The sequence below is a fragment of the Mercenaria mercenaria genome, unplaced genomic scaffold (assembly GCF_021730395.1).
Source record: "Mercenaria mercenaria strain notata unplaced genomic scaffold, MADL_Memer_1 contig_3411, whole genome shotgun sequence".
Lineage (NCBI taxonomy): Eukaryota > Metazoa > Mollusca > Bivalvia > Venerida > Veneridae > Mercenaria > Mercenaria mercenaria.
In genome coordinates this window covers 1-68,030 of record NW_026461546.1, presented here as the reverse complement: position 1 = coordinate 68,030, position 68,030 = coordinate 1, and the positions used below count along the sequence as shown (strand labels likewise).

At 34.6% G+C, this 68,030-nt stretch overlaps 2 protein-coding genes across 2 annotated transcripts; one reads left to right on the top strand and one right to left on the bottom strand.

Annotated features, from left to right (window-relative positions):
* Window positions 1–25,521: 25,521 nt before the first annotated feature.
* LOC128553038 (interferon-inducible GTPase 1-like) lies at window positions 25,522–26,799 on the bottom strand. Its single transcript, XM_053534144.1, has one exon. The coding sequence runs from the start codon at window positions 26,797–26,799 to the stop codon at window positions 25,522–25,524; it is 1,278 nt and encodes a 425-aa protein (XP_053390119.1).
* Window positions 26,800–40,009: 13,210 nt separating this feature from the next.
* LOC128553037 (centrosomal protein POC5-like) lies at window positions 40,010–66,173 on the top strand (the record flags this gene model as incomplete). Its single annotated transcript, XM_053534143.1, has 13 exons — window positions 40,010–40,125; window positions 48,924–49,019; window positions 52,418–52,574; window positions 55,455–55,601; window positions 57,872–57,942; window positions 58,357–58,464; window positions 59,540–59,610; window positions 60,998–61,196; window positions 62,266–62,445; window positions 62,803–62,971; window positions 65,279–65,442; window positions 65,816–65,971; window positions 66,159–66,173. Coding segments are annotated over exons 2-13 (1,515 nt in total), but the record flags the coding sequence as incomplete, so codon positions are not given.
* Between the last annotated feature and the right edge of the window lie 1,857 nt (window positions 66,174–68,030).

Genomic DNA, 68,030 nt, shown 5'->3' with positions numbered 1-68,030 from the left:
TGCAACAGAAACAGCCTTATCTTTCCCTGCTAGGTAGACAGGAACCAGTTCTTTAACATAGAAGGTGTAAAACACGTTAGTAATCTTAGTTGAAAAAGCAGGGAATCGCAAAAGCGAACCATGAACACATAGGTAGCTCTTCAGAGGTCACATGAAAATGATTACCGAAAAGTGTATAAAAGTGAGAATTAGGAAGATTTGTCAGCGTGTTTGCATGACATATAGCCCTGTACAGTGTTGATATTTTCTAGTCTTTTGCGATCCTGCAGTTTGTTAAATATTCTATTTTATAATACAGTACCACTGAAGTTGGTGTTTAGGGAATGTGAGAAGTGCTGCACCTTTCATTAAGTGTCAATTTTTACCTAACTGTGTCGGTCATTCAAGCTCGTGCATTATTATTTAGGCGTACCTACATTGCTTATCAGATCTATTTTCACAAGACAATTCTTTTTTATGTATGTTTCTGGTTGTTCCGATACAGACTTTTATTTCTCATTACGAGTAGTTTTTCTTCAGACTGTATATAGACGGTATAGTTGCAAAAGAATGTAGTGTTTATACCACAATATAGCATGAATCATAAACCTACCATCGGCAAACCACAAGTTTCATTGAGGCTACTGGTCTGATAGTGTAGATGCGAACGACAAGAAGAATAAACCTATCATCATGGGTTTAAGCATACAATGTATAAGTATGCATACCATAGCACACTGTTAAACACACACACACACACACACACATACATACACACACACTCATACACAGAAACGTGCACTTGTCTGAAATATTACAAATGATAGAGGTAGCATGGAACACTTAGATGCGAAAATTTTGGGCACGGACGGTTTTACATGTAGCGAGCCGCAATATTGCACTTCCCTTATGAGCAGAATCAGGGTGGCCATTTTATAAATTGCGTGCATGTTTTGTGCTTTTATTATAGACAAGATCAGGATTCTCATACAAGAATAAAGCTAGTTATCAAAACGAAAGTTTTACACCAGCCATGAAAAATAGCATGCCAAAATCATCAATTTTGCACTATTTGAAAAGCCTGGAATGATCCCGTTGCAAGAACTTGCGATCTCTGTGTGCTTTTGATTTTCATTTGGCTGACTACTGGCTTCCGTATTTCCTTTGACAGTGACTTATTGTCTCAGCAGTTGGAATTCTACTAACAAACTTGTCGAAATACTTTTTTAAGTTGTTTACATTCCTGATTTTTTATCATAGTCACCGAGTTACAGTGTGTGCAAAACCTAGCCAAAGAACCAATCAGATCATGGAAAGTGATGCTTAAAGACACAAATGCATTTTAAATTTTCTAAAACTGCGGCAATCTAGAGACTCTCAGCAGGTACATCACGGATTTCATACATTAAAGTATCTTTATCACCTCCATACACTTGAAGCAACACACAATCTAAATGATATTTTTTGTTTTCTCATTTTATATCTGAAAAATTCTGCTTGTCCACAGACACACAGAATGAAAATTGCATTTGTCCGCCGGCAAAAAATCACGAGTTGGACAAGTTGGATATAGGAATCCCACATCCCTCCAGGGATGGGTGGGTCAAAGAACTTCGAGCATCAATAATTTATACATAAAGCACAGACGAACAGCTACGTTTTCGTTTGGTTAGGTGTTTATCCATTCTAAGTTCGTATTTATCCAGCACTGTTACAGTTGATAAGTAAGGTCTTATTGCAATTTCTGGTACTTTAAAATAGTTCGAAACATAAAACATGTTCATTCTGAAGACTTCTTTGAGTACATTTTAATGAATTCCAGCCACATAATGTGACATGTCGATTGAAATATTTAGTACACAAAACATATTATCAATACAGGATATTATGGCTATCAAAAGTTTTACGCTAACGTTGCATACTAACATAAAAACATGAAAAAGACAGGGAAATTAACTATATACATCGTCTTTCTGTCAGCCATGTTGACACTGAGTTAGGGTCGCTGAACAGAGTTAGGAGTATCCGCGCATATTTTTCTTCCTCTCTGACATTCGAACAAACCGTCTGATTGTGTTGTTTTTTTGTTGTTTTTTTTTGGTTGGATTTAACGTCGCACCGACACATGATAGGTCATATGGCGACTTTCCAGCTTTAATGGTGGAAGAAGACCCCAGGTGCCCCTCTGTGCGTTATTTCATCACGAGCGGGCACCTGGGTAGAAACAGCGACCTTCCGTAAGCCAGGTGGATGGCTTCCTCACATGAAGAATTCAACGCCCCGAGTGAGGCTCGAACCCACATCGATGAGGGGCAAGTGATATGAAGTCAGCAACCTTAACCACTCGGCCACGGAGGCCCCCAAATCGTCTGATTGGTTCAAATAAAAATTGATTTGCGAAAATAAAAATAGCAATATCGGAAATCCAAAATATACAAAAGACGAATATGAATGGGTCATTTCAGATCTTCGTTTAGAAGAACAAGTACTTTAGTCAGATTGATATAAAAAAACTTTTTTTGGCGGGAAACTGCACGCCCATTTCATGTCATTCCTTCCGTTATGATCTATAGTGCATTTTATTTGACCTGGCAGGGCGTGGTTTCGCGACGGCCCGCTACATTTTTGTGGAGGGTATGTAGTACATGTAACCAATGTAGCGTTGAATTTTAGTCGTTGGTTTACCAAAGATAAGGGAATGAGACGATAATATTGCTCTAACTATTTTGCTCGTTTTTTGAGATTACCATTATTTGCATATGTCAGAGATTAAGTCCGCCCCACAAGGTCAAATAAAACAGACTATAACAAACGCGTTTGTATATTATGAACTTCTCATATCGATATTAAAGTGTCGTGCCAAAGGAAACGTAATTGATTTAATCCAAGAAATTAAGTTGAAAAACTACCCAAACAAAAAATCCCAATAAACACTGTCAATAAACACCACTAAAACCATGATCCGCAAGCGAGTTGTTAATCCAATAAACACCATCAAAACCGTGTTCCAATTTCACATGCAAATGAGCTAATGGTTCGCTAATTAACATAAATGTGTCATTTAACAACACGCTAATGGAGCACACAATAGATCGCTCAATGGAACGCATAATAGATCATAGAATGGATCGCTTAATGGATCGCATAATGGATCACTTAATGGAACGCATATATAATAGATCGCTTAATAAATCACTCAATGGAATGCGTTTCATCAAACGGATACATTCCTAACTACAGGCTGTATTTAATTGAAACCTGATGCATTCAGTTTTGGCAAATCGTTAATGTGATTGGGTATAGCCTGGATTTACAGAGATATGCAGTAACTGATGAAAAGGTTTTTCTGTTAAAATTATTCAAATATTAATTTGTTAAATTATATATATATTATTATTATATATATAATACAAACTGAGCAATCATTCAACGTTTTCATGATCATTTGGATGCAGTTTTATACAAATTATTTGATAAATCATGCAGCTTACAGAAATCCCATCTTTACTTTTTGGGAAATATATGGACAGACAAAGAGAAACATATATTTATTAACTAGTTTAAGAAAGTACCTAAGAAAGTAATATACAGGTCATTTGAATCGGCATTTCAAAAACTATTGTGTTATGCATTTGATAAATCTTTGAATTGTAACATACATAGAAATCTATAAAGAATCACAATGTTAACATGCATTTATCTATACTGAATTGTAAGTACAATGGTATGTATTAAAAAAAATACCTTTACACATGTAGTTGTAAATCATAGAAATTAAATTAAATAAAAACCACCATTTTCTCTTCGGTAAATCCATATCATTTCCAACCTCTACACTTATAATCTACAAAATGCACTAATTTCTGTCCCTCTATATTATACCTTAGATGAGATTACATAACATAACCGTAACAACCAGAAGATCTGCTGTTACGGTACATTCGATGGATTAGAACCGTATGTTTCCTGATAAAAGAGGAAAACGCCTTCTGAATGGCTCTGTAAAGTTAATAACTCGCTTCAAAATCGTGATCCATTTGATGGAACACGTTCTGTTAGCGATCCATTGCAACCATTTCTTGATTGTTTCAATGGATCACTAATGGAACGCACTAACAAACACCAAAAGAGCGGTTTTGATAGTGTTTATAAGGTGTTTTTATAGGGTTTATTAGAAATTTTTTTGCTTGGGTACACACCGTTCAATCCGATCTAGTGAATGCGGTTGGTCTGTCGACAACAGTTCAGTATATACATGTACCTATTTTGGTAGAAGTGAGTATTGGCCTGATTTTTTACATTTTCCCGCACTATCGTAGCAGAAAGAATTATACAGTTTTATTCCCGGTTTAAAAAGGACTATACCGACGAAATCATGACCTAAACAGGATATTATCCAGCGAGAAATTGCAGAAAAAAGTGTGCAAAATTTCGACAAAATGAGTAATTTGATGAATCTGCCGCAGATATTCTTTTTGATTCGTAAACCTGAAATATTTGAAACATACCATCATAAATTTCAATTATTTCTCTGCAATTATTCGACACCACAGCTTCCAGTTCGCTTTTTTTGCAAAGATATTTCCTTTTGAAGCTGGTACGCCTTGGTAATTTGGGTAAAGAGAACGGCAGTTGATATTGAAATATTGGTACAGATGAATGCAGTTAGATCAGTGGATTGGATAATGTGAACGGCAGTCAAATTAAAACAACTTCATATTTGTCTCTCCAACAATTAGGCTACTACCGATCTTGACAAAATAATTAAATGTTGTTTGTACATTCTGTCTAATCTAAAAAAAGACAAGCCTGAAACTATTATTGGAATTGACAGTTGCATTGGAGACGCAATGCCAACGGAAGATCTTTACCGTGTTTCAAAATCAAGTAGATCTGTAGGTTTTGTAAAGACTAGGGACCCTTATCTTCAGAAACATATTTTAGAGATACAACTTTGACGCCTTAGCCTTATCTCCAGCGTGTGACGACAATAATATTTTATTTAGTTGTCTATCATTAAATGTTTTTTTTTTCGTCAGCTACAAATACGAAGAAAAAGAACGTCAATCAATATTTACATAACTTTGTTACATAGATCTTATAACATTTGCTTAATCAGCAATCAAGACAAGTAGCTGGTGTCGTCCTTCGTTTCGTGTAATCCTCTAGCGTATAAGTACGAATGTTTCGTACTCAGTTTGCTTCGATCCCGGATACAGTGCGAACTGAATTTTAGGCGGTGCCACAGTGCTTCCCGCTTTGGGGTGCTTGTGTAAGACGATACGTACATAAAGACAGTGTATTCTTATGTTTTGCGTATACGAGGTTCCTCTTATCAATGGCATAAAAACACTAAAGGAAGGCCATCATTGACATACGGCTTAATTTGTATGAGTTTTGCTAAGCAACTTAACAACAACACGATCTACTGTCATTTAGTCTGCAGTATAATTCCATGCGTTATTGCATTAAAAGTTGGCTAGTTTAAGTTGTAGTTGTCTTATTTAGGTACGGATTCATCTATTAGAATACACCGTTTGATGCGCTAATTTGTAGTTCTATAATTCATGCACGTCTAGTGTACTGTTGCGCCGTCTATAATTTCAAATTCACTCTAAAAAGGTAATGGCAAATTTTATTTACCGTCGCTTTGTGAAACAATGAACATAAGCTCTGTAGACCTTTTTAACGACCCTATTTCAAGAACAGTTAAAACCAATTATACTTTACCCTCCAGCAATTTGCTGGTACCGATTTACAACTGGGTACACTGAGGCAATATTGATAAAGAGCTAACCCAAGGACACACCGCAATAGGAGTAGCATGGAATCGAGCTGGTGCTTTCACTTTCGTAGGAAAGCGTCCTAGCCCTCTCGGCCAATGCGTCCAATTTATCCGGGATCGAACCATACTGAGTATGAAACACTCGTACATTATATTAAATAAGATTACTAGAAGCACCGGGACATCAACTACTGGTTTTCAAAAGTTGATTGACCGCCGATTAATAATGGAAATGATTTAATTAACAAAGGTAAGTAAACATTAACTGAGAATGAATCAATGTCGTCACACCTGTACACTGGAGATACGGCTAAGACGTCAAAGTCGTACTTCTAGAATAAGGAGTCGTAGCCCTAGCCATTTCAAAACATATAGATCTACTTGATTTTGAAACAAAGTAAAGATCTTCCGTTGGCATTGCGTCTTCGATGCCACTGCCAATTCCAATAATAGTTTCAAGCTTGCTTTTTTTAAGATTAGACAAAATGCACAACAAAATATGCAATGTACACATCACAAACTTTCTGCCAAATCAAGCTGCAATAGTAAAAGAAAAAAACAACATTACATGTATTTTTTTTCAAGACCGGTAGTAGCCTTTGTTGGAGAGACAAATATGAAGTTTTTTTCATTTGACTGCCGTTCACATTATCCAATCCAATCCACTGATCTAACTGCATTCATCTGTACCAATATTTCAATATCAACTGCCGTTCTCTTTACCCAAATTACCAAGGCGTACCAGCTTCTAAAGGAAATATCTTTGCAAATAAAGCGAACTGGAAGCTGTGTCGAATAATTACAGAGAAATAATTGAACTTTATGATGGTATGTTTCAAATATTTCATGTTTACGAATGAAAAAGAATATTTGCGGCCGATTCATCAAATTACTCATTTTATTGAAAATGTGCACACTTTTTCTGCAATTTCTCGTTGAATAATATCCTGATTAAGAATTATAATTTTGGATATTCTTCAGTTACTTTTGAACTGTGTAAAACATTGTGTAATTTAGTCTGATTGGATTTAAATTTGACCTGGACAGGATTTGGACTATTTTCACATATTATTGGAATTTACGCCCCTTTGACAGTTTTGAAGATATTTGTATTAATTTTTTTTTGTTATTAATTTCGTGAATAAATTTTTGTTGTCGTTAATAGTTGCTGGTTTGTCTTTCTGTTACTTTTCTTTCCCGTAACAAGAAGTTGTTACTAGCCTTCTGACGAAACAAGTAAATCTGATCAAATTATTTCGCAAACACTTCAAATCTTGCCGTAAAATATGATTTTCGCATTTTTAAAACAGGTCCTATCTAAACAGCTGAATGCACTTTTTTTATTTCATGCTAACTAAAGGAATACTGCATTCTATCTGTTAAATATTTTTATATCTCATCACTCACACTATGAAAATATGAAATATATTTTTTACACTGTACCTCGGATCTACCCATACATTGTGTATGAATTTTAAATTATTTGCTTAAAACAGGATGAAATTTATTGTAGCATTTTGTTTTTATAGTATATTTCCCGATTCCAATTATACTGCTTAATTAGAATTTCATAACGTTATATAGAAAAACAACAACAACAAAATATGAAATTGATGTGCGTCTTTGTAACGTCACAACACAATGAAGTGAGAAAATTTTCACATTGTCACTTGCGCCACGTCCTTTTAAATTATTTCAAAATTGTCTCACTTCTCAGTGAGATATATCCCATATTCACTCAAGCAAATATCCTCTATTTATTTCGCAAAATTAGCGATCAGGATTAATTATATATAGTATTTTAAGGAATTTGCACGTCGTATGCCTGCACCAGAATATCTCCATTGAAAGTTGAAATGAAAAAAATATAGCCCAAAAAACTAACATGACTATTCACTGTTGTTGACTTCTGACCTTTCTGGTAGCTGCATCCCACAGCGTGGAGGACATCAGATAATAGCATGTGTTTTAGAAATCTGTCTCATATGTCTTTTTACACATTTTATTAGATAATATTTATTATTTATGTTAAATAGCCTACCTTTCAAATTTTCTCTCTAACCAAGTTTTACGTCCCCAGGATTCCGCCATATTAAATTAACATCTAGCTATTTGGATGATATATATATATATATATAGAAATACTCGTACAAATACTCCTTTCAAGTATTCACATTTAATACTCGCTAAAAGTTGAATGATCGCTAACAAATGTTCCCAGGAATGTAGTAGGTAAATGAAACAACAGATAATAAGAATAAAAACTGAATCGAGAGATTTTATTATAATTGCACAGCCCGTATTAGGGTAAGATATCGGTAGAATATTTTTGTTGTTGTGGAGATAATCATACTTTTTGATAACCTGGATGTGTACTATGGATAGACCAAACAAATAAATTACTGCAAAGGGGATAGCAATTATGTGGATTGAGGATAGAAACGATGTCTTTTGAGCAATGTGTCTGTGTTAAAATATTATCCATTGCATACGTTTTGTCTTACTCTATGCAAAGTTGGAAGGATATGGTTTCGGCGTTGTCCATATCGTTGTCCATATCAAGAGATGAAACTATCCTAGATGCTTCTTTATCTTTATTATTAAGAAAATTATCGCTCTGACCACTATCCGATATCGTTTGACTTTTGACCTGTTGTCTGCCTGTTCTTCATTCCAGAGGTTGATCGTATTGAGTTGATATTGCATACACCGATACTTATGGTTCTTATAGTCTAAGTGACATTCCTCAGTCTGTAATTTTAAATTTGCAATTCAATGTAAACAGAATGGTTTACATATTTTCATTTTTCACAAAAGAAAGTATAATTTCATTTGAAATCACTAAAAAAGGAATGCTAAACAACACTGGGTCCGTATAGAATTAGTAAACCAGTGTTTATTTACAAATTTAAACTTTCACAATCATCAATTTGGGACACAAATATATTTGAAAGGCACATTTGAATATAGTTCTGGCTACACGGCCATTATATCAGAGATCCAAGACAGTACTGTAAAATCAAAAATTTTCGCGAGGGTTTCATTTTCGCTATGTTCGCGATGCCCTACATCTCGCGAAAATTAATCCTCGCGTAAATATTCACCAGTGATATAATTCAAATTCATGTAGGATACTATGTTTACAATTTCGCGAATATCAAACCTCGCGAACATTCTCAAAATTTCAAATTCGCGAAAATTTGACCCAGCGAAAATATGTGCTTTTACCGTATATAAACATTCGTGAAACTGAGTTTTAGCGGAATCTAATAATTGTAAAAATACCAACTACCGTAAGTCAATTTTTTGCTAAGGTATGCTTGCCTGGTAAAAATGTACGAAGTCTGAAATCAAAAATATTGGCATGTCCTTTGAAGAATTGTATCTTGTATTTGACATAGTTTTTTAGGTTAACATTTATTTTGAAGTAGGGCTGTCATCGATAGAAACGATATCGATGTATCAACGATATTTTTTTGTCGATCGATGATCAATTCCCATTTTCAAAAATCGATATTTTAAGGAGAGAAAAAACTACCCAAATAAACACGCAGACCCTAAAAAACTAAAGTTCACAAAGTTGTAAACTTGGATAAATGCAAAAAAAGGAGTGAAGGCAAAATAAAAATGAAAGATGTTATTAATTTTTAGGTATTTCTTTTATTTCATAAATACAAATACAACACAATCAAACAGAAATATGGAAAGTAGGCAATAAAACTTAAAATAGCATTTACAGGAAGGTATATAGTATCATATGAACAAATATGTCGTTAATCTAACTTAATAATCAATATATCGATGTATCGTCGATATTTGTCTTCTGATATATCGGTATCGTCGATACGCCTAAGACCCAATCAATGACAGCCCTATTTTGAAGTGGCTATTCAGTAATGATGGTCAGTATCAGATTGAATTTAACCTTAAAGTTTTAGAAAAATTAAACTGAGAACACGGGGAAGGGGGTGGGGTTGGGGAGGTGCAGAGCAGCTCATCTTGCCTGTCCGAACCAAAAGTGTCGTGATCGCATATTTATCCATGATCAATCTTTGAATTTTTTTTTTTTGATATTTCATCGCCTATTTATGAGGCTTGATGATAGAAACCACATTATTTTAAAGCAGTTAAACCCATACATCTTTCCGTTCGTACCGAGCCAAATCTTCTAGAAGAAATGTTAGCTTGCAGAGCGAAATGCGGTTATTCAAGTTGAAATCAACACAAAACGTCTGGCCATTAAATGTTATGCAGCGTTTTGCTCTATATGCAATTTCTTTGTAAATCACGTTCGTAAGGTTTTGCATGTATTCAGCATTGTTATTCAGAAATTACAGTTATCTAGAAGGTAGTTGATCAATAATCAAGTAACTGGTAACATAGATAACATTAATAGTTCTTGCCCTAGTCATATCATGGCAAGTGGTTTAAAGTTGTCCACGCTACCTCATGAAATAGTTTCTACCATCCCCAAAATACCAACAAAGTAAGGAAAAACTATATTTAAAGGTAAAAAAAAACAACCAATTGGAATACGAACAAACCTACAGATGACATTAAAACACGGCTGCGGACAAATTCAGAATAAACTAGATTTGTATCCATAGGACACGAATGCCCCCATATATGTTGTGCCATTCTCTAAGTAGCAAAGTTTTAGTACAGACAATCTTCACATGAAAAATGTTCGACTACATGTTCATCTGAGCAATTTTACATCCATTCACCAATGTTAAAGAAAGCTTTATCTAAGGTACATACAACTTTTGCTTTAACTCCTGCAGACAAAGCGCTATGTAATATTATTATACGATGCATTTACTACTCAGAACTAATACAAAAATAACTGAAACATACAAAAACTTACCAGTTAACACTACAAGATGTGAATAATGTAAAAAGTCATGTAAATCAATGTATAAATTGAAAACAATCAAATAAAGCTCCATACACTTTACTGGATCCTTAAACTTCACATACTCCATATAAAGCTCGATATATTGCAAATATAACCTTATGTACTACAACAAAACCCCAACATCTCTCTACTTTTTACATCCTTTCTTACGGCAATCAAAGACAACGTACAGAAGTATTGCTCCAAGGTTTATAAGACTCGAGTGTTAATCAGTTTTGGTTCATCAAGAACTCTGGAGATGATATCAAAAAGCTAATAAACAAACACTTCATATGTTCGAGTATAAGTACTTATGACTTTTCTACTCTTTACAGACTAATTTACCACATAATCTTATAAAAGAGAAAGTGGTAGCTTTAATGAAAAAACATATGCAAGAGAAAACGCTAATTATCTGGCATGCAATGAAACTAGAACTTTCTATTTCTTTTCTTACAGTAAATTTAAGAGACACGTACATGTACAACCAATGGAGTTGTGATCAGGGGCCGTATTCATAAAGCATCTTAAGTATAAGTTTTGACTTAAGTTTAAGATTTTTTACTTAAGTTTGTGGTGATTTCAACTTAAGTCTAAGTAAAAACTTAAGTTCTAGTCATAAAACAGCTAAAACTTAAGGTACGTAAGAAATGACTTAAGTCAGAAAATAAAATAGCGTGGTGAGTACGATTAAAGTGTTGTTTTCAGATAAAAGCACTTTAAACAGAATTGTGCATGTTGTATCTGTCTGAAATTAATGTTGTTTTTATAATGTTTTCGTCCACAATAAAAAACAAGAATTACTTATTAAGTTGTTTTATGAATAACAAATATACTTAAGCAAAATAAATTTCTAACCGAATAATCAATTTCTTATACTTATACTTAAGATGCTTTATGAATACGGCCCCTGATGTTCGAAGCTAGGTTTCTACTAGATATAGTGCATTTTATTTGACCTGGCTGGGCGTGGATTCACGACGGTCCACTTTGTGCAGAGTATGTGAGTACATGTAACCAATGTAGCGTTGAATTTTAGTCGTTGGTTACCGAAGATTATGGAATGAAACAATTATATTGCTCTACCTATTTTGCTCGTTTTTTGAGATTACCATTATTTGCATATGTCAGAGATTAACTCTGCCCCGCCAGGTCAAATAAAACAGACTATAACATATTAACAAAAATTCGGCAATAAAACTTACAGACAAGTTATTTGTATCCCGATGGGAACCAACTGCGCCAAACTCATTGCTGATTTATTTTGATACTGTTATGAACGAAATTTCATACTTAGTTTATCCACTGAGACACAAGTTGAAATTATTGAAGCTATTAATGGAACATCAATGTATCTTGATGATATTTAAAATATGGAAAACCTATCTTTTTCAGAAATGGTGAAATACATTTAATCAAATGAGTTACAGATTAGCAAGGCTAATATTTCGGATTTAGAAGCGTCATTTTAGGATTTAAATTTAACACATATGAAAAATAATCTAGAAACCACAATATATTATAAATGGGACGACTTTAATTTTGAAATTGTCAGCTATTGTAATACACATTATCATCGTTAAAAGACCTTTGACTAGTGGAGGCTGCAGTAAAAATAAGCTATTAATGGATAAATATTAATGAATGGAATTAATGCCGTACGCTTACAACAGGTGCCCGCTAGATAACTTATTTAGTTTGCACACACATTTCAAGAAGAGCTGGTTTCATGTAACAGTTACTACAGTTGATGGCAAACATCTGAGCTTGAATGTAAAAGTTGATGAATCAATGGGAAACTTCACTCAGGTAGAGTTTAAATGACAACTTCAGTTATGGCCGTTGGAGCAGATGCTGCAACTGCCGTCCCACAAATTATTGAAGTAACGACAAAAGGTGTTGGCTTTTAGACTTGTATGGGTGTGATTGCTAAATCTATGAATATCCATACAGTGTTATGTATCTACATAAAAAAATATCTTCATTTTGCACGGTCTGATTGTAGCATACTTGCGATATGAACTTTTCCAGCCGTCTTTTATTTTGTAGTTATATTTAACATATATGCCTATATGTACATTATCAGCGCTGCAAAAAATAGTTGAAAGCTTTTAAGGCAAAATATGTTTTTGCAGGAATTTTACTATCAAAATTTAGATAGGATACAGTGCTTTAGGGTATAGTGGATTTTAGGGTATAGAGGATAGGTTGATAAATTTTATATTTAGACTTGAATTATTGTATTAATTGTCATATCATTCTTTTACTGGCATGCCAACAGACATTCTGACATACATTTTAAATATTTGCTCGTTGTGTTATTTTTCATATGTCATCAAATGTAAAATAAAGCTATCCCCTATAGACTAAATCAGTGCATATGTAAAAAACGTCAGTGAATGAAAAGTATTTGATAGAAATTTAAAAAGCTGAATGTTTTTGAAAAGAGAATACATTATTATTCTGATTTATAGTAAAGAAGTCTTGGAAAGTTTGTTAAGATGTGGATTTTTAACTAATAATGTAAAAAATTACCAAAGCTATCCTGTACACCCTAAATCAGCTCATATGTAAACAATGGAGTGGAGAGAAAAAACACATGAATTTCTATGAAAAGCTGACTGTTTTAAGAAGAATAGATGTTTTCTGTGTGATATACTAAAAAAAAACTATTAATGTCATTTCTTTGAATTGGAATGCAGGAAAAATTAGTTAGCTATCCGCTATACCCTAAAGCACTGTACTCGCAAATTAATAGCCCTCAGACCAGTATTTCATTTTTATTTGAGAATAATTATTACTTCAACTATAGCTTACAGTCTTTATCGAAGATGCTATTTCACAAGAGTATTCTGTATGTAGCCACCAAACTAGGCTGTCTATTAAAGTTAATTTATATGATAATCATTGTACTCGTGCTGTTTGTCATCTGTTTGATCACGTACATTTTTTAGATGCGCAGAAATTGAACCACGAGAGTGTTAGCTCAAATGGTTAGTTATCCAAGCATCTGAACGTTTAAACCTTGGTATATCAGGTGATAAACCACAAGAAGGCATTGTTTATTCTCGTTATGATATGTTCATTAAAGCGCGTGATGCTTAAAGATATACATGACATCATTTATTCGAGTAATAACGAGCCAGAAGTCATGCGGGTATTAATTTTGACATCATACATAATGTCATAATGTTCTCTCACAGGTCCGCGCTTCCGCCATTGTTTACAGCAGAACATACAGAGCATGGCTTCTATTTTTTGTTGAAGTGACAAACAAATCAAGCCATGTTTGAATTAATGATTTAGCCTAAAATTTTGGAAAGCTATCTCTCGATACTCTTAACTTAATATTCAAGTTATTTGGTTAGTAATTTGGAATTACATATATTACCTTACCAGATGTCTTCTCAGGATCCTCTCTGACCCAAAAAAGTATATTATAGACTTATTAACTAAATCTATCAAATATATATGGATATTTTAGACCGACCAGTGATTCCTAAAGTTGAAAGAGGACTGGGAGCACTGAGTTGTGGACAGGGCCCATATTGCTTTTCGGATTTATATAATCAATTCTGTACTGTTAAAGAGTCTTTTGAAATTAAATATTTTGCATGAATTAGTGAAATAATCTCTTTCTATACATCTATGTAATGTACTTGTACACTGATAGGGGCCTACAAAACACAATATTTATAATTTGAATGTGGAAAAAACAAAATATTATGCAGGGTCTTACACGATTGCGCACGCAGCGGCAAAAACTGCAATTATTCTGCGATTTGATTTAGTATTACGTTCAAAATTGTCGTCATCTACATTTAAAATAATGCACGCAATGGGAGCAGCCATATTTACAAAACATTCTGTACACTCAATTTACTTCAGTTATTAGATGAGTCTTCTGTGTAAATCGAGAAGAACAAAATGTTTGCTACCATTCTATGAAAATATGAAGAGCTAAATCGAGTCCGTCTTAGATCGTCTAAACTGTTAGAAATATAATACTAACCTAAAAACATTTTTAAAACTTGGACTTACACAACATAAATACTATGGAGGTGTAGTTTATAAAATTTGGAAAATTAAACATACTTCTAATTTAATCAGTAATATGTGTTAAAAAGTTTATCAAAACAGGATACGATGCAAAAATCGTAAAGTACAGTGTAGTTTTAGTGATTGACCCCTCTACAGTAAATCACTTTGCTTTCATATTTGACGGTGTGATGACTAATAAAGTGTAAAAAATCATGATGCTTTTCTCCCAAATCCTACATAAAACGGATGAAGGGACTGCAATATTGACTTGCAGCTTTCTTAGTCGTGCCAAAAAAGTTCTTGGTGCTCTGACTTCAGACAAGTTGTTGAGTATACTGGTGTAATTATACCTTAGATTTACCTTAATTTTATGTTTTACTTAATATGATCTGGTATTTTTTTGCTAATGTTAGAGCTTTTCAAAGCTGGGTTTTTATTTACATTATGTTGTCTAACTTGTTGAAAACATGGTAAATGAGAGGTTGACATACCCAAAACGCGTTTACTCTAATGACCAAGAAGAGATCCTTGTGGTGCCCCAGATGTTACTGACGTGCCAGTGATGTAATTATGCATTATAGTTTTGCTTTTCTGTACAGATGCATTGTTTTGAATGATATAGATGTCCAGTTTGAGGGCGACGTTTAGCGTAATGTTTTCTTACAGATTTTAGAATTCCCAGCAACACACATGGCGTTGCATATAGAAGTTGTACTGACGTTAGACCATGGCATTGGATGACAGTTAAATTTAGGCTGTAAACGAAAGTTTTAAACGTCATAAACCGACATTGATTAAATGTCATTGTCACTTGGAATAATTTCAAAATCTAACCCCAAATTCGACTCCTTTCATCTCTTTCCATATTAAGCTACATGTAAGTAGCTCCTTTCTGAATTAATCAAAATATGGCTTACAAAATTACATCTAAAGGAAGAAAATAAGATACGTTTTATGCTTTTGATCCCACGTGACTTTGAATTCAAGGATAAACCAACAAGAATGAGTTTACAATATTTAAAGAACTTTTTGATTCCTCAATCTTGAACTTGACCTTGATGGTAGGTAAATTGCGTATTCGCACTGCAAACCTCAATATTGTGATATATGATACCTAGACTAAATAGTATGATATTACTTTGTTACATGTTTTCCTTCTACTAGACTCGATCTGGAAGAGAGAATTACGATATATGCGCATTGCGTTCTGCATTGCCGTGATAAGCAGCTGTTCAGGGTGGAAACAAAATCGTAATTATGTAGATTGCAAAGTTAATTCCTGTCTGTGAACTTTTACATACATCTGGCTTAACCCTTGAAGAAGGTGTGTTGGTAGTCTGCTGCACTATGCTACTTTGTGATAAGCACAGTACTAACTGATTATATACACAATCGGCAAAGTAATATATATGTATATATTTGCATTGACACAATTTTTGAGAACCTTCCTAACGTAGGTGATTCCTATGACGGTGTCGTCCTTGGGCAAAGCACATTAAATATCACTATTGCCTCAGTCGGGTCAGCTGTAAATTGGTTTTAACAAATTAATGCCGTGGAGGTATAATTGGTTTTAACTGTTTTTAAAAACGGCCACTCCAAAGCTAATTTACGTGTAGCTTTACTGTCTGGACACGGAAAGACACACTAACAACATCATTTCTTCAGGGTTTCTTTATAAGAACATGAGATAACAAGAAATATCTTTAAAAATGATGGTCGGCGAATTGTAATAAGGAAAGAAGTTTATGAATTTTTCATCTAACATTCATCTTTCATCTAACATTTTTCAAATTGCAAAACTAAACACCGCACTTTAACAATTTAAATGGTTCTCTTTTACTTTTTCGCAAAGGTTTCGTAGGGTTGCAATTTTGTTTCGTGTATCCTTAGACGAATAATTACAGCAGTAGTTTGATGAAGATTCATGAAGCGGTTCATGAGAAGAGGTCATTAAACGTGTTTATATTTTTAGCTAAATTGGTCCCTAACCCCATTTGTAACAAAATAGCAGGAGACCTTACGATATTGTTACACATCGAGTTTGATAAAAATCCATTACATTTTAGTGGTAGTCATATCACACAGATAAACTGTATGCAGCGTACCTTCATTTCAGTGGAATGAGATTCAGTCATTATATAGCATATTTATAATAAAACAGATTTCAACTGAGTTCAATATTTGCATACCATACTAAAGAAAAATATTCATATATAATAAATCAGTTAAATAATTTATAACAAATATATCAAAGCAAACAAGTACTCATTTTAATATGCAATCTGAATAAGTCCCAAAAGCAAGAAACCTTTTCATATACAGACGACAATTGTAACAAGGAAAATCACTTCTCTACATAAAAGACTCTTATCACACCCTTATTCATGCGATACGCGCAGACCGTATTCAGCTCTTTCTTTAGTTTGATATATGTTGGTATTTGAACAGGTTTTTATCATATTTATTAAACTTACTTATCATTTTGAGATATATCAATATTCTTGCTAAATATACTGAGCCAAAGATAGCTTTAAAACTGTGAACAGCGTCGTTTAGGATAAACGTTTTGTCTACATTTCACTCAGCGTAGCACAATCAACAGAGTGAAAGAAATTGACACTCTCGTCCAATCAGGCAGAGTGTTGCAGAAATCTTCCATTTTGATAAACTATCTATAATGCGTTATCAAGTAGTTTGATTTGCAAACTGAAGTCACGTGGCATAGGTAACGAAAACGAATTTAGACAGCGTCGCCGAAAAATATTCTAGAAAGATGTCGATAGGGAAAGAAAATATCCGTAACCATTTAAGTTTTCAAATTGGCCAATAACGTTTATCGTTATGTCTCTCCAGTAGCCAATCAAATTTTATCTTTTAAGTGTCGTTGGTCACTGTAAAAATATAATGAAAGTTTACGATTTTCGAAAGAAATCGACGGGAGCGTCTCTTAATGGACAATATCTTAAGTGTTTTTTCGATGACGTAAGGATACGTGGAACGAAGCTTGTAAGTTTTAAACCAAAATTTATTTAAGGGTTTATGTTGCTAATTTTGTCAGAAATGACTGAAAACTTGTAAAATTTGTAGTTTTGTACACACTTGCTGGCTCAGGAAGGTCGTAAACAGTCATTGGTTTTACAGATGCCTTTCTTGAATGTATTGTCCAAAATGTGCAGATAAATTTAGGCACACTCAAATGTTTATTTGTAGATGTGTATACACGTTCATGAACTGATGCAATTATTAATTATCTGTCAGTGTTTTTGCTTGCAAGTCTGATTTGTTATGATTTAGATCTTTAGTCGGTTTTATAATCTGCTTGTTGATGTTGTTTCCTTGCCACCTTATTTCATAAACGCCCTTGAGTGTTCATGTAAAAAATGTACTTCATACAAACGTATTACTTCTTATACGCAAGCAAGCTTAACAGCCATTTTAAAAGTTATTGTTGGAAAACATTTAGGTTTCACAGTGATTCACATTTAAATCCCTGATATCTGATTTTGGTCCTCCATATTTTCTTAGAAAGGGTCCCAAGCATTGGTCCAATTAGAAACTTGAAAAAGTAGTAGAAAGAACTTTGGTCTTGTTGGCTTTTGTTCTATCAGATGTATAAATGTTGTTATATTTTCATTCTTCAGGCATTGTTATTCGTTCTAAACTGTCAGCTTCTGTCAAGATGAAAAGTATCTTATACCACGTAGAAGGTTCTGTGTTCACTGACATTCGGGGCCATGCTAGTTATCCCGTCCTATTGTATTCTGTGACCTCCAGCGCTTTTTTTAACTGTCGCTTAACATTTTCACTTAACGAATTGAAATTGATGACTGTTCTACCCGAAGAATGGTATTACAATTATTACATTTCATGAGTACATGTAATAGAGTACCAAAATTAATTCTTTTACCTCTTCGGTTACATTCTGCATCTTCTGTTCATCTGCCTAAAGATAACAGTACTTTTTTAAGACATACACCATTAATCAACCTTTCTCCATTTAAGCTATATTCTGTACAATCATTTTATATTCCACGTACTAGTTTAAATTCTCCAGTTGTTTTTCGTTATAATCTACGTATTTGTCTATCACCTTTAACTTCTACTATACTGGAGAAACATAAAATAAAACATACAAATTTTCCACAGAGATGTAGAGAGTACCGTTCTGTAAACAAATGTAATTCTAAGAGGTGCGGTTGTTGCAATCATTTATCGCACAGGTTTACAATTACCTCAAACGTTAACGGCAGAACTTTTAATGTGGTACTTAATTCTGACGTTGATTGAAATACGTCCCACATGATATATGTACAGACTTGAAACGCACCCAGTTGTGGTATTCAGTATGTTGGCCAAACTTGGTGTTCTTTAAAAATTCGTTTCCATGAAAATTCATACAAAATGCGTAGTCGGAACAAGTTTAAACTACTACATTTTTATACCAACACTTTCGTAAATCTGGCCATACATTTGATCTGATAACAATGCAGCCAGTAGAACAAATCATATATGATATAAATTCTAAATCTAGTTTTAAAATTAAAGCCAGACATGTAGCAGAATTTAAATGGATTAAATATTTACAGTCACCGTTTCCGGTGGGTTTAAATGATAATATTTATAAGGAAGGTAATATCTCTAAAAACCGTGATATTGATATCTTTTCTATTTTCAATATTAGGAAACGTAAATCTAGGTCTCATGGAATTAGACGAAATGGTAATGTTAAGCGCAAATCTAAAGTCAATATATCTGTTGCAGACCTCGATTTAATTCTTTCAAACTTTGGTAGACATTCGATGCTTTCTCGTCTCACATCTTTATCTGTTTAGTCTCTTAAAAAGCTAGACGAGGAAGCTGACCAGTATGTTATTCAAACAGATCCGTTTTATACTGTATCATACTAGTATCTTATTCAAAGTTATACACAACACGTTCTCCGTCCACATACATGTATTGACACCCAATCTGACCATGAGAGACATTTTCTTAAAATTTATTTCATGAATAAAGGTATTGACTTCATCGATGTACCCAGTATATTTCGTGATAAACGTGTCATTTATTCTGTGCCTCAATATTTCAGAAACTCCGAAGTTCCTATTATCTGTTACAAATATAAAACACCTGTAAGAAATGTTATATTCAGTTACAATAAAATTGTTTCCGACTTAGATTTTCAAACAAATACCCCTTCTTACTGCGAATGTAAAAACACAAAATTTTGCTATTCAAATGCCGGTCATGTCATCACTGGTAATTTTGATATCATTATAGATAAACGTATTCGTAATTTATTCTTTAAAGGACCTCAATATAGAATTTCTTCAACTATTGATTTTGATGCTTGTCGTGGTCAGATTGCGGAACCCATCGAAACTTTTTGTGTTAATGGTGTCGTCGTGAGAATGCTGATCCCAATGCATTAACGTCTTGGAAACGAAATATTTTTAACATTGATGATTCTCGTATAAAATTTTATCAAACTAATGAACACCTACTTCCACCAAAACCCAAGTTTACTTTAAGACATTTGAAAAAGGAAATCCAAGAATTTCATTCTAAGTATGTCTTAAGGCGGCCAACAATATTATCATCATTTGACGCTTACATTATATTAATGTTTTACAAAACGAACTAAAAGCACTAAAACTTATATATTGAGTCCTTCTGTTGAAAATAGTTTGGTCACTGATCACATCACTGAAGTTTCTAATTTAAAAGTTCGTATAGACGATCAACAAAAACTACCAACAATGTACTGGATTCCTAAATTGCATAAACAACCATATAAAGCTCGCTTCATCGCTAATGCAAGCTCTTGTACAACTACAAATATTTCAAAACTATCAACACCATGTCTATCCACTGTGAAAGCCCACGTGGAAAGACACTGCGATAAAGTATACGAAAACTCTGGTAAACACTTATTTTGGTCGATTAAAAATTCTTGCGAAATCCTGGATAAGTTTAAAATTAATAATTACAAAGTATCTACTGTCAGAACATAGATTTTTCTACTTTGTATACCACTTTACCACATAACTTAATAAATGACAAACTAACTGCATTAATTCAAAAGACTTTTGCCAGAGAGAATGCTACATGTTTCGCATGCAATTTTGATAAAGCTTTTTTTACTAGCAATATTATTAAACATTATACAATGTGGACCTGTGATGAAGTTTGTAAAGCCCTTTCCTTTTTATTGAACAACATTTACATCAGGTTTGGGAATTCAGTTTTTAGACATTGTCAAGAAGTTGGTATTCCCATGGGAACAAATTGTGCACCCCTTGTCGCAGATTTGTTTTTATATTGTTATGAAAGAGAGACTTTATGTTCAGCCTTTCTCCAGATATGCAGGCAAATATTATAACTGCATTTAATAATACATCACGCTATCTGGATGATATTCTTAATATGGACAATCCGTTTTTGTGTTTTTTTTTGGTGGGTAGTATTTATCCTAGGGAGCTTCAGTTAATTAAAACTAACAATTCGGATACTGATACACGTATCAACACCATATATAATATATTTTATCATTTTTTGTTTTATACTCACTACCTGATTATTGTTGTTGTGTTGGTTTTTGTTGCAGTTGTTGGTTTTTTCATCATTATCATCATTATCATCATCATCAGTGTTATCGTTCTAGTTGTGTTACAAATTATCAGTTTTAGTGCAATTATTATTATTATTATTATATGTCCATGTAAGATGTGCGTAAAGTAGTTCTTGCTTGTAGGACTGTTCCTGAATTTTTACTAAGTCTGTTGTGACTGGACGGTAGCGGTGACACTGCTTATGGAATGAACAGAAGCAGGATAGTTCCCTTGAATGAGAGATTCCGTGCTTTTCAACTTTCGCCTGAAAACAAATATAAAGATCAGTGAATACACTATCAGTAGGTTGGTAAATATTTTAGGACAGACACTATTTACCAAAGTACATGTAGTTCATTATAAAATTGCTTGAAGTTATGCAATTTCCAAAGTATGTCGTATCTTCATATAAAACAATGTATGTAAGAGAATATAAGTGCGGGTCGGACAGAGGGATGGATAGACGAATTGACGGACGGACAGACTGACAGTGGGTGGATAGAAAATTTGCTTAATTTTAAATTTTACCTGGTGAAGTAGCATTGTACTTTGAATGACCTGTAAATCCAGTAAAATACAGCTACGTTACTGTAAGATCCTTGGTGCAAGTGATATCTTTTCCATTTATCTGCACTATTTTATCTGCCCGCCGTTTTAGTGTAGCCCCAACGCCATCAACAGCAATTTTCCCATATCTCACTTCTTGAAAATTCAAGGTACCGGAGATGAAACCTTTCTCAAAGATTCTAGAGTTGTCAGTCACATGTAAGGCGCTTGGCTATATCATTAATATATTTTAAATTGTGCATTCCGGATCTATATGCTATTTCTAGTTTCATTGTCATCTTTTCATGAAGCTTGCAGAGACATGTTTCTCTGTCTTTATAGGTTGGTTTTACAACCCAAAATGGCTCCAGCTGGCAAAATAGACAGTAGGATATTTTTAAATGTCCTTCTGACAAATATTTCGTGTGAGGTGTCTTCAGGTCGTCGTTGAATTATCTTATTTGCTTCTTAACACCCTTTCTATTTATTGTTGCTTTTTTGTCTGGTTTTATTCGCGTGTTGTCATCTCTTTCGAGAAAGATTTCTTCGGCTTAGTTGCATCACCTTTACTGGCATTTCTCATCTTGTGCTTTGTGAATCCAAAGGTTTTACGTGCCATCTTTCCCAACCGATATTTTCTAAGAAGATCATAGCAGCATATTAAACTTGATATCAGTTTCCTCTTCCTGTAGCTTTTTTGTAGCATTGTATCTGTCTGTCACGTCTGTCTGTTTTACGATAACTCTATAAAAGAGAATGGATTTTCATGTGTCAGATGTGTCAATTACTTCAGCTTCTCTAAGCTGGTCATCTGAACCCTTGATCTTCTTTTGCAGTCTCTGTACTCTATTTTGTGTCTTTTCTTTGCCCCTGTGTCCTACTTTAGAGCAACTTTCAGTTTGAAAACCATTCTATAAGCCTTTGCGCTGTCTTTTAGCTTCTTTCTTTTGCTCAGCGTTTTGCTCTGTCTTCTGTCGACATATATGTTCTGTCTGAACTCTGGGGAAGCAGAAGCTTTAAGGAGTTCTTTTGCAGATTTTGATCGTGCATACCTTTTGCTCTAGCTTACTCTCCAATAACGCTTCTGTTTTCTCCGATCTCTTTCCGTCTATGTGATATAAATTTTAGAAAGCACATGATCTTAAACTCTTAAACATTAATTGTAATAGACAATTAAATGAAAGATTACTGGCCTGTCATCAGAACTCATGAATCAAGTAAAAACCACAACTGCAAATGGGTCTTTAGAAAAAAATTAAACTACTAACGTTCATTAATAGTATTTACATGTCATACAAAATCTGCTTGCAATTAACTTGTCTACTCATATCTTAATCATTCATACATTTTTCTCTGTGAAAGAAAACATTTCGGTATTAATAGGTATCTAATGATACACCCAACGAAAACAACAACAAGAAAGCATGAGTTATATACATTGAATTTAGGTACTAAAACGTTTCAGACCTGTACCAAACAGCTATTTTCCCTTTATTTCTGGGAAGATTTTTTGATGTAACGTATGCGAGATATTTTTCCTCTGGGTGTCTTGATCAGATATTTTATCAGTTAATGTGTAACACAGTCACAGTTTTGTTTTTCTTGAAATGACTTCTCAACCAAAATAAGACAATTAGCCAGTGCAATAAATTTCAAGTAATAAGAGACACAATAGTATAACAAATTCAACATGATTTGATGAACTTTTCATAATAAAAGGAAACCACGACCGTTAATGGACATCAATTCTTATAATTGTGTTTGATCTTCAAGTGGGAGATGTAATGAGATATACCGCCAATGTCTCTACACAGTTGCCATTCTATAAATAAATCTCTGATGACATTCTAACTGAAATAGTTTTCATTATGCAATGACGCTGGGGTTATAGAGACCCTCTTGATGCTTTTTTAAATCCCCATTGTGTACAAAGAACACCAGTCTTCTTTGCGTTTACACCGAAGCCTAAGAATTTTATTTATATATGTCATTATGCTGTAAAATAATTCTGCTTAGAGCTACAGGAGTAATGATATATGTACATGAAACATTTTTATTAGGATATTATCTAGCGAAATCTTTGATATTAGGTGACAGAAGGCAGTCCTTTAAAATCAACTTATAATTGTGAATTGTAATGAATTAATAAAAACAAGGGTGTCACTCTTGGAGACAAATGCCCCCGAAGCATGCTCAGTAATGCTACAGTTGTATGAAAAAATAAATAACGCACACGCCATTTTTGTGACATTGAGCTTGACCCAAGTGACCCGGGTCATAAGTGTGACACACCTTTTCGATACGATTAATTTGTGTCAAATTATTTTCAAATTCCTTGATAAATAAGTTATGTACCAGACAAAAAACATTTTTGATCTCTAAGTGTGACCTTGACCTAGGAGCTAGGGGTCAATGTCTTTCGCTTGACTCGATATCTCAATATTTGGAATATTTATGCCAAGTAATTTTAAAACCCCTTCATCTCTGGCAGAGTTGTGGACCGACCAACAACAGACCAGGTTAACATTTGACTTCTAAGCGTTTTTGTATTTTACATTGCATGCCTTCTGTTGCCTTTACGTAAGTTAAGGTTTCACCTGGAAGGGATAACTTTTATTTACACTCTCTTGTGACTTTGGGAAATGGTGGGGGTAAAAGTGAGGATAGCTGCACCATAAACCGGTTAACCTCCCCCCCCCCCCACACACCCCCACCCCCACACACACACCCCAGTGATGGTTTTGCCACTGAACGTTCCAAGGCTGTGCCTGTATTTGTTTGTTTTGTCCTTGTGTGTTTATTTTGTGAGTGTAGTGTGCGAGTGTTGTTCGTATGTGCCTTTGGGGAGGCTGCGTGTTTGGAACGTGGCTTTCCCTGTTGGATACTCTTCCTTGATTTTAATTATAAGTGTGATCTTGACCTTAGAGCTAGGGGTCAATATATCGTCTCAATGTAGGGAACATTTATGTCAAGTAATTTTAAAAGTCCTTCATCAATGGCACAGTAATTGACCGTACACAATACGGACCCTGTTAACATTTGACTTCTAAATGTGAACTTATCCTTAGAGAGCTATGGGTCTGGATCTTGGGCAAAACAGTTTGTCTCATTATGGTAAACATTTTTGCAAAGTCCCGTATCATTTACAACGTATAACATATTCAAAACGCATCCATTTCAAATATGGGGTTACAGGGATTTGATGCAACAAGATTGATAATACATAACTGTCTTTATTTACAAATGCTGACATTAAGTATAAAGTGCCTTGATTTCCGGGCTATTTTCATAATTTCATAATGCGTTGATTCACATGTTTCTATTGTACAGGAAATTAGATGTCGTAAAATTACATTTATCCACATTTTCAATTACAAAACATTGGTAACTTAATTATGTTACTTTCACCCCGCTCGGGGAATGGGATACTAAAATTATATGTCATTACGTAGAAAATGCCAATCAAACTTTAGATATAAAAACAAGTTTTGTCACTATTTTTCTATATTTGCTCTGTGTCTATCCCTTTAAGCATCTTGCATGTCGCTACCATAGATTTGGATTAATAAAATTCAATATAATAATCTGGACACAGTTTTATTTTTATTGTATGACACTGGCACACGGCTAACGCCATTTTGGCCATGATGATGTCACCAATGTCAGTTTGTACTTGAAGCTACCACATTCAGTGTCATCTTCAAGCCATATAATTTGATAGCTTGCTCATACATACTGTCTAAATTATTTGCCAGTGCTGTTTTACAATATTCATAGATGAGCCATTTTTCTTTTGATTGAAATACTCTGACGAAAAAGTCCTTAAAGCGATCCCATCTGCCGGCTGCATTTCGTGTGCGCGTGGGTGTCTCAACTGAAGTTCCTCCGCTGCTTTCATGTCCGTCGAAAACAATGCGATATTCTTTAAGTTCAGTTTCTGTGAGCGACATCAACTCTTTATTCTCTTCGAGCTGTTGTGTATCGATATTAAATTGTTTCTGATAGAATTCTATTTCCGCCTTGAACTTTTCAATTTCCTCGTATTCAGACATACTAGAAGCAACAGCCAATGCAACTATCGGGATTCGTTTCGAAAGAGCCTCTTTCTTGCACAACATGACATTCGTTGTTATGGCTGACAGCGAAAAAGCCAATGTCGTTTTCTTCATATCATCTGACGCCCGTTTCAAAGAATCGTATGAAGATAAAAGCTCGTCTTGCAGTGCCCCAAATTCAAACATCTCCTTCTTCTTATTATCGATCAAAAATACTTTTGGATCTTTCAGTCCTGCGACAAGGGCTTCTTCTAAGCATTTATTTCTCATTTTGTCAAGAGCAACTTCCTCTTGAAATGTGGTAGGGCGATTTTTCTTCTCTTGTTTTAATGCTTGGTAGATATGTGTCCGTACAAAAAAGAATTTTTTATTTTTATCCCTCACTGCTTTTGCAAGCCATGTGTCGATTTCTCGGAATCGCTTTTCATACATAATGATGAAAAAATCATACTTTTCATACTGTATCGCTTCCAAATACTTTTCCTTTGGAAATTGGTTTGTCCCAACGCCAGGAAGATCCCACATGATGAATCCGTCTGATTCAGGATGTCTGTATGGGCATATTTCATATGTCGTTTCTTCCAATCCTTCCTCGGCTGCGTATTTATCTTCTGGAGACAGTGACCTTACGGCGTTTATGAAAGCAGATTTTCCACACCCACTTTCTCCTGCAACGGCTATATGCACAGGAACATGTTTCCATTTATCTAATTCGTCTGTTACCTTCTGTTGGATACCTTTAATGCCATTTTCTTCAAATTCTTTTTCGTAGACTTGATCATCTATCTCTGAATAAATCTTTTGACCTTCAGTTGAGTCGAACAAGTTTTCTAAAGCCCTGAAATATAACAACCAGTATAAGATATCATGGAGGTTTACTGCCATTTTTACATTTCCATAAACACAATGAACTATATAGAACAAAGTGCGACTACAATTTTCATCATGTTTTAAGCGAATAACTTAAAGTTCATACACAATGTACAAGAAGATCGGCATTTACAGGGAGTAATATCAGTAAGTGATATGGCTTATATATCACTGATAAAACACAGTAATTCGTCAGTTAGCATAAAATAAATATTGTTTCTGTGAAGTTCCGTTTAAATCCTAGTAGTAGACGACTTTGAGAAGCTACAATAGGCTATGTGAAGCCGGACTGATGGACGCACATCTGACGAAGGCAGAAATAAATTGTACCAAATGAAATGGGAAATATAAATTGTGGAACTTATAGATTATATAGATTTACTATCTTTTCTTTTTAAAGAAATCTTATTCTTAGTACATGTTTATTTTGGAGAGCTCGTGATAAAACACTTTACTCATGCTTGGTTAAAATAACTCTTCAAATGTCTTATGAGAACATTCCTATACTAATACTCATTTAAATTGTCCCATATTTATTTACCTCCTACACAAGTATAGAACATAACCCATAACTGTTTTATAAAGTCTGACAAAGTCAGCTCCTGTAACAGTGAACGAAAAACAAGTATGTTTTGAGAAGACCCCCAGGATGTAGAGCGCATTCACAGTTCATTTTCCACATCAGCTTAAGCCGACAATGTCTAATAGGATGTATCTATCTCATATTTACGCTTTTTTCCGCTTAACGTGGTATAATGATGCCATTTTTACACAATTTATTAAATATGTAAAATAGCCTACCTTTCAAATTTCATATACCAGGTTTTACGTCCCGCCATATTAAACACCTTAAGTTTTTGAATGACATATATATAGAGAATAATAGGTTCGTGCCGTAGATAAGAAAGTTTATCTGGCGAGGTTGAGGAGGTTATCGGGTTAGCCGAAGGCGAATCTGATAACGTCCGGAGCCGAGCCAGATAAACTTTTTCTATCTTAGGCACGAACCTATTATTCTATTTATCTTGTCATTACTTTATTTTCCGATATTTGGCAATTTATTTTACCACAATTAGTGTGCGAAAACCGTTTTAATGACGTCCTTTTCGTAATGACGTCACTCATATAATGACGTAATCACCAACTCAGTAATCTGGTTACAATTTAAAGAAAAGCTTCTTCGTTTTTGAATAAAAACTCATTATTTGACCTCTCATTTTCTTAGTTCGGACATTTCCAACACAATGATGATGGGTTCGTTGCAAAATTTCTTATGACAACAATATCGATCATAAGGTCACATGATCAACGTATATCACTGGTCACATGATCAACTGACGGTATATCAAGAAAGATATACGGCACCCTGATATCGGGTCGAAAATACTACAAGTGACAGGATAAATACTCTTCTCAAGTATTCATGTGACATTTTATCTGATAACACTGTGGGGAACCGTACACCGGATATAAGCAAGGAAGTAATAATATTTTTTTTTTATATATTTCATAATGTTATATTTATCAAAAATCAGAGAGTTACAAGTAATTTGATCCTATGCAATGTGCGACTATGATGGAAATGTGCCTCTTCTCTTTTGTAATACATGTACCACAATATTCGATAAAAGTTGAATGATCGATAACAAATGTTCCCAGAAATGTGGTAGGTAAATAAAACAACAGATAATAAGAATTAAATCTGAATCGAGGGGTTTTATTGAAATTGCTCTGTCCGAAATTGTGTAAGATATCGATAGAATATTGTTCTTGTGTCGGAGATAATCATACTTTTTATAGCCTGGCTGTGTACTGGGGATAGACCAAACAAATAAATTACTGCAAAGGGGATAGCTATTGTGTGGACTGAGGCAGGGTTGTTAATAATTACTTGCAATAGTAATGCATTAAATTAGCATTACTTGGAAAAAGATGGCATTAAATTAGCATTAGCATTACTCATTTTTATCAAAGTAATGCATTAAATTAGCATTACATAGGGTGCATTAGCATTAGCATTACCATTACTTTTTGAGAATCATTGCATGTTATTATCACATACACTGTTTTTCATTAAATCATTTTAGTTTACCAAGGTCTAGGTCGTCTACATGAATAGTTAAATACGTGTATGACTTCCTTGTATTATATCTGATTTTTTTCTTTTACCATTACTTTATAAAAAAAAAAAATTAAAAAAATAAAAATACCTAATGTTGGAAGTACAGCATGCATGAGCATTTAAATTGTTAGAGAAAGTCAAGTACCTGTTTAATGGCTCCCTAACAGCCTAATTTAACATGACATGTAAAAGCTAGCTGCCTTAAGGTCTTAAACATCACTATCAGTGGCATACTGTTAATTGATAAAAAGGTGTCAAAAGATAATAGATTCTGTTTGATATTTTGGGTGACAAATCTAATTATGTCACACTTCTATGGCTATTATAAATATGCACCTTGGCGTTGTCCAAGGTTTTAAATGTATTTTTCAAAATCTTTCAGGTGTACATTGAACAAAAGGCAATTATATCATCAGACAGTTTATTAAAATCAAACAAAAATCTATTAGAGAACTGCTGTAACCTGTATAAATAACAGCATACATGTGTATTATTTTTTTTCCAGTGATACAAAAAATAATGCCTAAGTAATGCTAAGCATTAGCATTAGCATTACTTACTTTGGCATTAAATTAGCATTATTTTCAATGCTAAAATTGTGGCATTTATCATTACTTGGCATTATTTGAAAAAAAATAATGCATTACTAATGCATTACCATTAGCATTAGCATTACTACAACCCTGGACTGAGGATAGTAATGATGTATTTTGAACAATTTGAGTATTGAATAATTGCGTGTTCGAGGAATACGGTAAGCGGCATACGTTTCCACGTGACAAGATCACGTGTCATACCACACAATCACGCGGTACGTGGGTAAGGGAATACGGTACACACGTGTCATATGGCAAGAGAATACGGTGCACACGTGTCATAAGGTACCAGAACACGGTACACACATGTCATAGGGTAATAGGGTAAAAAATACGGAATCACGTGGCATAGGGTACAGGAATACGTTGCGAACAGATTATACATATTAAGGTCGTTGTCATCGTCAAAAGTGTAATATCCTATAAGATAAGTTCGCTACAGCAGTTCATTTAATCCAACAAAAGAGACGTTTTATTTACTACGTTGTGTAAAAACAACTTACGATGATTTGTGAGAAAACCTCGGATTTCTTTAAACATGCACTGCAAGCGAACGCTGTTCTCCGTTATGCCTAAATATTTCTAGTTTGTCTTGAACAACGATTAGAAAATAAGAAATTGGTTAGATACTTTAGACACATTTGAAAAGTTTAGTTGTTTCATAACTGAGATTTAAGGCGATTATAACTTATGTCACTCAGGTAACTCATCACTTAGATCAAACGCGCGCCAATGTTCTGTTTTAAAAACATGGAATTCTGTGCAGAATTATTTCTGGATTTTATTGAAAGGCGTTCAACCTCTTGCATAAATGGTCAACGGAATAGAAGAATGAGAAATTCGGGGGACGTTATTAATTCGGAAATTAATATTTGTGAACCTCAAACACAGATCACCCAATGAGGGTAACTACGAGGGATGTTCGAAATGAATTGCTTATTTCTATCTGGAGACTTCAAATTTCAAGTTAGCCCAAAAGGGCTCATTTCATGCCCTCGAAGTACTCCCCGTGGCTAGAAATGCAAAGTTTCAGCTTCTTGAAGGCGTCACGGTACGCTGATTTGGGCACAGTAATAAGGTACTGATGAATGGCAGATCCAGGTGCCTGTCGGGACTGGTATTTCCGCCCAGCAAGGAATGATTTCAATTTCGGAAACAAAAAGAAATCACATGGGGCAAGGTCTGGGGAATACGGGGGGTGAGGCAAAACAGTTACTTTTTCTTTCTTCAAAAACGCCGTAACTATTGCGGAGGTATGAGCGGGGGCATTGTCATGTAGAAGACGGACATGTTTAAAACCAGTGGCAGGGCGTCGTTTCTGATAATACTTTTTCAGTTTCTTCTTTACTTCGTCTTTGTAGTACTTTCCGGTGATGCTTTTGCCCTTTTTCACCGGCACTTTTATTGCGACTCCTTCACCAGAGAAGAAGATTGCATACAAAACCTTCTTTGCACTCAAAGAACGTTTGGCAATTATTGGGCGTTTGCTGTGTTTAGTGGCCCAGATCTTATTGCTAACCTTTCTGGCGGGCTCAAAATAATGGACCCAGAATTCATCACCTGTGACGACATTGGCAAACTGCTTTTTGTCATATTTTGGAAACATTTGAAGCAGCTTTTTGGCCACTTTAACCCGTTGCCTCTTTTGCTCATCAGTCAACAGATGTGGCACCCATCTAGCAGAAATCTATCTGACTTTCAAATGCTTCTTCAAAATAAGGTGAACCGTTGATAGTGATATGCCTACCTTTCATGCAATATCACGAACTGTAAATCTGGCATCTCCTTCAATGATTTCCTTTATTTTGGAAACGATTTCTTTACGAGATGCAGATTTGGCCTACCTGATTTCGGTGCATTTTTGATGGACTCTACACCAGACTCAAATTTCTTTTTCCACCGCCGAACTGTGTCATAAGACACACAAGAAGGTCTATAAGCAGTAGAAAGTTCAGTCATCTGCTGCTTCAAAGAACAACTAAGTTTTGAGCGAGCTTTGATGTAAGCCCGTATTTCATCTTTCTTGTCGACGCTTCTACCAACCATTTTTACTACAGTGGTCAATGATTGCGTGTATTCAAATGGCAAATTTTATGTCTTACTCTTAGTCTAACATGTACATTTATACACCGTTGTGTAGGTATTGGTTTTTATCGTGCCCCACGTGGATATCGAGCTAGAGGACAATAAGCAATTCATATCGAACACTCCTCGTAACATTCATTTCTCATTCCTTATTTTGCTACACGCGAATTTCACTTCATGAAGATGTCGTTAAGTTGGTGGACTAAAAATTACATTGCTGATCTCCTTTGCAAAACCATATATACATAGTAGAGGAGTCAAAAATCACATTTATCTATAACTATATTGTTCGTTCTCTTCAGAAGGAACACTTATGGTTAACATTTTACACTTCACTGGGCAGGTAATGCATACAAGGGTATTGTCAAAGGAATACGATTACCACTAGAGCGCCGCCATCCCTTATGTATATTCATTACAAATAGCCTCTATGCCAATGTATATTCCAGCATCTCTAAGTCATTCTATTGTGAAATGCAAGTTATTAACGATAGACTGTCAAGGGACAACATCGGAATAAGGATTAATATACTGAATATGCATGATCTTAAAATAGATTCTCGCCAAATAATGAAGTAGTTCCTGGTCACATGGTGGATTTATGGTGCAATTTGCAAATGCAGATGTTTAGGTTTATGGATGCTGCAGTTCTCATTTTTTGACGGTCCATATATCTTCCTCATGTTCTTGCATTTCGTAAATGCATATGTGTACATTTTGTGTGTGTATAAATGCAGGTGCCCACGTGTACTGAAGACTTTAATGCGCATATATTACTTCCCACAAATTGCATGTACGCACGCATTGAGTATATTCTATGCTGACTAAAGATTGGGGTTATGTTAGGTTTATGAAGTGCAGTCAACGTTCAATGTGGGAAAATTAATGTCTGTCGAGTTAAGGATAACATGGTGTCGTATTTCTTTCTTTTTTATTGGATTTAACGTTGCACCGACACATGATAGGTCATATGGCGACTTTCCAGCTTTAATGGAAGACCCCAGGTGCCCCTCCGTGCATTATTTCATCACGAGCGAGCACCTGGGTAGAACCACCGACCTTCCGTAAGCCAGCTGGATTGCTTCCTCACATGAAGAATTCAACACCCCGAGTGAGGCTCGAACCACATCACATCGATGAGAGGCAAGTGATTTGAAGTCAGCGACCTTAACCACTCGAACATGGAGACCCCGTGCCATATTTCATATCTTGTAACTTGGTGGTAATGTTTAAATGAAATTTAGTCACTTTAAAGACATTCAAAATTAAAAACGTTTCCCCGAAAGATTTTTCGAATTTTGTCCTTTTCAGGGAGATAATCGGTATTAAAGTTAACATTGATGCCTATTGGGAATTTATAATTTCTTCGATTATGAGAATCTGAGTTTGAGTTTCGTGAAAATTTTGCAGTAGAAAGCTGCATTACATGATTCTGATACAAATATAAAAAAAGAAATTTAAAATTCCCCTATTACGGGTATTCATCCTTAATATTGAGATAAAATACACATAAAGTAACCAAACTAATTTTTCATAACTGGTATTATAAACATCATATATTTATCAATATAAAAGAATATCAATATAAAAATGGATTTCTTAAAAGATAGCGCTAGAAGGAAACTTTTGCTAAGCTTAATCTTATCGAGCTTATTGGTCATGCTCGACATAAAGGTAACTCCATAAAAAAAATATATAAGGGTGTGCAGGAAAGAGATCAGATTCGCCTGTTTAGGTCACAGACCTCCTTTCAAACATTAAAAATCAGAACGAATCTGCTAAGGGGTAAAAAGGAGCTGATCTCTGTTTTTGTCCTTAAACATTCGTTTTTTATTGAGAGTGCAGTCAACAGATGCTTTTCTCCACTTATTGTTACCATTTTAACAGAAACTAGAAAACGGATAGTGTGTTTTCATTTTTTCTACGAGTTTAAAAATATACGATTTCCACATTTCACAAATAATACTTATTTGACTCAGTTACCTGTCTATATTATAATCTTTTCACTAGAGTTCTGAGTCCTTTTCATGTTTAAACTTCACAGGTACGATAAAAGATTAATTGCGGATCTCAAACCTGTTGGACAGGAAGTATTGTGCGTTTTATTCGACCAGGCGAGGGTGGATGGGGGAGCAATATGATTGTTTAATTCCATAATTTTTCGGTAACCAACGAGTTAAATCCAACGCTACATTGGTTACCATGTTGGGTAAATGGCCACTGAATAAATCAGGTTGCCGAATATACTACATATTCTGCACAACTATGCAGTAGACCTTCGCGAAGCTTCACCCTGCCTGGTCGATTAAACGCACAGTATTATAACTTTCTCTAATTAATGAAAAAGACACAGCAAGATGACTTTTATTGGATATAAAATTTACAAAATGTGTTGATAAAATATTGTGATATAATTATTAAATATATTTATTATCAGAAGCACAACGTGTGTTTAAACTGTGGTCAACAAAAAGTTAAATTTTATGTTTAAAATGTTTTATCTTTTATCCATCACATGTTCGTGGACAGAATATAGATTTAACTCCTTAAGGTCCAGTGTTTTCATTACTGTAACAAAATATATCTCTATATGAAGACTAAATGTAAGAAAACAAAAACACAACTCTACTCTGAAACACGTGGATAAAAAATGCTATCTGGAAAAGAGCTTCATATGTGAAACACAATATATAATTCCTTCGTTAACTGTCTTGAATACTGTTGAATCCGTGCCATGGGGAAGGGCGGTTCCTTCTTAATATCTGAAATAGAGACATCAAATGATTAAAGTAGCAAGTGCAATTTCTTTTCATTCTAAAAATTGTGTTAGTACTTTTATTCTTTCCATAAAGGTCCCGATAACTAATTGCTTCATAGATAACACTAAAATATTTATATGTGAATTATAACCATAAAAGATTGTATACTGTGGGGATTTAAACATTCAATACTGCAGTAGATTTTTTTCCCATTTTTCTTTCTTATTTTAAAGACCAGTAAAATTAAACCATTTATTCACATTCCTGTGTATCAGCCAATCCGAAATGGGTACATGCGGTTTACTATTTCATCAATGTGAGTTTTGTCTTATAGAATTGTTAAATAAAAAGCTTTACAAATATTTCACAAAAACTTTTTTTACCAATTTGGGCCTTTCTTGTGACTTTAATTAGTTGTGTTACTATTATTTATTCTTCTTATATTTTTTTCATTATTTTTATTATTCTATTATTATTCTGTATATTTAGTTTTATATATTTCTTTAAAAGGCAACAGTAAGTATGCACGATGGGCTTGGCAAAATATTACCATTAGGCTGTTTGTTTGTTTTTTAACTAAGGAAAACAAAATAGCCTATGTTTTATGTGTAGGATTTGGGTTTAACATCATGCTTGACAAGTTTGAATCTGGGTCATGTCAGGTCAAAAACTAGGTCACCAGGTCAAATCAAAGAAAAAGCTAGTTAATATTTTAGAGGCCACGTTTATGACCATATCTTAATGAAACTTGGTCAGAATGTTAATCTTGGTGATCTCTAGGTCAATAGGTCAGGTGAGCGATACAGGGCCTTCATGACCCTCTTGGTTTGAGATTAACTTCCCTTAGTTCTTCTAAAAGACAAGGTTGATTAGCAGTAAGACAGGATTGATTTTGGTATATTTTTTTATTTTGGGAGCTGTAATGATGCTGGGGTCCAAAGCCGAAGAATCTGTGATGTTTCCCATAAGATTGCCTTTTCTCAACGTAGTAAATAAGTTATGCAGGAATACAAATTGTAGATTTACTAGATACATAAGTTTGCTTGTCGTACAGCTTAATGAAATGCTTACTGAAACACTTTGAACATTTTGCTTCGTGTAAATATGCGTGGAAAATTACACTTGTAAGTACAGCTCTATATAAGTTAAAAAAAAAAACAACAACACACACACTGATGCCGTGTCTTCATGTGCTACTTTGTTTCTGTTCTTTTGTCTAGTGTATATCCCGTGAGCGTGTGTCTAATTAACTCAATGTTGTTTTATTTTTTACATATATGTGTACATTGTATGGAGGATGCTTAGAAACACATGGGCAGGGCTGGAATTTAGATTTCTTTGGACAGCTAGTCCCCCATGGCTACGGCATGTAACGAGACGCGACCTCAGTTTGTTCCTTGTTCAATTTTGTGTGGTTTTGCTCTTGTTACGTTTAAGTTAACCATAGGTGTTTGAAGCTCAGAGAATCAATAAAATGTTATGCTGGTTACATAGCATATTAAGTGGGCGGGGTATTCATTAATTCAAGCGCACGTGGTTTAACATAAACGAATATGCATGTGAGATGTATAGGAATAATGCCAATAATAATGCCGGACATAAAGAAAAACATGAAGTATGGAAAATTTAACAGTTGCTTGTAGAGCATCGCTGAAGACTCCAATACAGATATAGAAATTAGACCACTATTCCGCACTATCACTTCTAAATTTTTAGCTGACTTATAGTTTATACATAATTTATTTTAGGTCGATTGTGAAGGAAGTTGTCCAACTTATATTAGAGAGTTTGAGATTTCAACCTTCGCCTTGCCCTTCTACGTCTTTTGCGAAGTTAACGTATGAAGTTGAAGTTCGATTAAAATTCCTTGAGATTTCAAACTTTAGAATGGACCTTACCTGTACGAAAAAAGGACCTGTTTTACAGCTGTAAAACGTCTGTAAAAGACCTGTATTTTGAAATTACAACTGTAAAAGACCTGTAAGTGGAAAAATGATCAGATATACAGTTGAAAATTTCAGGTGTAAAATATGAAGGTCTCAATTTACAGCTGTAAAAATTTTACTGTTGAAAGTTATAGCTGTAAAATGGTCATGTCTCAAAATTACAGCTGTAACATTTTTGGAGGGAAACATGAGTATTGTCAGCCATCTTTAATGCATTTTGGCGGGATATAACTGAAATTCACACAGACATCACATCTTGTAAAATTTTGGAATTTAAAGCGGTATAGATTTAGTACAGATGTTTAATTGTCTATTGTAGTTGTAAAAGGACATGTATAAGTACATACAGTAACAATTTACTCTATACTTCAAGCCGATAAGTTTAAATGAAATAATTACAAGATTGTCATATGTTTTCATGACAGACAAAGGAAGTTTTATAAACAAGCATATGTCCTACTTTGTATCCTACTCTTGAATTTTGCAGTTGCTATACTGTAATCATACCACATACACTTAACGTACTAGATCATTTATTTGCCATTTTCATAGTAATTGCTACCTTATCTAGAGATTGCAATTCATCCTAAAACTTTTTGCACCTCTACTTTCGTCCCTTAAAATAATGCTCTCTTTTTCAACACCTACAATATTTCTACAGCTGTAACTTTTGGGCATTTTTACAGCTGTAACTTTTTCATTTTTACAGCTGTAACTTTTTTTTACAGGTGTAGCTCATTTGTGTAAAAAGGACATGTATAAGTACATACAGTAACAATTTACTCTATACTTCAAGCCGATAAGTTTAAATGAAATAATTACAAGATTGTCATATGTTTTCATGACAGACAAAGGAAGTTTTATAAACAAGCATATGTCCTACTTTGTATCCTACTCTTGAATTTTGCAGTTGCTATACTGTAATCATACCACATACACTTTACGTACTAGATCATTTATTTGCCATTTTCATAGTAATTGCTACCTTATCTAGAGACTGCAATTCATCCTAAAACTTTTTGCACCTCTACTTTCGTCCCTTAAAATAATGCTCTCTTTTTCAACACCTACAATATTTCTACAGCTGTAACTTTTGGGCATTTTTACAGCTGTAACTTTTTCATTTTTACAGCTGTAACTTTTTTTTTACAGGTGTAGCTCATTTGCATATTTCGAACTGTTTTACAGTCGTTTGACAGCTGTAAATTGAAATCTACAGCTGTAAAATCAATGTTGTTATATAAAATCTACAGGTGTAAATTTGGAATAAGCATGACTGTTATTTTGAACAAAAATACAGGTCTTTTACAGTTGTAAAATTTCGTACAGGTACTTCTTTTAGTCCGCCCATTCAATTTATCTGTAATTATGATCGTTTTTCTCGTGCATTTTGATATCAGTTGTCCGAAAGTGCAGGACTTTTACAAGAGGTTATAGAAACGAAAATTAAATAAAAAACATTTCAATTAACATAATCATCGCATGGATATTAGCGCGATTAAAAAAACAAACAAAACAAAACAGAAAAAAAAAAACATTTGATATAAAATGATGTCAGTATACAATGCATGACTGTAAATCATACATGAGAGGAAATAAAAATGATAATCATATCAACATATTCTATTGTTGGTGGTGTTCTTGAAAAATTACGGTTAATATTTTTTAAACAAAAACATGAGACATCAACTACAACAAATGCATTTCTCGATATACTTTGAAGTTAAATATATGAGATAAAGCAAACACAAAAGGCTGTTGACTAGTATTTCATAGTTTTTCTTAAAGCTTTTTTTTTTACTTTGAATTGGTACTTTGTACATCGAATTCATTAAAAGACGCGTTTTACTTGTAGATTGTTCCTGTTGAAAATCTGACTTTTTAAAAGATATGTTGATAACATGAGCCAATATACACAATTTATGAATACATTTAGCAAGCGATTTGAAACAAATGTAAGATATACTCTCGTTTTGGCATCATGACACTCAGTTTGACTCTGTATAATGCCAAACTCTCAGACAGCACAATATAATCGTGCCAAGTCACAATGTGTCTAGCAAAACAGTCAAGAACTGTTATGTGGAGACGAAAATTGTCGCACAAAATAACACCTGGGTATATACTATACTATTTCATAAGTAAAGCATGTGCATATCAAGGAATTTTGGTTAGAAGGGACACCAACTTTAAGGGGGGGGGGGGGGGGGGGGGCACCCATTCAGAGGGGAGGCGGGGAGTCATACCGAGTTTCAAGGCCGATTTTCTTTTAAAATGTAAGAATCAAAGGGGGGGTTGACCCAAATGCCCATCTGCCATGTTCTGGGTCCGTTCATGTAAAGAATGGAGCTATCCCATACGGCTAACAGGAAACCTATCGCATCATGATATCATAAATATAAAATTGTCTGATTCTTCAAAAAAAATCCGTCTTACTAGTATCATTTTATGTTTATAATTAAAACACAATTGTCTTATTAAGTGTCCGGCAGAAACGGATTGGTTCTATTTGGAAGTTAAAATAAAATGTTCCACCAAATGATAATCGCGCGTTATCATTTTTTTTTTCAAGTAAAATGATTGTCATGCCATGTGCCTCCATCCAGATTTCAGTCTTTGATGCCGTGTATGTGGACAGAGTAGATGAACAACGACTGAAGTTTTGACTTTCGTGATATCACATCCTCGGACGTTCAAAACTTCACTTCTTACGACAAAAAGCCCATCAGGAATAATCAATACCGCCTGAGGACACAAATATGTCGTAGAAGTTAAAGTTTAAACAAAATCTCAAAGTTTCTCAAAATCAGTTGATAACTTCATACTTCCAGGTTCAATTCAATGTATTTAGTTAAAATCATTAGCTAAACAAAACTTCAATATTCTTATACTTATTGATAATTTTTCGCATCAAATTTAGTCCAGTTATACATGTATATGGATAATCGAATAACTTAATAAGCAGAAATCCGGAAACTAAGCTTTTTATTTCACATAGTAATAAAACTAAGTCATAGGCTTACTTAAAAAGATATGAATAAAATACACGCATATTGGTGACGTTTTACCCCAAATATAATGAGAGACGTTGAAGGGGAAGGCGAAGGTTGAAATCTCAAACTCTCTATTAATCACTCTCGACACCACATTCCTGATGGAATCCATCGCCACGAGGGTATGAGACAAGAGGCCAATTTCCCTTTTAATGCTGAGAGCCAAGCAAGGGAGCTACTGGTACCATTTTTCACGTCTCGGCCGGGGATCGAGCCCACGACCTCCCGCACTCGAAGCGGACGCTCTACGCTATCGAGGCGGTTGACCTTAGCAAAGATTTATCTTGGCTAAAGTGTAGACCTACGTCCCTGTAAAGAGTTAGACAATATTTGGAAGATAAATAGTTAACATGACTGTCCAATCAGAACGGACAGACATAATCTTATTCCCAGGTATGCACTTAACTTATTCCCAGTAAGTTAACTGTACTAAACTCCCCGAAGCGATTACTTCTCCTTACAAAACATCAAATAATGAATGCAAGGGAAGGTAACCATGAGAGGAGCTTGTCACTGTACTTTTTTGAATTGGTGGTCACTGACCTTGTAATAGTTTTCCAGGATGACAGTGATATGAAAAGAGAAGGTAAATATTTAAATTTTGTAACTGGCCAATGATTTGCATCGTTATGTCTTTCCATCAACCAATCACATTTGATCTTTTACGTGTCGTTGGACGCTGTAAACAATATGGCGGAAGTTTTTGATTTTTGAAAGAAATCGAAAATATCGTTAGTGATTTCTCCTTCGTCTTTTGCAAAATTATTGAAAACATAGATTGTAAGTGTTAAACTAATCTTGATTTAAATACTTATGACAACAGTCTTGTCAGAAATGACTGACAACCTGTAATATTTATAGTTTCGTGCAAATTTCAAGTTCAGACATGTCATCAAACTGATCAAAGTTGATCAACCATTTACCAGCGGTTCTTCTGTTGCCTTTCTATATAGAGTTAAATTTTTCTTTTACACTCTCAGGTTAATTTATTTATATAGGCCTACTTTATGTTTCATGAATACAGTGACTGGGAAACCCATGAGACATGAGCCATAGTCACATAAAAGGCAGTGGCTACGATTACGGTACCGTAATCCTAGCCTCCGATTCTAGGATTACGGAAGTTCCGTATTCCTAGACAACCCTATGAGGATAGGCTAGGATTACGGAAGTATTTAAGAGGCATCAAATATACAGGGGCGTAGCTAGGCCTTGGTGAAAGTGTACGCAAGCATTCTAGGGGGGTTCGGGGGCATGCTTCCCGCGGAAAATTTTTCGTTTCCTAGAACGTTTTTGGTGCAATCTGGGAGTATTTTCACAATAAATATAGTAAATAAAACTTGTTAAATACCAGGGTTTCATGCAGTAACATCTATTTTTCAAAATGGATTTTTTGACATTACAAGCGATATTGTCTTTTAAATATTTTTCGTTTCGAAAAATGTAGAGAAAACATTTAAATGCTCTCTTCCGCGATGTCTTTCTAATGACGTTTCTCCATCTAACAATAATGAATTTAAAAAAGAAATAATTTCACAAAATAAAAATGATATTTCAGCCTGGTAAATATTGTTAACTTAAATTTAGTAGTATAAGTTTAATTTGTATAAAGTCGCGTAATAATATTATGCATATCATTCTGATGGTAGAATATCTAATTCACTACTTCAGCTATACCGCTATTGGTTACGTTGACGGGAAAATGTCTTTATTGCCGCGGCGGTCCGGGGTTCGATTCCCCACGCGGTCATCTTTTTTTTCTTGATTTGGAACAAAGACCTATAAAAATAAATAGATTGGCAACTTGAAAGGCATATAGAGCAAATCTCGCCAACCTCCCATGACAAAAAAACGAGATCTCGTTTACCGGAAGTGGCGCTTTCTCCACGCGCCATTTTGTATGCGAAAGCAATTATTCATCGGTAAAATAATTATCACCGTATGACCACGCTTCTTTCGATGGCAAAAAAAAACGTGTACTTCGTACATCTTAAGACCATTTCACATTAAACTAATTTTGTTTTAGAAGCTAACATGTATTTTAAATGTAGGTACAAATTGTAACTCCATGCTCGCCGATGTTTGTTTTTAGTAAGATAACGCCGAATCACGCTCTGACACGAGCTCACGCGAGATTACAGCCAGTTGCCATTCTGTGTATTTTATACTTCTTTGTTTGGAATTTTAAAAATATTTTAGAAACAAAAAATCATATTCTATTGTTCATATATGACCAAAACTTCAATTTGAAAGAAAGATTATTTTTTAGCCATATCTGGAGACATGCTGCTTTAACAACATGTTTCAGTTCATTCAAAAATAAGCACCAATTTCCTATTCTTCCTTCTAGTGAAGTTGCCTGGAACAGACTTGCTGTTCAGTTCCTCTTCCTGGTAAACGTTTAACAGCCCAAGTCCCAATAGCCCGTCGGTGGTCACTGTGTTCCGCAAGTATATTTTTACTCGTCTCATTACACTGAATGATTGTTCAGCGGTAGCTGTTGATACTGGAATACTAGCAAGAACACAGAGTACAATATAGATGGACGGATATTGGTCTTGGTGGGTAGCTTTAATGGTGTCTGGCAAGCTGAATGGAATATCTGCCTCAATGACAACAGCCCATCTATGGAAAATCAGATGGCAACAGTGTTTGATTAAATATTTCAACGAGATTATTATGTTTCCAGTTAATGCACTGAGCCGCTTTCAAAACACTCCACTTACATAGAACTGTATGCTTTATAAGACGAACACTACAAAATTGAAAGTCACAAATTGACACAAAAATCGTTAAAGTAAGGAATTTTGCCTAAAATGCTGATCAAATCAACAATTTTTTTTCATCAAAATGTTTATAATGCATTCGTCATTACCTATTAAACATTTTTATGATCAAAACAGACTAAACCCGCACTTGTTAACATTGAATTTCAGGTGTAAACCAAAAGGCTCTCTTTACGGCTACTTCTTTATAGATTTGGAAAAAAGAGCCTAAAATTTTGAATCCTTTGAAATATTTTACCAAACTGAAATATTATTTCATGTTAAAGACAAATCAACCATCCTGCAGAACGTTCTATTTCGAAATTTTTACTTCTGTCGTAAATTAACCCCATATCGCTCAACTTTTCTTATGCTACCAGTAGCCTTTTCGCAACAACCTTAAAACTACCAAATAAACTGAATACATTTTCCAGGGAATTTAGAACAATGTATAAGACAACGTTTGATACAAAATGAACAATGAAATAAGGCTAAAATAGCGATTTTATCACTAATCCGATGAAACCCTAGTTTTTTTTCAAAGTCGCAAATTTATCCAATAATTATGCTACAGTAACAGTTACTAGCGCGAATGTTAACGGTTTTCATTAGAAATATTCTTGCAAATTTAAAATAAATTGAATCCTGATAGTACGTGACTGAAACACTGGAGGTTTTTGAATATTTAAATATGAAAAGTCGAGCTTTAAACAAGCTCTAAAGTTGATAATTTTAATACACGCATGCATAGTTTCATGAGACAGAACATCACGCGTCATGTGGTTGAAAATTTTATATTTACATAATGTCCAAAGATGATGATAGTTAATTTACATGTTAATTAAATTGACTGAGAACTATACTGGCAGCAATCAAATGAATTTTTTTAAAATTAAGAACGTTGACTTTCGCGTCATGAATTTTATTCATTAGAAATAATTGCGACTTGGTAAATCATCGGGGCTACATCAGATAAAATACAAAATGTTCAAAATGAAAAAGAAAAAAATTACGGAAATGTTTGTTGTTAGTTAGTTTTTTTTCAAACAATGTCTGATATTCCTTTAACTGTCCTGAAAGTTTCACGAAATTATCTTCGGACGACGGTAGTTTTAACAATATAGCGAAAAGACTACTGGTAGCGTTAGAAAATTTGTTAAGTGTATGCTCCGAGAACGCTGTACCTAACTTCATCATTTAGGCTCAGGTTCTTGTGTAAAACGTCTGGATAAGACGGACCATCTGACTGCCATTCGGTCATATTTAAACTTTACGGTGATGAAACTTTTCAAGAAAGATAAATCTTCCTATACTTAATATGTACTTCATTACATTGAAAACGCAACAAAGATCTCTGTTAAGAATTCTTCTGAAAGAAAGGAAATATATCGATATATACCCCCCTTCAGTTTTTATTGCATTTTTAGACTTTTTGTTTTTTAATTCTTGAGGACCATGTGTACGCAACTGCGTTTTTTGTGTATAGGTAGCTACGCGCCTGAATATATGTTAAGACATGCATAGGCTACATGATGTTGTAAACTTACTTATTTCACTTAAACAAAAACGTATTTGGGTGTTGATTTCGCCCGATTCTATATGCGCGGAAATCTAAATTTAAGTGACAGGCAAAAACAAATCTTTAAAGTATAGAAACTTTTTATAATCCTTTTGAGCTATTATTAAGAATATAATTCTTCATTTGTCTGCCAATTTTCAAAAAAAAAATATTTAGTAAAATGGCTGATCAATAACAAAAGATAATAGGGCAGGCATGAAAAAAACGCTATTTTATGTGAAATAAGTAAGTTTACAATAAGAGTTATGCATGTCATAACAGACATTTGATGCCTCTTAAATACTAGCCTATCCTCATAGGGTTGTCTAGGAATACGGAACTTCCATAATCCTAGAATCGGAGGCTAGGATTACGGTACCGTAATCGTAGCCACTGCCCACATAAAAATGCAAAATGTCTCATAAGTTTTAAGTGCTGATGAGTCCTGTGCCATATGTTTAAATTGTATTGAATGCAAAAGGATGTAACTAATTAATATGAACTTAGGTGCTACCTAGAAGGCAGAGCTCCCTTGAAAAATCACCAGTGTCCCTTGAAAATTAAAGGAGTGCTGCTGGAATTATCTGGAATTATGGATCCGTTTTAGGAAGTTTATGTTTATTAAGATCTATTAAAATTTTAAGAATTGATGATAATTCATGATTTCTGAATGAATGTCTTAGAATGCATTAAGATTAAATCTTGACATGCAAAAACTCTACAAATATGCTATATACAAACTAAAGAAAGTTACGGTTCTTTTTAGAAGGAAGAATGTGTCCAATTTTAAGGCAAAAATACTGCTATGATAGACGTCTGGTATGGGAAAATGAAAATCATTTACAAGTACAAAGCTTGTTTAAAATCCAAAAGACTAGCCATCTTTAAAAGTTAGCGATGAGAATTTTACACAGAGAAAATTACTGTTTGCCAAAATTCTCGAAAACTGCAGTTTTATTTACTGAACTGCTAAGTTATATTTATTTATTTATTTATTTTATTTCAGTCTCATCCATTTACATAAATTGTAAAAACATATAAACATGAAAATCATACAATGTAAATGGCCACTCTCTAAGAGTTACAGGAGACTATAGTTCATATGAGATTATTACATAATATATTATACAAATACAACAATTAGTATGTTGTATAAGGTCATAAGAGGCGCTTAAAGGTCCAATACTAAGGAAAGTGAACATTTTAATTTCTTTTAAAAAGCACAGAAACTATTTCATTTTATTGGAAAATGAAAGTTGGTATGTAGAAATTCGAAATAAATCGCAGTATATGTACAATTATTTTTCTATGAAGTATGAAGAAAGTTAAAAAGACCTGGGGGGTCATTCTGTCGATTCATTGAAATTTCAACATAATACACATACATTTCTTTGAGTTCCAAAGACCTTCTGTAAATTTTGACCTGCCAATCTTCATTATTTAGTGTCTTGCAGAAGTCTATGCACTGGCTATGAAAAAAATTGCCAACTCACTTTCCCTTAGTAATGGACCTTTAATAGTCTATGACATTTTATGGTTAATCTTTTAGCACTACTGGTATAGAATAGGAATGGTAATAGGAGCCTCTTTGATGTTAATTGATAATTCATAGGCAATAGTTTTTTTGTTTCCTAGTAATAAACTCTGGTCAGTTATTTTTAAGCTTGTGGATGAAAAATGTGAACGGGGAGAACAGCATTATGTGCTTTTCACAGTTCAATGCCTGTATATTTTGATCCCAAAACCTTTTTAGCTCACCTGAGCACAAAGTGCTCAAAGGTGAGCTTTAGCGATCGCCCTGTGTCCGTCGTCCGTCGTCGTCCGTCCGTCGTCAACAGTTTGACTGTTAACACTCTAGAGGTCACATTTTTGGCCCAATCTTAATGAAACTTGGTCAAAATGTTACCCTCAATAAAATCTTGGACAAGTTCGATATTGGGTCATCTGGGATCAAAAACTAGGTCATCAGGTCAAATCAAATGAAAAGCTTGTTAACACTCTAGAGGTCACATTTTTGGCCCAATCTTAATGAAACTTGGTCAGAATGTTACCCTCAATAAAATCTTGGACGAGTTCGATATTGGGTCATCTGGGGTCAAAAACTAGGTCACCAGGTCAAATCAAAGGAAAAGCTTGTTAACACTCTAGAGGTCACAATTTTGGCCCAATCTTAATGAAACTTGACCAGAATGTTAATCTTGATGATCTTAAGGTCCAGTTTGAATCTGGGTCATGTAGGATCAAAAACTAGGTCACCAGGTCAAATCAAAGGAAAAGCTAGTTTACACTGTAGAGGCCACATTTATGACCATATCATAATGAAACTTGGTCAGAATGTTAATCTTGATGATCTTAAGGTTAAGTGTAAATCTAGGTCAGTTGGGGTCAAAAACTAGGTCACTAGGTCAGATCAAAGGAAAAGCTTGTTAACACTGTAGAGGCCATATTTATGACTGTATCTTCATGAAACTTAGTCAGAAGGCTAAACTTGATGATCTTTAGGGCAATTTTGAATCTGGGTCATGTCGGGTCAAAAACTATGTCACCAGGTCAAATCAAAGGAAAAGCTAGTTAACACTTTAGAGGCCACATTTATGACCATATCTTAATGAAACTTTGTCAGAATGTTAATCTTGATGATCTTTAGGTCAAGTTTAAATCTGGGTCAGTTGGGGTCAAAAACTAGGTCACTAGGTCATATCAAAGGAAAACCTTGTTAACACTCTAGAGGCCACATTTATGACTTTATATTCATGAAACTTAGTCAGAATGTTAAACTTGATGATCTTTAGGTCAAGTTCGAATCTGGGTCATGTCGGGTCAAAAACTAGGTCACGGGGTCAAATCAAAGGAATGGCTAGTTAACACTTTAGAGGACACATTTATGACCATATCTTAATGAAACTTTGTCAGAATGTTAATCTTAATGATCTTTAGGTCTGTAGGTCAGGTGAGCGATACAGGGCCTTCATGGCCCTCTTGTTTAAAAATAAGTTTTATCTACAGACAGTACATTGGAAACTGACACCACTAACAAAACACTTCTTAAATTTCACATGATTGACTTTATTTTTTACAATGCTTTCAAAACTCATAATAAGTAAATAAATACAAAAAAATCTGAAATAAAAAAAAAAACATGAAAAAAAATGCATCTGGTGAGGATCGAACTCCCGACCTTTGGCTTTCAGCGCGAACACTGCACCAATGTGGAAGTATGACGTCATTACCACAAATATAAGTATATATAATAAATTTCAGTTATGGAAGCGTGACGAAAATGGTTTCACATTGAAAATATTGTATTTTCTCTTTTTTTTCTTCGTAGAAAATGTATTTAGCACTAAATTCTTATTATCAGACGCTCATTTACATTTTTATTCAACGTTCAAAGCAGTAAGCGAAACGCCTTTGTCAACCGTAAACAGCAAGCGTCTACTGATGTCTTACTGATTAATTACTAAGTATGAGCATTGTGTGCTGGAAGAAACCTGAACAACACCGATTCCAAAAAAGTACCACGAATTTTCAACTCGATAGTAATTCTTTACACAGTTTTATTCATTTTGTTTTTCAGACGTTTAACTGTAATGCGACGCTCTGCTATTAAATAATGCAAATCTTACACAAAGGAATGTATTCAGTGTACAGATTCAAAGTGCTTCCAGCAGTCAGGGGTGTAACTGTTTCAAGTTATCGCAATTTATAACCCATCTGAGTTATTGGTTAAACTTCCATAACTTGTTTCAGTTATCATAAAATATTACAAAGCCCTCCTGTGCCAATTCCTCATTTTGAAAGAGACTAATGTAATTATTTCCTGAATCCTTGACCTTTTATCTTTCCAGCTATGCAGTAAAACGTTTTACGCAAGGCTGATAAAGTTTTACCCAAAAGCTTTAAAGCTATAAAACTCTTAATATCTCATTATTATCCCATTATGCTTATCAGGTCATGCTCAAACTAAAAGAGAATTTGATTAACCTCAGTTTGCTACTAATTTCACTTTAAAGGTCACTTTGTGAGAACAGCAAAAAGACTTTTTTTAAATAACTTACCTGAGTTAACTATATTTTATAACTAATACAGGTTATAAAATGCTTGAAAAAGTAACTGAAATAGGTTACATAACTTAAAACAGTTACACCCCTGACTGTCCAGTGTTTAAAAACATGTTTTAACATTGTATTTTATTCTAGACTTTCATTTTCTGTCAGTTTTCAATAATTTTCTTTATTGACAAGCTGTGAAGCTGTTACAGTTTTAGTTACTATATTTGTTTTTTACTGAGAGCTTTTTTAATCTGAAATGTGTACATACTACAGTGCCAGTTCCTTGTTTACAAGTCGTAATTGTCCCATAGAAATTTCTGAATGTCACATAAAAATTTTTAATGTCACATAATTTATTGTGTATGACGGGCCATTGTCTCATGTATAAAGGATTGTAAGGATCATTATATTAGTTAAATAAAATACATTTCTTGTGATTTATTGTTTATTTTTTGTGTTAAATACCTGTTTATTTTGCCATATTTACGCACTCATATCATATTGGCGGACATTTTGTTATGTTAAAATGTACTCGATACATATTCCAGATACAGTGATTCAATCTTTAAAGAAAACAAAACAAACAGTTAAGAAAAGATAAAACAAAGAGTATCATCGTACATAAAATGATGCGGCTCTACTGAACATAACGGCGTTTGATCATTTCCTATGCCTTTTTTAAAAATTTTTAAGCGAAAATTTTAAGTAATCATCTCTTTCGCACTTCTATGTGCATCTTTAATTAATTAACTATTTATTTATTTATTAATTTCTTCGCCTGTTTGTCTATTATAAGTCAATGATCTTGATTGGTTCTAATTGTTTGTTTGAACATTTATTCTATGGTAGCGTGATAAATATGTAATGTAAAATTACATATATATATATATATCAAAAGACTAATTTCCAAAATTACGAATTTTTTAGCGATTTAAATCTATGAACTGTACACAATAAAAATTACAGCATCTGCATTGCAGTATATGCGCAAGCAATAAAACCAATAACTTTACATAATGGTGTACTGCGATTTATCCATTATTTTGGTCCTTCGAAGCTTTGACAATAAGATTGCCTGTCACAAATATAAAACAATCTGAGCTGTCAAATTATTTTGACTAGTTATAATATACATAATTATTATGCTTCCAAAGGATTTTCTTAATAGATTTCATTATAAGATTTATATAACAAGTTCTATAGTTGTGTATTTTCTAGAAGATGTCTACAATAAGTGACTTAAGTGTACCAGACATCCCGCCACTGTCCCCTGGAAGTAGTGTCTCAACAAGATTACAGGTATGTTTCTAAATACATTTCCACCTTATCTAAAGTGAGCCAGATGGCATGACATACACATTGCCCTTAAAATTTTTCTGCCATTTACCCTTGTCTGTGACAGAATAGCTGATGAAGACATTTATATTTTATTTTTTTTTGTCTTTAAAAATACCACCCGCCTAAGTTTCAGTTTATTGTTAAAGTCTGTGAGATGATAATTTAATTATTTATTATGGATTTTATTTTGTAAAATTTTGAAAATTTTGCTGTTCAGTAATTTGGCCCTTGTTTCATGATTTCTGGGGTTGAATTTCAGCCCCATTCCATCCATTAGTAAATACATTTTTCCTTCTTCTTTTCTACATGTATTATAATTTCTCCTTGAAAGACCTTCAGTTGTCCAGTAAAAAGTTTTCATATTGGACACTTTTCTTTTATTCAGAAGAATTTGATAAAAACAACTTTCAGAAAAATTAAGGCAGAGGCTATCGTCATGATGGTCATGCTGATAATTTTCTGCATGATTGTCATGCCAATTATTTTTGTTATTCGCATGATGGTGGTGCTGATTATTTTCGTTATTTGCACAATGATCCTATCTGGAACGTCATGCCGATTATTTTTGTTATCCATGCAACTAGATATACTACACAGTTACATATATATGTAAAAAATAAAAGTGTTTCTGGAGTGTTTGTCTGCTTTAATCATGTTATATCAGATTCCCAATTTCCCATAGTGCCAATCATTTGACTATTTGTATCATGCACTATTTGGTAAGTTAAAAATCCACTCCTTAAAAAAATCATTTTAGAAAAGAATACATTTAAAAAGAACAAAAATGAAATAAAATACTGTTTTTGTTCACTTATCAACCTTGGCATGCACCAGCAGGCTAGCAATTATAAACAACAGTCTAAGACCACATTTTAGTGCAATTTATATAGTGCAATTTTGACTTTAAGCTATTTTTAGCTCGACTATTCATAGAATAGTAGAGCTATTGGACTCGCCCATGCGTCGGCGTCCGCGTTTGCGTCCGTGTCGGCGTCCGCGTCCCGATTTGGTTAAGGTTTTGTATGTAAGCTGGTATCTCAGTAACCACTTGTGGGAATGGATTGAAACTTCACACACTTATTCACTGTGATAAACTGACTTACATTGCACAGGTTCCATAACTCTATTTTGCTTTTTTACAAAATTATGCCCCTTTTTCGACTTAGAAATTTTTGGTTAAGGTTTTGTATGTAAGCTGGTATCTCAGTAACCACTCGTGGGAATGGATTGAAACTTCACACACTTATTCACTGTGATAAACTGACCTACATTGCACAGGTTCCATAACTCTATTTTGCTTTTTTACAAAATTATGCCCCTTTTTCTACTTAGAAATTTTTGGTTAAGGTTTTGTATGTAAGCTGCTATCTCAGTACTTACTAATGGGAATGGATTGAAACTTCACATACTTGTTCACTGTCATGATCTGACATGCACTAAGCAAGTCCCATAACTCTACTCTTTTTTTTTCTTCAAAATTATGCCCCTTTTTCGACTTACCGGTAGCAGTTTTTGGTTAAATTTTTGTATGTAATCTGATATCTCAGTATCCACTAATTGGAATGGATTGAAACTTCACACACTTGTTCACTGTCATGATCTTACATGCACTGTGAAGGTCCTATAACTCTACTTTGCATTTTTACAAAATTATGCCCCTTTTTTGACTTAGCAGTTTTTGGTTAAGTTTTTGTATGTAAGCTGGTATCTCAGTATCCACAAATTGGAAAGGATTGAAACTTAACACACTTGCTGACTGTCATGATATGACATGCAATACAGAGGTTTAATACCTCTACTTTTCATTTTACAAAATTATGCCCCTTTTTCAACTTTTGTATTCTTTCAATTGACAAGGCTGTTGAATAGTCGAGCGTTGCTGTCCTCTGACAGCTCTTGTTTGAAATTGTTGATAAAGATGTTTTGACTAAGGTTTAAATACCTGATTTTGAGAAAAATAGTCCTTGAAAAAGTAAAACACTAAGTGAAAAGTCCTTCGAAAGCACTTATTATGCCCCCCTTTGAAAAAGGAGGGGTATATTGTTTTGCAGATGTCGGTCGGTAGGTCGGTCGGTCGGTCGGTCTGTCGGTCGGTCGGTCGGAATGTAGACCTATCCGTTTCCGGATGATAACTCAAGAACGCTTGGGCCTAGGATCATGAAAGTTGATAGGGAGGTTGGTCACCACCAGTAGATGACCCCTATTGATTTTGAGGTCAGTATGTGAAAGGTCAAGGTCACAGTGACCCTGAACAGTAAAACGGTTTCCGGATGATAACTCAAGAACACTTGGGCCTAGGATCATGAAAGTTGATAGGGAGGTTGGTAATGACCAGCAGATGACCCCTATTGATTTTGAGTTCAGTATGTTAAAGGTCAAGGTCACAGTGACCCTGAACAGTAAAACGGTTTCCGGATGATAACTCAAGAACACTTGGGCCTAGGATCATGAAAATTGATAGGGAGGTTGGTAATGACCAGCAGATGACCCCTATTGATTTTGAGATCAGTATGTCAAAGGTCAAGGTCACAGTGACCCTGAACAGTAAAACAGTTTCCGGATGATAACTCAAGAACGCTAAGGCCTAGGGTCACGAAAGTTGATAGGGAGGTTGGTCATGACCAGCAGGTGACCCCTATTGATTTTGAGGTCAGTATGTCAAAGGTCAAGGTCACAGTGACCAGGAACAGTAAAATGGTTTCCAGGCAATAACTCAAGAACGCTTTGGCCTAGTGTCAGGAAAATTGATAGTTAGGTTGGCCATGACCAGCAGATGACCCCTATTGATTTTGAGGTCAGTATGTGAAGGGTCAAGGTCACAGTGACCCTGAACAGTAAAACGGTTTCCGGATGATAACTCAAGAACACTTGGGCCTAGGATCATGAAAATTGATAGGGAGGTTGGTAATGACCAGCAGATGACCCCTATTGATTTTGAGGTCTGTATGTCAAAGGTCAAGGTCACAGTGACCCTGAATAGTAAAACGGTTTCCGGATGATAACTCAAGAACACTTGGGCCTAGGATCATGAAAGTTGATAGGCAGGTTGGTAATGACCAGCAGATGACCCCTATTGATTTTGAGGTCAGTATGTCAAAGGTCAAGGTCACAGTGACCAGGAACAGTAAAATGGTTTCCAGGCAATAACTCAAGAACGCTTTGGCCTAGTGTCAATAGGTTAAATGTCAAGGTCAGATTAAACCAGAATGGTAGAACTTTTGTTTACAGTGAGCATATAATTTCTGTTCCTTGTGCAATTACTAAATGCATCAAGGGGGGCATTTCGTGTTCGACGAGCTCTTGTTAAATTATGTCTTGGGGGTATCTGTATAAACCATGTATAAGCATTTTTTCTATAGGATGAGTATGACGAGTTACTAAAGTTTGCTGTAGTTGTACCCAAGTATGATCCTGCTCAGATACCCCAGACACTGACGAATGCCAAGGACTCCTTCATGCAGGCCAGCTCTCAGTCCATGCCCAGACGCACCGACAGAAGACTCATGGATGAAGATGGTAGGTGGTTTTTTTTGTCTGTTTTTAGCTCACATGTCACAAAGTGACAATGTGAGCTTTTGTGATCGCGCAGCATCCGGCGTCCGTGCGTGCGTAAACTTTTGCTTATGACCACTCTAGAGGTAACATTTTTCATGAGATCTTTATGAATGTTGTTCAGAATGTTTATCTTGATGATATCTATGTCAAGTTCGAAACTGGGTCAACTGTGATCAAAAACTAGGTTAGTAGGTCTAAAAATAGAAAAACCTTGTGACCTCTCTAGAGGCCATACTTTTCAATGGATCTTCATGAAAGTTATTCAGAATGTTCAACTTGATGATATCTAGGCCAAGTTCGAAACCAGGTCACGTGCCTTCAAAAACTAGGTCAGTAGGTCAAATAATAAAAAAAACCTTGTGACCTCTCTAGAGGCCATATTTTTCATGGGATCTGTATGAAAGTTGGTCAGAATATTCATCATGATGATATCTAGGTCAAGTTCGAAACTGGGTCAACTGCGGTCAAAAACTAGGTCAGTAGGTCTAAAAATAGAAAAACCTTGTGACCTCTCTAGAGGCCATATTTTTCACAAGATCTTCATGAAAATTGGTCAGAATGTTCACCTTGATGATATGTAGGTCAGATTTGAAACTGGGTCACGTGCCATTGAAAACTAGGTCAGTAGGTCAAATAATAGAAAAACCTTGTGACCTCTCTAGAGGCCATATTTTTCATGGGATATGTATGAAAGTTGGTCTGAATATTCAGCATGATGATATCTAGGTCAAGATTGAAACTGGGTCACATGCGATCAAAAACTAGGTCAGTAGGTCTAAAAATAGAAAAACCTTGTGACCTCTCTAGAGGCCATACTTTTGAATGGATCTTCATGAAAATTGGTCAGAATGTTCACCTTGATGATATCTAGGTCAGGTTTGAAACTGGGTCACGTGCCATCAATAACTAGGTCAGTAGGTCAAATAATGAAAAAATCTTGTGACCTCTCTAGAGGCCGTATTTTTCATGGGATCTGTATGAAAGTTGGTCTGAATGTTTATCTTGATGATAGCTAGCTCATATTTGAAACTGGGTCAACTGTGGTCAAAAACTAGGTCAGTAGGTCTAAAAATAGAAAAACCTTGTCACCTCTCTAGAGGCCATACTTTCGAATTGATCTTCATGAAAATTGGTCAGATTCACTGTTCACCTTGATGATATCTAGGTCAAGTTCAAAACTGGGTCACGTGCTATCAATAACAAGGCCAGTAGGTCAAATAATAAAAAAACCTTGTGACCTCTCTAGAGGCCATATTTTTCATGGGATCTGTATGAAAGTTGGTCTGAATGTTCATATTGATGATATCTAGGTCAAGTTTGAAACTGGGTCGGCTGCAGTCAAAAACTAGGTCAGTAGGTCTAAAAATAGAAAAACCTTGTGACCTCTCTAGAGGCCATACTTTTGAATGGATTTTCGTGAAAATTGGTCAGATTGTTCACCTTGATGATATCTAGGTCAAATTCGAAACTGGACCATGTGCCGTCAATAACTAGGTCAGTAGGTCAAATAATAAAAAACCTTGTGACCTCTCTAGAGGCCATATTTTTCAATGGGTCTTCATGAAAATTGGTCAGAATTTTTATCTTGATGATATCTAGGTCAGATTCAAAACTGGGTCACATGGGCTCAAAAACTAGGTCACAATGTCAAATAATAGAAAAAAAAACGACATCATACTCGGTTTAAAACTGGGTCATGTGAGGACAGGTGAGCGATTCAGGACCATCATGGTCCTCTTGTTTTTTGTTGTGTTTCACATTTAAAATATTTGAACAGTATTTAAGTTTTTATTGCAGTCAGTTATTGTTAAAATGTGATTGGCTGTTTCTGATACAAATAAAAAAAGAACAATAGCAAGGTTGCATACTGTGACTTGGCCCCAACTGAATTCTATAATTCTTGCTTGCTTTCTTTGAGTAACAGACAACTTCTTCACATGGAGGAGAAAACTTGGTTGACCGTTTAGTCGAGGAGAAAGTTAGGTGTTGGTTCAATCCTGGTCCTTGATGTTTGGATTAATGCAATTCTTCTTCCTATCAGTTTTACTTTAATAACCTTAGCCTATACTGCTCAAGACATGATTATGGTCTGATTTTAAGTGATTTAAGGCCATGGTTAGAAAACTGTTTGTTTGCGGTAATGTGACCCAAAGTTTTTTGTGTGGGTATGTAGGTAGAGAATTTTTTTTACATATAATTATATGGAGAAAAAATTTTCATCTGACTAGCCAGAAAAAATGTCGGATCGCAGCGATTTTCACGGGTAGGTCGTGTAACCAAATGTTTTTTTAATGATAGCCTAAAGGAGAAACTAGATAAACATAATAGACTAAATAAATACAGTAGGTTGCTTTGTTTAGACAGACTGGAAAATGAGATAAATTTATTTTGATACAATTATTGTTATATCTTTCCATAATACTTTTGAATGGTGTGACATAAGAATTATATAATTATGTTAAACAGGCATGTGTTGCCAGCTATTAACAAAGCAAATAAAACAGTTACTGCTATTTTAATTAAATTATAAATACACAAAGTTACAAAATAAAAGACTCTAGAATATGCCCAGTCTGTAGTTGCTTGACCTGTGACTTATTCTGAGTTGTGTGTGAATATTTGTGTTAACCCTTAACATGCTGGACAAGATTGATTCTGCCTTTGCGACCAGTGCAGGTCATGATCAGCCTGCACAGTGCAGGCTGATCATGATCTGCACTGTTCGCCATTCAGTCAGTATCTTTTTGGTATGCACCCCATTTAACAGTTAATGGTACTGTCCAAATTGAAAGATGGACATGTTCATTATTGAAATTTAGCAGGGTCAGGGTTAATTTTCAGAGCTGTCAGAGGCGACAGATGTTACTCCAATAAATGTGAGACCATCACCTAGAGAAGGACTCCCAGACTTTGTCTCCAAAACTACTCCTAGAGAAAGACTTCCAGACTTTGGTCAGTCGCCAATAATGGATGAAGACAGGCCACATGGTAATGTTTACATCAGAATTGTCTCTGTAATTTCTTACCGTATATTTTTGCTTATAAGATACATTATTAGGAGTAACATTTCCAGTTCAAGAGTGGGGAGCATCTTATAAGCGTGTACAACACGGAAATCAAAAGAAAACGAAACCCCAGATTGTCTGACCAATTTTGGAGTGCGTCTTATAAGTGAGTGCATCTTTTAAGCGAAAATATATGGTATGAAATGTTGGGAAATCATTTATATCCTCTTTGAGACTAACTTTCCTTGATTTCAAGGCAGCGTCAATTTGTAAAATTCCTCCAAACAAACAAACATAAAATATGGAATGATATTTAGGTAAATATTACACAATGCCTGCTGACTGTTACAATTTACTCACTGACACTCCCATTATGCTTACTGGTATAGTAATCATGCATGCTGGCACCTTTAACACGCTTGTTAACAATGATACCACGCTTGTTGACAATGATACCATGCTTGCTGACAATGATACCAGTGAGTAAATTGTAACAGTCAGCAGGCATTGTGTAATATTTACCTAAATATCATTCCATAATAAAATTCCAATATCTTCTATCTTTAAAGTATGAAATCCATAAATTCTGTCCCAAGTAATAGACATTTTGCTTTAAAACATGAATATTTACATGAAAAAAATTAAAAGATTTAAACTAAATAAAATCAAAAGAAACTGTGAAATACTGTAAAATCATTTAATTTCGTGGGCATGAATTTTCGTGGTTTTGGTCAAAACGGCGATTTCGTGGTGATATGAATTCGTGGATTTCAACTTTTGAACATAGAATGAATGGGAATTTTACTTGTTCGTTGGGATTAAATTTCGTGGATTTATTCAACCACGAAATCCACGAAAATTAGTCCCCCACGAATATTAATGATTTCACAGTAATTAATATTTGTTTGGGACAGATTTTTCTCTTCTTCCATGATCGAGTCACTGAACAAGGTTACATCATCATGTTCAAAAGCTGAAATTCATGAAGACATATCCCCTGTAAAATATCCGTTTTGGCCAAAACTGCAGGCCTTTTTTTCATCAATTTGGGAATGCCACCGACACTGGTGGAATTGGGAAAATGCTCTCGGGAATTGTCTTAATTGGGACAGTTTGCAAATTACCAAAATCTACATAAATGTGTTTTTGTGTGAAATATTAAAGAATTGCATTTCAGTAATTGTTCAGCAGTATTATAATTTACTTAAATATACATACAAATCAACAAAACTATCTTAAAACAGCAAAAACCCTAAAAGGTATAATAATTTGGGAATTTTGAATTCAACTTTGGGAAAAAAACATACTTTTTTGCATTGGGATTACCTCCTTTTACAAGAGGTAGATTTATAGCGGAAAAAAGCCCTGAAACTACAAAATTTTATTCCCACGAAATTAAAGGAATTCATAGTACAAAATGTATTTACTTTTGTAGTCATTTTTGACGTTGTGTAAAATCTTAATGATATACAGGTAAGAAATTGTTCAGTTTTAGTGTTAATACTCCACCATAACAAGCTGGAAAAGTCACCATATAACCTCAGTTGCGCCAGCATGACTTAAAAGGCCAACTGTGCTTGAAATGTAGAATTCTTTCATTTGATGTTAGGTAGTTCTACCCAGCTGCTGCCAGTACCTGAAACTATAGCTATAGCTTAAACAGTAAGGGGTGTAACTGTTTTAAGTTATGTAAGTTAAACTTATTTCAGTTACTTTTTCAAGCATTTTATAACCTGTATTAGTTATAAAATATAGTTTACTCCGGTAAGTTATTCAAAAAAAATCTTTTTGCTGTTCTCACAAAGTGACCTTTAAAGTGTAATTAGTAGCAAACTGTGGTTAATCAAATTCTCTTTTAGCCTGATCATAACCTGATAAGCATTATGGGATGTTAAGAGTTTTATAGCTTTAAAACTTTTGCGTGAAACCTTATCAGCCTTGCATAAAAAAAAATTACTGCATAATTCGAAAGATAAAAGTTCAGGGATTCAGGAAATAATTGCATTAGTCTCATTCAAAATGAGGAATTGGCACAGGAGGGCTTTGTAATATTTTATGATAATTGAAACAAGTTACGAAAGTATAGGCGGTAACTCAAATGGGTTATAAACTGTGATAACTTGAAACAGTTACACCCCTGATTGTTAAATTATGTCAGTTTGACCTAAAAGCCTGAAACAGCACAAATATATGATATTCATATTTATTGTATGTAAATTCATGTATGAAATAAATAATCTTTCTCTTTTTCAGATCCCATACCAAGCCATTATTTTGCTAGGGTGCCTTCTACAAATTCAGATATGAATGGGAACAACACTAAGGTATGGACTTTCCAAACACTTTTTTAACCTTTAGCCTGCTGTTGGCAAGTGATTCTGCCTTTGCGACCAGTGCAGACTAAGATCAGCCTGCACATCCGTGCAGTCTGATCATGGTCTGCACTGTTCACTATTCAGTCGGTAAATTTTTAGCGAACACCCCTTCTAATAGTAAAGGGTATTGCCCAGATTGAATGATGGACAAGTCCATTTTAGAAATTTAGCAGGGTGAAGGTTAAATACAATTTTTTGTCTGGTATGTTTAGAGTTCTGAAGCTTTCAAGTACCTGTGGCAGAGTTCTTTTTTTAGTACAAATGTAGATACTTGTAGTTTTCTCTGTCACATCAATTTCATTTTCTTTGATTTTTGTAAGTATGATTGATTGATATGTGCCCTATGTTTTCATACATCAGCAGGTAAATGGAGAATATGAGAGAGTGTACACAGCAACAGTTGATCCCGACGTCTCTAAGATGGAAAATATGATGGATCAATGGTGTCTCGACCTGAAGAGAAATGTTCTGGTATGGATTAGTTTACATGCGATATCGTTTTAAGTTAGTTGTTTAATCATCATAAGTGTTGCGACTTACAAAGCGTGATTGTTACCTGTAATTGTAAACATCAATGGTGTCAGGTAGAGTCTAATAAAACATCACTGTGACATAATTATGTATAATGTTTCCCACATGTTTGATGTAAGGTAGAGACTTAAAAAACAGTATTGTATTAACAATACTTAGAAGTCTAATACGAGAAATTCAGTATCGAAATTTGCTGACAAAGTTGTCAGAACATGAGTCGATGTATCATTTTAAGTCATTGCGGAGTATATGAAATACTGAAATGCCAGGAGCTTAAGTGACTTTTGCTCAGGGTCCATCAGAGGCCGTTAGGGGTCCCCCTGGCGCTGGGACCTTGGCTGAAATTTTCAGCTGATTTTGGAGTTTGCTTTTTACAGCATAATGGCTCTGATGTGTTATTTGTGTGATAATTTTAGTGAGATTGACTGACTGTTCTGCTACATTTTAAAAAAGATTTTAATGGCATTTAATAATGCTGATTATGTATAATGAAAATATCATTTTAAGATGTTTCTTCTGACTTGAATAGTTTGTTTAGTTTGTACTAATTTGTGTTAGCTTAATTGTGATGAAAGCTTCAAGCTTACTGTAACCACTCTCGAGTCCGCTTCCTGGAAAAACCAGCACTGGTGTTATATTAAAAGTCATGGTCATGACCCCAGGATTGAGCGACCAACACCTTGTTTGTTTAATCTTCATTTTGATGTAGTATATCTTTAATCAGATTTATTTATAATATAGCACTTTATTATCTTGTTATTGAATAAGAAATATTTAGAGTGAAGTCAAACTTGTGTTAGGCAGCCAGTGCAAGGGAAAAGACATAGCTTCACAGCTTAAGACAGGTGGATGAGCTTAAGACAGGTGGATGCTTAAGTTAAAATAAGATCAAATTGTAAATTTGGGAATTTAGCTGAGTGACTGCTTAAGGCAAGTGGCTGCTTAATACAGGTGGCTGCAAGGGTAGGTTACTCTGTAAATGCATTACATTTATGTGATCTTGTTTATTCTACAGGCTGAGTTTAGTCAATCGAAAATCCGAATAGTTGAACAGGGCAGACTGCAGCTTATCAAGGAACAAGAAAAGTAAGAGAGCCAAACCATTTTTAAAAACTTGAAAAGCATTCCGTATTTTTAGCTCGGCGTCACACCTTGGTTAAGTTTTTGCATGCAAGTACATACAGCCATCAATTAAAGGCATATAGCTTTGAAACTTATTTTATCTTTTTCTAGGTCAATTACCAACCTCTCTGGGTCAAGTCCCATAACTCTGACATGTATTTTGAGCAAATTATGCCCCCTTTTGGACTTAGAAAATTTTGGTTAAAGTTTTACATGCAAATGACTATCTCCAAAACTAATGCAGATATTGATTTGAAACTTCACATTTGTCTTCGGGGTTAAAAACTAGTTGATAGCAGCAAGTCCCATAACTCTGACCTTCATTTTGGCCAAATTATGCCCCCTTTTGGACTTAGAAAATTCTGGTTAAAGTTTTGCGTGCAAGTACATACAGCTATTTCTAAAAGGCATATAGATTTGAAACTTATTTTTTCTTTTTCTAGATCAATTACCAACCTCACTGGGTCAAGTCCCATAACTCTGACATGTATTTTGGGAAAATTATGCCCCCTTTTAGACTTAGAAAATTTTGGTTAAAGTTTTACATGCAAGTTACTATCTCCAAAACTAATGCAGATATTGATTTGAACTTCACATGTGTCTTTGTGGTTATAAAACTAGTTGATAGCAGCAAGTCCCATAACTCTGACCTTCATTTTGGCCAAATTATGCCCCCTTTTGGACTTAGCAAATTCTGGTTAAAGTTTTGCGTGCAAGTACATACAGCTATTACTAAAAGGCATATAGATTTGAAACTTATTTTTTTCTTTTTCTAGATCAATTACTAACCTCACTGGATCAAGTCCCATAACTCTTACATGTATTTTGAGCAAATTATTCCCCTTTTTGGACTTAGAAAATCCTGGTTAAAGTTTTGCGTGCAAGTACATATAGCAATTACTAAAAGGCATATAGATTTGAAACTTTTTTTTTCTTTTTCTAGATCAATTACCAACCTCACTGGGTCAAGTCCCATAACTCTGGCATGTATTTTGGGCAAATTATGCCCCCTTTCGGACTTTGAAAATTCTGGTTAAAGTTTTACATGCAAGTTTCTATCTCCAAAACTAATGCAGATATTGAATTAAAACTTCACATGTGCCTTCGGGGTTATAAAACTAGTTGATAGCAGCAAGTCCCATAACTGATATGCATTTTGGTCAAATTATGCCCCCTGTTGAACTTAAAACTCTTTTAATATTTAACCTTTCTGGGTAATATTTTCCTGCTTCTGGGACAATATTTCGAATAGTCGAGCTTGGCTGTCTTACGGACAGCTCTTGTTGTATTTATTTTTGTCTTTTCAATTTTCAATTCAGAAAGAAACAAAATGTAATGTCTTTTTTCACAGGCATGCTTCAGAAAAAATGAAACTGCTGGATGAAATAAACAGTTTGAAGGAGTTACTGGCTACATACGAGAAATCTATAGAGAGGAAAGACCAAGTAATATCCAACCTTACACACGCCATGCAGAAACAGAAAGATAAAAATGAGATGATGAGAACATTCTGTGAGTGGAAGATGAAACACAATGACTTCAAAAGAGAGGTATTGAAATATCATGCTTTTAAATTGCTTAGCCTCAATAGTCAAAACTATTACAAGTCTCATTATATGAATTTCTGGTCAATACTGTGGCTGCTGTATAGTTCAGCATAGGCTTACTGGGCTATAGTAAAAAAAAAAAATGAAAGAAATAACAGCTTTGAAAATTAGTTCTGTTGTCTGACATGTACATGTAATAACACACATTGAATGGTTTTACAGTTAATAGAACAATAAGCCATTCGTCCTTTGAACCTTGAAATTGTTTTGACAGTTGTCAGGTAAGTCATTCATATTCAGGGTTTAAAAAAATTGTGCTTTTTAAAAGATGAATTGAGTTGCACCATGAGAAAACCAACATAGTGTGTTTGTGATCAGCATGGATCCAGACCAGCCTGCACATCCGCGCAGTCTGGTCAGGATCCATGCCTTTGAAAGCGAAGAGCATGGATTCTGACCAGACTGCGCGGATGCGCAGGCTGGTCTGGATCAATGCTGGTCGCAAACGCACTATGTTGGTTTTCTCATGGCGCAGCGCATATAATTGTGGCTTTCCTATCTATCTGTCACCCTGTTTTTCCGGACCATAACTCCTTAGTCATTGAAGACATTTCAATGAAATTTCATCATACACTTAATCAATGGCTTGCCAGTCAATATTTAAAAGAATTACATGACTCCTTACTATATAAATTGCTGGCCCGTTGTGCAATATGACTACTCTGTATTCAACACGTTTGCAGGTCTTACAACTATTTTTAGCTGTGACAGAAATTAAAGAGCATAGAATTTTATAACGAAAAATACCAACTGCCTGCGATGGGACTGAAAGTCACTGGGGTGAAAGTCCAGTGCTGTAACCACTGAGCCAAAAAGTTGACTCCCTGACACAGTTTTCATCCAGCCATGGGCAGTTTGGATTTTTCGTCATAAAATTTTATGCTCTTTAATTTCTGTTACACCAAAAAGTTGTAAGACTGGGCTAAAATCAAAACATGCAAGAAAAGATCTGTTAACTTTCAATTTGAATATCATGCAATAACAGTTAGTGAATGGGTTAATTTTTTTTCAGACATTCTGTACAATGATAGCAAAGAAGCACCATCAAAGAAGTTTACAGAGGAAGGTTTGGGACGCCTGGCACTCTGTTATAGAGACTAAGTGGAGGGTGCGTGTAGAAAAGGCCTGCCAGGCCAAGGCTCAGGAAGTCTGTATACACCTCACCAATGATTATGAAGCCAAACTTTCTGCTGTAAGTAAACCTTTGATGTAAAGGACACTTTTTATGCTCTCTGAAAAATACTAAAAAGTCATTTAATCTTGTAGGAATAAAATCAGTGGATTCTAACACAATTGTATTTATTTTCGTATTAATCAAAGGAGGCTGAAGTGTGCATGATGCTATAAGGCTGTCAAATCATGGTTTGTACATGTACATCATTGTAACATAGCAGAGAGAAAGGCACAAAACAGGTAATATTTTGGTGGATATTGCTTTTAGAATCAAAATGATATATCCAGGGCAATGATTTTATTGTTGAATAAAATCTTTTTCATTCAGATGCGTATTGTTTATTCCCTGCTTTACAGTAAAAGACTATTTTTCCAGGCCAATGAGGAACTGGATTCAGTGAGGTCAGAGGTTGCACAGATGCACAAGGAGAGAGAACGGTATGAGGAGATGATGAAGAAAGCTTTCATGCGTGGCGTGTGTGCCCTCAATCTTGAAGCTATGACAATCTTTCATAACAATGAGGAAAAAGAGAACAGAGATATAGGTAAGTATTTGAAACAGACTTTAAGTTGAGGCAGTGTGTATATACCAGAAAGTTGAAACAGACTTTAACTCATTTTTTGTGTGGGGGCCCTCTGTAGTGGAGTGGTTAAGGTTGCTGCCTTCGAATTACTGTGAAATCATTTAAATTCACTGAAATGAAATTTCGTGCAAATGTAAAAAAAGGACTATTTCACGCAGGCTTTAATTTGCGCATTTTCAATTTTAGAAATGACAAATAAAAAATTGCTCGGTTTAAAATTCGCGCATTGGTCCTAGCGCGAAATACACGAAAGTTCATCCTACGCGAATTAAAATGATTTCACAGTACTTGCCCCTCACCATTGTGAATTGAAAACATTTTACCTGGCTTGCTAAAATCTTTGATTAGAAGAAGCCATCTAGCTGGCTTGGTTCTACCCAGATGTCCACATTTGTCTGAAATACTGCCCCAAGGAGCAGCTGGGTTTTTCTCCTACTTCAAAAGATTCTAAGTTGCATTTTAACCTATAACCCTACAAACATTTTTGAAATGTGTGCCATTAGTCTGGAAGCTATTACAGTCCATAACAGTGAGAAAAAGGAGAACATGGGATCTGTTACTGTCAATTCATTAAGTTTTGTAACAGATCCCCAAGATGAGTAATAGTCATATTTATAGCTTGAATTCTGACTTGATATCAGGACTCGCGATTTATGGTCGTGTGATATTTGGGATGTAAAGGATTTGCAAAACAAGAGTGTTTGTGTTTCAGGACATGTTGCGAATATTAGTGAAAATAAAACCACCTTGAATATCACCCAGTCTGCAGTATGTTATTGCAGCTCTATGTACACATTTTATATACTCTAAACATGGTAAAAGCACATATTTTCGCTGGGACAAAATTTCATGAATTTGAAATTTTGAGTATGTTCTTGAGGTTTTATATTCGCAAAATTGTAAAAATGGTATCCTTCTTAAATTTCAATAATACTAATGGTGAATATTTTCGCGAGATGTAGGGCGTCACAAATATAGCGAAAATTATACTCTTGCGAAAATTTCTACTTTTACAGTATTTAGTCTAGTTAAATATTTTATGGGGATTTTGTGCATTTAAATTTGTATCTAATGATAAGTTATTTAGTGAAAAATGATTGTACTGACTACATCTTTAATCATTAACCTTTAGCCTGCTAGTGGCAAGTGATTCTGCCTTTGCAACCAGTGCAGTCCTATTCATTCAGTAAATTTTCAATGAACACCCCTTCAAACAATAAAATATTAATGATACTGCCCAAGTTGTGTGACAGACTTGTTCATTTTTAGCTCGACTATACGAAGTATAAGGACTGCTATCCTACTAGACCCGGCGTCGACGTCTTTCCGCGTCCCCACCTTGGTTAAAAGATTTTTGACACTTTCGCTTTTTTCAACTTATCTCTGTAATTACTTGATGGACTTGATTCAAACTTGATATAGTTATTCCTCATCATCACCCACATCATCTGGCATAAGGGCCATAACTCTGGCACCAATATTTCATGATTTATCTCCCCTTTCCACTTAGTTTTTAAGTTAAAGTTTTGATGCACTTTCGCTCTATCTCTGTTATTACTAAATGGAACTGATTCAAACTTAAAATAATTGGTCAACATCATCACCCACATCATATGACACAAGGTGCATAACTCTGGCACCAATTTTTCATGAATTATTCCCCCTTTTTACTTAGAATTTCAGGTTAAAGTTTTGATGCACTTTCGCTCTATCACTGTTATTACAGAATGGATTTGATTCAGACTTAAAATAGTTGTTCAGCATCATCACCCACACCATTTAACACAAGGTGCATAACTCTGGCACCAAATTTTCATGAATTATGCCCCCTTTTACTTAGAATTAAAGGTTAATTTTGATGCATTTTCACTATCTCTCAGTTATTATGAAATGCATTTGATTCAAACTTGAAGTAGTTGTTCCACATTATCACCCACATCATATGACACAAGATGCGTAACTCTTGCACCAGTATTTTATTAATTATGCCCCCATTTTGCTTAGGCTATACTTATATAGTGTTTTGATACACTTTATCTGTACCTCTCTTATGACTTAATATTTTTGACACAGACTCAGGCAATTGTGCAGTATCTTCATTCACCATTGGAGTTAATAAACACTCCAGTGACAGCTCCAGTTTCCTCAGATGTGCCCAGTTTCATTATCCAGCATCGAAATAGTCGAGCACGCTGTCTCCTGTGACAGCTCTTGTTAAAATTTAGCAGTGTAAAGGTTAATGGATAATCAGTACTTGTTATTTTTCAGGAAATGGTCAGATTCCTGATGATATCAGTGAGAACATGAAGGACAGTATACCTGAGAAAGACTACAGTATTCCTAAAACATTACCTCATGAATACGCACAACATGAGAGAATTGTAACGAGTGAAGGGTCACGACCTTCCACAGTCACTCAGGGACGGCCAATGGTTAGTTAATTTATTAATAACAAGTATTACTTTATTGTTTTTATATGTTGCTCTCAAATAGCCAGATTTGTCATTCATACTAACCTTCCAGGGAGTTAAACAGCGGTCTATATATTATGTTAAAAGCTTTCACACGCATTGAGTCATGTTATTTAGATATGAAGTTTGATAAAAAATTTAAAATAGAAGGAATTTCACTGCATTTTATATCACACACATTAAAATGTTTACTCAAACAGTAACTGCTTTATCATTTTGTATCTAATATCAATAGCTATTTGTTTATAAAAAATGAGATTTTGATCAGGAATCATGTCCCTCTAATGTAAATCCAGCTGTAATCTTATGAAGATGATGATTTTCTATTCCACAGAGCTCAAAGTCTACAGGGAAACCAGGAATATCAAAAGCTTTAACCACCAAGGTCACATCAAAAGTCGACAGTAGGATGACAAGAGGGGTGGGGTCACAAGTGTTGGCTCCGCCCATGACGTCAGTGACAGTTGAGCGACATCAGCCAGTGAGTAAAGTAAGTAATTGTTACAGAATTCTCAAGTTTTCCTTTGTCCTCGAGGCTATATGCTTTTAAAGAGTATTCTGTGTTGAACTTATAAAAAACATATAAAATTCTAAATATAAAGGAGCTGGCCCCTTTAAGAATCTGGAAAAGGAGGCTAATGCTATTGTTACATTGAAATTATTTTTCCTTTATTCAGAAACCAAATGAAAAGGTAAGTAGAGTAGCAAGATTAGGTTTCTGCATTACACCAGTATCAAATTGATGTGTATACACACCAAAACAACACCTTGTGGTTTACACAGCACAAAATTAATATGTCTTTAAGTTTGTCTTATCCTTAGCAAAAGTGTGTATACACTCATACATTCTGCAGTGTAATCTCTTTTAACACCACCTCTCTTCTTAGGTAGATAATTATTTCCTGCTAAAACATAATTTTAGGAAAGTTAACCTCTAGAGCAAATACATTTTTATTTTCATGGTAGAGATGCCATTGTACTTGATTAGGCATGGACAAACTTCTTTAAAAAATGCGGTGCTTTCAGACATAACATACTACATGTAGGTGAATTTTGGACCAATGTCGTCATTTTCTGATGTGCTTCAAAAAAGAAAATTATTTGGTTTTCATTGTTTATTTATTATTATTTGTCTGTGTTTAATTTACCCTTGCTGCACTACTTTAGATGTTTTTGTGAAGCTAATTTATTGAAACAAAACTTTAAACTTTTAAAGGCACTTACCTCCAGATTTTGGGGAAAAAATTTATAATCTTTCTTTCAAATTGAAGTTTGGTCATATCATGAACATTAGAATATGAGTTTTGGTTCTAAACTATTTTAAAAATGCCAAATCAAAAAAAAAAAAATTTTTGTGTTGGGAATCAAACCCGGACCACCGCAACAATAAAGAAGTTTTCCGCTGTCATTGCCAATAACGCTTTAGAGGATTTAGTGTTCAGTGCATGTTAAATATAGATACCGTATTTACAATAGAGGTTATTCACTTTTTCCCTGTAAAAAGTATCGAAAACAACTCATTCGCGTGTGTTTCTGTAACATATACTGTAAAATCATTAATTTTTGTGGTTGAGTCAATCCACGAAATTTAATCCCAACCAACAAGTAAAATTTTCATTCATTTTATGTTCATAATTTGAAATCGTGGGCATGAAATTTCATGGTTTTGGTCCAAACAGCAATTTTGTGGGGATATGAATTCTTGGATTTCAACTTTTGAACATAAAATGAATGGGAATTTTACTTGTTCATTGGGATTAAATTTTGTGGATCGACTCAACCACAAAATCCACGAAAATTAGTCCCCCACGAATATTAATGATTTCACAGTATTTTATAGTAAAGATGCTACATTATGTTGATAATGAAATGTCACGTTTATAATAAACAGGTGTTGTGATACATACTACAAGTAGGATTAATAAAGGTGCAATTGACCAGACGCCGGCTGTCAATCAAACCAATAAATCGATAAGCGATCAACCAATCAATGCGCTTGATTCGACGCACACCTCCAGACGGTGTTAATGTAAATATTACCCTCCAACATTGCGATCTCGACATCAATAAAAATAACTGATAAATTCGTTTTGAAAATGATTATATATACAAGTAAAACTTATTAGAAATGGTAAAAAGGTGTCAGTGGGGACTTTGCAAGTCCGATAGTCGCTTCCCAGAACGCCTAGATTATTCCTTTTCCAAAACCTAAGTAAAGTTTTGAGAAGTATCTTCGGGCATGTTCTAATCTCTGGCCTGGCCTGGCCTGGCCCGATGAGCCCAATTTTCGACTGGGCCGGGCCAGGCCAGGCCAGGCCAGGCCAGATTTTATTGTACATAGAGAAATGAATGGCATAAAATCTAAATATACAATTACAGTAGCAGGCAGTATTAACCTGTATTGTTTACTTGCTGCATGTCAAACAAAATGAGAAACCAGTCCTCTGGAGAATCATTAATTAGCTGTCATTCATCTTATTTGAAATACAGATTTGCACTGAAGAAAATGGTGTAACTAAATGATAAAGTTACCCATTTTTTCTGTGATC

Bases quoted from the DNA above. Each gene is read 5' to 3' on its own strand.
- LOC128553038 (XM_053534144.1), bottom strand. From the start codon at position 26,799: ATGGCAGTAAACCTCCATGATATCTTATACTGGTTGTTATATTTCAGG.